General features: G+C 42.6%; 1 pseudogene; it reads left to right on the forward strand.

Annotated features, from left to right (window-relative positions):
- The first annotated feature begins 29,418 nt into the window (after positions 1–29,418).
- On the forward strand, positions 29,419–30,386 carry LOC104673977 (annotated as a pseudogene).
- The last annotated feature ends 30,284 nt before the right edge of the window (positions 30,387–60,670 follow it).

Raw genomic sequence — 60,670 nt, forward strand, 5'->3', positions numbered from 1 at the left:
CGTAATCTCTAAAATAAGGTGATGTCACATAGCTATCTGGATTATAGATCATTGTAAAACTCAAATTCCTGGACTCTGTGATCTTCACCTCAGCCTCCCAAGTAGCTGATTTGCCTACATTCCAAAAACTGGATCTTCTAGCCGTGATGGATCACCTTCACAAGCCGAAGGAGGTTACATGTGTGGTGTTCATGCCCTTTTAAATGGGCACATATTCAACAGTCCTCCATTCACTCATGTTGCTCCCTTTTTCTATTTGCATACTTGTCCGTCCCCTGCAGATATTTGCACATGAGACTACAATTCTAAAGACTGGGACTCTTTCTCAAGGTAGATGGTTAATGTGTTTGCCCAACTGGAAACATCATTTGCCCACCTCTATTCTGCTCTGTGCCCTGAGTAGCTGATGTGCACAGATGGCATCTCTTGGTCTCCCTTTCCACTGTGGCTTCAGGTTGTTCTCACCAATGGAAGTCACTGGCAAGAAATCAAAAGACAGGTGGAAAAACAAGTTGAATATTTTCTCCACTCCCTCCCAGTTTCAGCATCATAGCTGTGAAAATGGCTGCATCCCTCTGTAATCACAGCTCCCCTGAGCTATCATTGGTCTCTAGCAGCTTAATATTCTCTCCCTTCCCTTTCAGGCTGTTACTGAACTTAGGAAAACCCACATTAATCTTTGGGTTTTCAGAAATTTGCTCACTAATGTATGCTGTCCCTTCATTAAAATATCTTCAGCTAATTCACCTGATCGAGATTCTGTTTATCGCGGGTCCTGAATAATACACATAATAGACCCACTGTTCTCTCAGCAGTCATTTGTCAAACACTCTTTTCACTTTAGGGAAACAAAACATCATTCTATTCTGAGCTGCTTTTACCTTCACTGCTGACCATGATCACCGTCCTGTTCTCCCACTTAGCTGACTATGTACACTTCTGAGGCCTAATGTTGCCTGCTGTGGTTTACACTGTCTGCTTCAACTGACAGCAGATTGACTAGTGTGTCGGACTCCTTGCTGGGCTCTCAGGTTACTCACTGTACTTGTCAAGGCTTCAAGTGATCATAATGAGTTTCCCATGCACCAGTTGTAGCCCAACCTGTCTTGCTTGCAATAAGCAAGGCGAGTCAAATGAATTGGCCAAACAATTGGATTTCATGATGGTTAAAGAAAACACATCTATAAGAGATTAATCTCATTTTTGGAAGTGAAGCACAACGTTCAGGTTATATGAATTCTGATTTTTAAATATTGGCGATTAACTGAAAAAGAAAATCCTGCAACAACCAAACAAAACACATCTGTGAGAGGTATTCATTCCTCTACCACCAGGCTCAGTGGATTGGATAACTCTTGCTTTTCTTATTTATTTATTTATTTATTTATTTTTATTATACTTTAAGTTCTAGGGTACATGTGCATAACTTGCAGGTTTGTTACATATGTATATTTGTGCCATGTTGGTGTGCTGCACCCATCAACTCGTCAGCACCCATCAATTCATCATTTATATCATGTATAACTCCCCAATGCAATCCCTCCCCCCTCCCCCCTCCCCATGATAGGCCCCAGTGTGTGATGTTCCCCTTCCCGAGTCCAAGTGATCTCATTGTTCAGTTCCCACCTATGAGTGAGAACATGCGGTGTTTGGTTTTCTGTTCTTGTGATAGTTTGCTGAGAATGATGGTTTCCAGCGGCATCCATGTCCCTACAAAGGACACGAACTCATCCTTTTTTATGGCTGCATAGTATTCCATGGTGTTTATGTGCCACATTTTCTTAATCCAGTCTGTCACTGATGGACATTTGGGTTGATCCAAGTCTTTGCTATTGTGAATAGTGCCGTAATAAACATACGTGTGCATGTGTCTTTATAGCAGCATGATTTATAATCCTTTGGGTATATACCCAGTAATGGGATGGCTGGGTCATATGGGACTTCTAGTTCTAGATCCTTGAGGAATCGCCATACTGTTTTCATAATGGTTGAACCTAGTTTACATTCCCACCAACAGTGTAAAAGTGTTCCTATTTCTCCACATCCTCTCCAGCACCTGTTGTTTCCTGACTTTTTAATGATTGCCATTCTAACTGGTGTGAGATGGTATCTCATTGTGGTTTTGATTTGCATTTCTCTCATGGCCAGTGATGATGAGCATTTTTTCATGCATCTGTTGGCTGCATAAATGTCTTCTTTTGAGAAATGTCTGTTCATATCCTTTGCCCACTTTTTGATGGGGTTGTTTGTTTTTTTCTTGTATATTTGTTTGAGTTCTTTGTAGGTTCTGGATATTAGCCCTTTGTCAGATGAGTAGATTGCAAAAATTTTCTCCCATTCTGTAGGTTGCCTGTTCACTCTGATGGAAGTTTCTTTTGCTGTGCAGAAGCTCTTTAGTTTAATTCGATCCCATTTGTCAATTTTGCCTTTTGTTGCCATTGCTTTTGGTGTTTTAGACATGAAGTCCTTGCCCATGCCTATGTCCTGAATGGTATTGCCTAGGTTTTCTTCTAGGGTTTTTATGGTATTAGGTCTAACCTTTAAGTCTCTAATCCATCTTGAATTAATTTTCATATAAGGAGTAAGGAAAGGATCCAGTTTCAGCTTTCTACTTATGGCTAGCCAATTTTCCCAGCACCATTTATTAAATAGGGAATCCTTTCCCCATTTCTTATTTTTCTATAATCTTTTATTGAGAAAAGCTAAAGACTCTGCACACAAAAATTAGAACTGATAAATAAATTCAGTAAATTTGTAGGTTACAAAATCAACATTCAAAAATCGGTAGCATTTCTATGCCAACGGCAAACAATATGAAAATGAAACCAAGAAAGCAATCCAATTTACAGTGGCTAAAATAAAATAAAATAAAATACTTAGAATTAAACAACCAATAAAGTGAAAGATTAAACATTGATGAAATAAATTAGAACACAAAATCAGAAAGATATCTATATCTCTTGTTCATGAATTGAGTCATCATTGTTAAAATGTTTGTACTACTCAGTGTGATCTACAGATTGAATGCAATCTCTGTCAAAGTGTCAGTGAGATTCTTCACAGAAATAAAAAAGCAATACTAAAATTTATGGAAAACCATAAAAGACCAAGAAAAGTCAAATAAATCCTGAGGAAAAAAAAACGAAAGCTGGAAGCATCACATTATCTGACTTCAAATTATACTACAAAGGTATAGTAACCAAAGAAACATGTTAATGGCATTAAAATACACACACACACACAACCTAGAAATGAATTCACACATTTACAGAAAACTGATACCTCACAAAGGTGCCAATAACATACACTGAGGAAAAGACAGTCTCTTCAACAAATAGTGCTGGGAAAACTTGTTATCCATATGCCAAAGAATGAAATTAGACCTCTGTCTCTCACTATACAGAAAAATTAAATCAAAATACATATATTTAAGACCTGAATCTATGAAACTACTGGAATACAACATTGAGAAAATACTTCAAGACATTGGTCTGGGCAAAAATTTCTTAAGACCTGAAAAGCACAGACAACTAAAGGAAAAATGGACAAATGGTGTCATATAAAGTTTAAAAGCTTCTGCACAGCAAAGGAAACAATCAACAAAGGGAAGAAACTAACTACAGAATGGGAGAAAATATTTTCAAAAAACCTAACTGACAAAAGATTAATAACCAGGACAAATAAATAACTCAAATAACTTAATAGCAAAATAATAATAATCATCTAATTTTAAAAGGGACCAAAATCTGAATAGACATTTCTCAAAAAAGATATAGAAGTGGCCAATAGTTATATGAAAAATGCTCAATATCACTAATCATTACTGAAATGCAAATAAAAATAAAAGTGAGATATCATACCACCCATTAAAATGGCTTCTACCAAAAAGACAAATAATAATGAATGCTGGCAAGAAAGTGGAGAAAAGGGAACACTTGGACACTGTTGGTGGAATTGTAAATTAGTATAAGTACTATGGAAAACAGTATGGAGACTTCTCAAAAAACTAAAAGTAGAACTGCTGTTCAGTCAGGCAATCTCATTGCCGAGTATATATCCAAAAGAGAGGAAATTGGTATATCAAAGAGATATCTGCACTCCCATATTTATTGCTGCACTATTCACAATAGCTAAGATATGGAATCAGCCAAACTTCCATGAACCCAGATGAATAGACAAGTAAACTGTGGCACATATACACAATGGGACATTATTTGGCCACAACCAAAAGAATAGAACTCTGCCTTCTACAGCAATATGGATGTAACTGGAGGACATTAGGTTAAGTGAAATAAGTCAGGCACATGAAGACAAATATTGCATATTCTTGCTCATATGCAGGAGCTCAAAATATTGATCTGATGAAGGTAGAGAATACGATGATGATTATCGGAAGGTGGGAAGGGTACTGGGGGAGAAGGGGATAAATAGAGGTTGATTAATGAATATGCACAATTAGAAGGAATATGATCTAGTGTTCTATACCCAAATCGGACGAGTATAGTTAGCAACAGTGTATTGTATATTTCAAAATAACTACAGTGGATTTGGAAAAAAGATAAATGTTTGAGGTGAGGAATATCCCAGTTACCCTTATTTGATCATCATGCATTGTATGATTATCAAAATATCACATGTATTCCATTAAAAAAGTACCATTACTATATATGCCTAAAACTTTAATATACATATATAAATAAAAGGTAAATCTAAGCGTGCTTCTTATAAAAAAAGATGAAGAGTTTTTTAAACAATGGTGGACTAGGCAGAGAAAACCACAAGGGCATGGAGGAACTGGAGAGTATGCATGCCAAAATACATAAACAGTTCAGTGTACCTATAAGATAAAGAGAGCAAACATGAGCAGTAGAATATCTGTTTGAGCCAGATTGTAAAGATGTTAAGGTATTTGGACTCCAAACTGTTCAGTGAAAATGCATGTGCAAAATAGTGTCCTTGGCCTCACTCCAAGAGTTCTGATTTATAAGGTTATTCTGCTACAACCTTTCTGAGGATCAGTTTGAGAACAGAGTACAAGGCAAGGGATACTGGTGAAGTACACTGTGTGTCTTTGTGTCCTGAGCAACTGAATGAACACACATAAAACGTTTGTGAGAAAGGTCAATTGCAGCACTTCTGTTTATTCTTAAATGGCTTTGCAAAGTGTTCAAGAAGATAATAATGGCAACTGTCCAGCTATATTGGAGAAGAAAACAGTCAAATCTACAAAAATCTCCCAAGTCTACATTCATTGCACAATGCTTTGGAAATGGCTATATATTTCTTTAATCCCTAAGAAACAGAAGATGTATTTGGGCAGATAAATAAGGTTGATTAATTTACATGCATAGCTTCCTTCCAGGCAACTGTCATCCACTTGACAGGAGCAGCCTGAAACTCCAAACATGAATATTTATAACAAAACCGTGAGTCTTACCAATAAAAGGGATAGGTAGTTGGTGAGGAGGGCAGTGAAACATGTTTATAGTCATGTTGCCACTGGATAAACATCCCTAAGCCTAAAGCTAGCTTTGAATGACAGAACACTTCAGAAGAAATACATAAGATACAAGGCTTTCAACATGTCAAAGATATTTAAGACCTTAATTTTCAAATAATCACTATTTTTTTAACTTTTAAAAAGTAACATGATTCATTTTTGTAAATATGTCATAGACATTTGGAAATAATGTATCATTTTAGACATTGGGTATAAAGTTCTGTCTAATAATAAATCTAACATGGTCATTATAGAATTACGTTTCTCTTTATTTTTATTTCCTGTGTATTTCTGTCAGTTTATAAAAGAGGTATGATAAAATTTCCACATGATTCAATCTTTGTTAAATCTCCTTGGATCAAACTTCTTTTTTTTCCATTATATATTTTGCTTCTGTGTTGTTTGGTGAATAAAGGTTTATGGTTGTTAAAAAAAAAAAAGAAAAAGTAATGTGGAAAATTGTTAGAGATTATGTGAATGATCTTCTATTGCTAATGTGATAAAATAAAGACTGCAGATTTCAGGAGTAAATTCAATTTTATGGATTTGGGAAGCAATGACCTTCAGCAGTAGAGATCACTAACCTGCTTTATTTGTGTGGAGAACATGTACTAATAAAAGACTAGGAATAGATAATTATAGGGACATGCTTGAGGGTAGAAATAAAAAGTATTTTGCTTCTAGGATAAACTTTCAGTTATCTGCCTTAGGAAGTAAATGTGATAAGTAAATGTCTTTTTGGAACCATAGCTAATTGATATAAATAGTATCACAAAAATACAAATCTTTTTGAACCTTCTGCTGGTATGGAAGAATAAAAAGCAAAACTCTTACAAATCAGCAAATTTACAGAGGGAGCAGACTATTTCAGGCATGTCCTTTGTATCTGAGAGTCAGGATTCCTGAACTGAATTGAAGAATAAAGTGCTTTCATTGCAGATTTATTTGTTTTTTGAAGAATTATAAATTCATAGAGTATCTTGAATTCATATGTGTGTGTAGTCATCAAATACCTAGTTTAAGTATTATATGCTAAACCATAATCTATTCTAGCATTTATTTTGAAAAAAATATGAAAACTATAGAAAAGGGAAAATTCTCAGGTAGTATAGAAAAGAAACTATATAAACATATAAAAATACATTTTATTTTAGTGTGATTATTGGCACAGTACATCTAGACCATTCCTATAAAATGCAGGCACATCTATACACTCATTTTCTAACTCTTTTCTGATTTCAAAGCATGGAATACTCACCTATTATTCTAGCTGTGAAGTGTACTTTGTTCAAATTCTCATTTTGATTCAATAAAGGTGTGTGTTGTTTTGAATTTTCTAATTACCTTAATTCATTGATTTTCTAAATTATGTGTAAAATAAATGTATATGTAGTACATATTCCCTCATTAGCAAGAGAAGAGACCAGTTTACTTTCAATAGCATCATATAAAATGAAACTGCTTTCCTTTTTGGATCATTTTTTGATCACTGATCATTTTTGATGATTTGATCATTGTACACAACCTACTTCTTGTGAGCACACCACCATTTAAAATCTTAATGCCTGAATTTGAGAGACACAAGGCACAGCAGAAAATCATTTGCCTATATGAATATAAAGATCTTTGTTCTTTTTCTAGGCTTTAATACCCCTTTGACCTAAATTTATTTATTTCCAAAAACATTAATTGCTTTTTATATAGTTCGAGTCATTAGTAAATTGTTATTATAGTGAAGAGCAGAGGGTATTTACCTTTGTTAAATGTCAATAGTTTTTTAAAGAATATGTAATTTGAAATACATTACTCATTGTTAGAATTATGCTATGAGAGTAATTTCCAAGCAAATAAACTCCGTAAAGACTGTGTCCTGTAGCATTCAACTTAGCTTATTTTCTGCTAAGTGTTTTCTAATGAATAATCAAGAAACAGCTGGCTTGAATTTACTGAATTTAGGATTTATGGACTTGTGACGGCAGGGATCCCTTTGGCATTCAGGTCTATACAGATTCTAAATAGCAGAGTAGACATAGTTCCCTCAGAATGTTCTTTGATATAATTTAATTATTCTGAAAAAAGTTCTCCATTACTCATATCTGGTGCTGTTCATTCCCATAATCTATTTATATGTCCATCACCTCAAAGTGCAAATCTACAATCTAATTATTGACAAATAACAACAGGATTTCCTTATACTAGAAGCTTTACTTTTCTAGTCTGAAATAAAGATGGTATTGTCTACTATTCCTATTACTGAGGATATTCCTTTAAGTAGAATCTTGTTTCACAACTAACTCCATGAGGTTCTTATAAAAGCAGAAAACAATTGGCTTTGGTTTTTGTTGGAGTAAATGGATTATGAAACAAAAATTATCAAAAATAGAGCAATGTAAATTTTAGTTGGCTATAACAAAAGTTCTCAATATGTTGACCATGTTACATGTCCCTGCTCAGTTCCCTTGTTGTCCCCTCTACCCTGTTGAACACCATCAATCTTCCAATCAGAGGGAGAGACAGCCAGTGCTACAAGGCTCCTACCTGACCACAGATAAGCCCAGTTCCTTTTTGTGCTTGAACCACAGCTATTTTTAAGTTGGTTAATGTGCACCTCGAAAATCAAAAGTGGTCTCTACATTCATTTCATTGTAATGGAAAGGGAGTGTTAGTCAGATGTAGTCTTCAATTAACTGGGCAAATTGTGATCTAAAAGTTTTCCCTTCATTTTTATCACTAATCTTCTCAATATGCACAGGAATATATGCTACACAAAATAGGCAGTGTCAAGACTGAGCACATCCCTAAGAGCTTTTGTGCAGAGATATCAATTGAGAAACAGAAATCTGACTTACAATTTCCCAAGAAATAGGTAAATGTTACATATAACAATTTAGCATCCATGGTGCAGGTTTCATGGGATTCTCATTTTTATTAAGGATATAATATTTTATATTTTCTAAGAGTTTTGTAGAAATGTTATTTTTTACAAGCGTGTATTTGGTTACTAAGAGGAATGATAAAGCTCCTTATTTGCCCTGGGAAAAGGAACTGAGCCAAAAGTGTACTTCTGAAAAGGAAAGTTTCATGCCAGCCATTAGAAATGTTCTACAAAGATTCCAAAGTTTCTGTAGTGACAGGATGATGTGCAGCAGGAACATTCTCTTGTTTGGGTTTGGAGAATGTTGTTAGGGATAATTCAGAGGAACTAAAATTATAGAGGGATGAGAACCTTGGAAGGTGAAAACATATCTCATTCATTATATAAACAAAAGTGAAGGGTGTTGAGGTAAATGGGCTAGAATTTTTGCAGCCAAAATTTTCACAACTTTGCTAAATAATCCAGTTCCTTCATGCAAATGTGTCTATTCTACAGCTCCCCCTGCTCCTTTGGACTCTTCAACAATGACAAAATTTACATCCATATAATGGAATCAAAATAGGGTTCTGTCCATTCTTGGAACGCTGCTCAACATAATCCCATTTGATTTTCATATAGTCCATAAAGAAGTCAATATGTTCTGTAATTTATTGAGCTGTCAGCTCCACAAACTTTGTTGGAGCCTTGAGAGACAAGCTGCATCTTTTTACTCTTTCAAAAGATCGCTGGCTTCATGCAGGGAACACTTCAAGGAGTTTTTTGTGTGTGATCAATACATCTCTATTTTTATAAGCCTGATTAGAGCCCATCTGCTTTTCTGCTAAACTGCTCAAAGAGAGTCACATAATCAAAATTATAAACTTTCTTGCGTTGTTTTTTTGTTCTACTTGTTACTCAGACTACAAAAAATTAAGTATTTTCTTTTTAATAACTACAACCTGACACAAAATCATTTCTTTTGGGACTGTTTCCCTAATGTCAAGACTGTGGCATCTTGGCTGGGTGCGGTGGCTCACGCCTGTAATCCCAGCACTTTGGGAGGCCGAGGAGGGCGGATCACGAGGTCAGGAGATGGAGACCATCCTAACACGGTGAAACCCTGTCTCTACTAAAAATACAAAAAGTTAGCCGGTCATGGTGGCGGACACCTCTAGTCCCAGCTACTTAGGAGGCTGAGGCAGGAGAATGGCGTGAACCCAGGAGGCGGAACTTGCAGTGAGCCGAGATCGCACCACTGCACTCCAGCCTGGGCGACAGAGTGAGAAACTGTCAAAAAAAAAAAAAAAAAAAGACTATGGCATCTTTTACTCCCAGTACTGCTTTTTCTTGTTCTAATTATTAGACTTAACAGGTCCAAGAGTTGTTTTAGATGCTTTCATCAAAATTTAACAGCTATTCCCCAGGCCATACATAGAAAGCCAGTCAGCTGCCTTGAACTGACCATCGTAGAGACTCCAGCCTCACATTATAAATACTGCCGTGTCATCTATAAATATGTGCATTTCACCACATTTCAGCTGCTGCTGTTTTGGGGAGGCAAGTGCCTGCTACCTTTATTCATGTAGCAGCAAGCACCTTTGAGATTTAAACCATATTCATTTCACTTAAAGGTGGGGATAACAGAGCTAGTGAATGTTTAACTGACTCCATCAAAGTGGGAAGAGGGTTCAAGAAATTAAAGAGAAACAGCTTGGAGGAAATGTATGTAAAATAAAGAGAAATTGCATCTCACAATGAAGGCAGGCTGTATTTTAATTCTGCATTATATAGCTAATCATTTCACTTCCCCTCACCCATGCACATTTCTTACATGATTTGTAGAGGAGTACCTGTGTGTATAAGCAGCTGATTTCTGCCTGCCACATACAAGCCACTGCATCTGCTGCCAGGTATTTTCTTCATCATAGCAGCTTTTCCATTTAGGGGAATGAACAGGAGCCGAAGGCACTTACATGCTTAGCATTTTCACTTTGTATTTCAATATACTCAGATGAATTTAGGCCATATGATGTCTCAACAGTAAACTTACCCTTTTTGAGTTTTAGTCTTTGTCAGTTATGGGATTCCTGGATGACAACCTGCAGTTTTAGCTAGCTCTCTTCAGCTCCCCAAAGGCTAAAATCAATCACCATTCCTTTATTCACGATCAAATCACCAATCTGCAGAAAATCAACAGTAGGTTTTGAAAATCATTATCTCAGTTGTTATTTTTAATAGAAAAAATGAATCATAAATGCATTATAATTTTACTTAAGCATCTTTGTCATTTTAGCGGAGACATATAAAATAGCAGTTTTTCCAAATATAGCAATATCGCTCAACACTTACCATGCTGGCAAGTAAAGACAGTTTTTTTGCCCCCAATTTGAAAAAAAAAAAAAAAAAAAAAAAAAAAAAAAAAAAAACAAAGATTGAAAAAAATTGAAAAATTGAAATTTGAATATTGTACCAAAATAAGACAATGATAAGTTGAAAAATGAATAAAACAATTTTATAAAATTGAATTTAAGAGTTGAAAGGAGTCTTGGAGAAAATGTAATCCAAACTTCCCCTTTTATATTTTAAAAATCAAATACATAAGCAAAATAAATAAATAAATAAAAAATAACCAAAGTCCACAAGGCTTTAGGTCAAGTGGACATTAAAAAAACTAGGGATCATGATTTCTATAAATTAGTGATTCTCATGGTGTGACTCAGGATCCCATAGGATTCTGAGATGTATTTATGGAATCCACAAAGTCAAATCTATTTTTTCAATAGGAATGGAACTTACTGTCTTTTTTACTTTATACTCTCATGGAGAACCATCAAGCTCTCCAAAGGCTATGTGATGTGTCATACTACACCAGATGGAGTACAGATGCAGATATGAGCACTAGATGTCTTCTAGTAAACAGATATTTGCAAAGATATAACAGGTAATGAATTTATTATTATTTTAATAAATTCACAAATATATATGTTGACAATTTCTTTAACTTCTACTTTTAATAGATATAACCCATATAAAAATAGCTCTTCGAGTCATTCATAACTTTTAGGGATACAAAGAAAATCTGAGACCTGAACCTACGTAGCAGTTAACTCATCTTGTTAACATCTCAGTGCTGAATTTGTATAGTGTATAGATTTTTAGCAGTTATTAAAAATCATCAAAAACAATCATATTTACAAGGTATTGGGCAACCAATGTATGCCAGTCTACATATAGAATTTAGCGACAATTATACAAGCCAAGTATTTTACCTCCATTTTATAGAGGAGAAAACTGAGAATAAGCAAGTTTACCTTGTCAGTGGTCAAACCCCTAGTGAGTGATGCATCCCATATTCAGACCTACTTCTCTGAAACTACCACTTGTCTTCTCAATAGTTCCAGGCTAGTTAGAACTCAGTTAAGCGGAGACTAAGCCCTGCATATGCTCCTATCATCTATCTTCTCTGCCTCAGATTCATAAATTACACACACACACACACACACACACACGCACGCACAGAAAAAAAAAAATACAAGAGGCCAGGCACAGTGGCTCACGCCTGTAATCCCAGCACTTTGGGACGCCGAGGTGGGCAGATCAGGAAGTCAAGAGTTTGAGCTTGACTCAAACAGCTTGGCCAACATGGTGAAACCCCGTCTCTACTAAAAATACAAAAATCAGCCAGGCATAGTGGCGGGCGTCTGTAACCCCAGCTACTCGGGAGCCTGAAGCAAGAGAATTGCTTGAACCCAGGAGGCAAAGGTTGCAGTGAACCAAGATCATGCCCCTGCACTCCAGGCTGGGTGACAGAGCAAGACTCTATCTTGGAAAAACAAAAATAAATAAAAAATAAAAGAGCTAATCTGTAGAGATATATAAGGTTTTGGAACTCAAATTAGGAAGTTATAAGCCATATATATATATGGAGAGAGAGAGAGAAAGTACATAGAAAATTGCATGACAATAAAATATATAAATATAAGCGGATAAGCACAATGCGATCAAACAAAAATGACACAGAAAAAATGATGACGTCAAAAGGGAAATAAATTCTTAAACAAATAACCTCTTAAAAAGTCAGCAAAGGACAGGAACAGATACTTCTTAAAAAGCAGACATGCATATGGCCAACAGGCATATGAGAAAAGGTCAATATCACTTATCACTAGAGAATGGAAATCAAAACCAAAGGAGATACTATTTCTCACCAGTCAGAATGGCTATTATAAAAAAGTCAAAACACAACAGATGCTGGCAAGGTTGCAGAGAAAAAGAAACACTTATGCACTGTGGGTGGGGGTGTAAATTAGTTCAATGACTGTGGAAGACAGTACAGCAATTCCTTCGAGACCTAAAGAAAGAAATACAATTTGACCTATAATATTGTTGACCCAACAATCTCATTACTGGGTATATGTCCAAAGGAATATAAATTGTTCCCTTATAAAGACACATGTGTGTGTGTGTTCATTACAGCACTATTCAGATAGCAAAAACATGGAATCAACCTAAATGCCCATCAATGGTAGACTGAATAAAGGAAATGTAGTACATAAACACCATGGAATATTATGTAGAAAAAAAAAATGTGATTGTGTCCTATGAAGGAACATGGATGGAGCTGGAGGCCATCATCCTCAGCAAACTAAGACAGGAACCAAAAAAAGAGATACCGCATGTTGTCACTTACAAGTGGGAGTTAAATGATGCGAACACATGCACACATAGAAGGGAACAACACACACTGGGCCTAATCAGGGTGGAGAGTGGGAGGAGGGAGAGGATCAGGAATAGTAACTAGTGGGTACTAAGCTTAGTACCTGGTTGACGAAATAATCTGTACAACAAATTCCCATGACACAATTTTACCTATATGACGAACCTGCACATGTACCCCTGAACTTAAAAGTTGACTGGGTTCTGTGGTTCGTGCCTGTAATCCCAGCACTCTGGGAGGCCAAGGTGGGCGGATCACTTAAGGTCAGGAGTTCGAGAGCAGCCTGGCCAACATGGCGAAACCCTGTCTCTACTAAAAATAGAAAAATTAGCCAGGCATGATGGTGCGTGCCTGTAATCCCTGCTACTTGGAAGGCTGAGGCAGAAGAATCGCTTGAACTGGGAGACAGAGGTTGCAGTGAGCCAAGATTGCACCACTACGCTCCAGCCTGGGCAACGGAGCAAGACTCCATCTCAAAAAAATAAAATAATTAAAAAATTAAATTGAAGTTAAACAAAAACAAAAACTCTCAAAAATGTGTTTCTTGAAAGAAAAGAAAGCATAATAAAAGCTCAAGTTCATTTAAATGAAAAAGGTAATATGTTAAAGGTCAAGGTTAATAGAATGGCAAGCCAAAAAATGTTATGTTCTGAGATACATGTAAAATTTAAAAAGAAGGAAGAGGAGTGGGGCAACAGAAAAGTTTGTAAGTGGATGTTAGCAAGATTCATAATGAATAAGAAATGAAATGATTATACTTGGCATTACCTTAGACATAATTAAAAAGAGAAAAATATAGAACGTGTATAGAATGTTTTAAATTAAGTTAAATATTAGAACTGGACCAATAACTAGGCAAAAAGTATAATAATAAGGGTTTTACTGATGTGTATGAGGTTAGGATGATTTTTGTGAGCAACGTATCTGCTGAAGGAATTACTTTCTGGCAATACTAAATTGTTAATACAATTAAACAGATGTACTTGTTGGAATATTTTTCTCAAATTGGCTTATAATGAATTGTTCAAATTTGCTTTCCCTACATATTATAAAAATGATAGAAATCTTGAAATTTGTCTGTTTTATATCCTTTTATATCCTCTAAAATAGATGTTTCTTCTTTTGCTGCCATAATTGATTAGGGAGTAGATAAAAGAAAATGGTTTAAACACAAAATATATACTTTCCCAGTGAGAATAGTTAACAATGACATGTGGATAATAACTGTGAAGTCCATGAACTCCAAAAGGCTGCATAGATAAATGATAAGCATTTCTACCCTAAAAGTAGGGTGCCTAGGAGGCCACTCTTTCCAGCTGAGGATCAGCCGTTACTGTCAGATCTGAAGTACAGGGATGGCGACCCAGTCACAGCAAGAAATGGGAGCATTTCCTCTCTGGAGAATGTGCTAGGATCAGTTTCAGATCTATGATTTTTCTTTCTTTCTTTGATCTACTATTGAATAGTTATGGAGGGATTAAAGATGGAAAACTATCTTCAAATGCCACTGAGTACAGTCAAAATTATTTTTGTGTCTCAGTTAAAATTCAGGAAATGAAACAAATGAGCTGGAGCACAAAAGGTACTCATTCTAAAGTTGACTTTGAATTTCTGGATCTCACAAAGCAATACCTTTGCTCAGTCAACTTTCACAGTTTGAATGTATTTTTAGGGATAATCTATATTTGCTATTAAAACATCCTCTCTCCAAGTACCATGGTAAGTGGCTTTCCAAAACTATTACACATATTTTATTACCATCATTTCATTTTAAAAATCAAATAATTCTCCCCGAAATTGAGTAACTTGTCCAAGCCTATTCAGCTAGTACATTTCATAGCAAAGAATAAATCTGGATATTAATGACTATGCCTGTGTTTTTTAGCCTCGTGAATAAAACTGTCTGGGAGTGGGACTCATATTTCTAAAAATATCCTTGTGCATAACCAGGACAAGTAATCATTACCTTATACCCACAATGTGTGCAAACAGATCTGCAACAACCTTGGAGATATGAATCATCATCTCAATGAATATGTTTAAAAACCAAAATAGAAATAAAACAAAAATCCACCTCATTATCTGGACCCTGAACTCAAATCAACCTGTCTCGAAACACTGTAAGTGAACCTGGTTACATAGTTGAGTTGGCTCATACACAGTCTGCAAGTATGAATGTAGATAGGACTCTAGGGAACAGATAGTAGTCCCTTTTCTCCCTTTCCACCCATTCATTTAAATGCCTTGTGTGTCCAACTCAGGGCCAAAAAACAATAAAAGAGAAAAAATGTGTTTGAAATCAGAACATGCTATAAAATAAAAAGTAAATAAAAACAAGGAGGAAATACGAGTTATGAGTGGAGAAATGAATCATGGTAGGTGCAGAATTATCATACAGGGATTTGAGCCATCACTCACGTCGCCTTCTCTTCATTTTGTCCACATGTATGGCATAGGTGTTATCTGCAAGCATTGTAAAGTATATCTCCAATTTTTGGCAGTAATTCAGAACTGACCAACTTTATGGCACGTGAGGAATTTTGTCTTATTGGAAAATAAGTCAGAATAATGATACAAATAAAATTATAGTAACCAGTAAAATAGGGAAAATAAAGTTGGGCCAGAAAAGCAGTGACAAATGAAAGTATATCGTGAGCAAGAATTTAAATTATCAGTGAAAAATATGGAATTACTGAGCTAGAAGAAAATGTCATTTTCACATTACTGAAAAGAGGTGATTGAGCACTTTTACTCAGCAGATTTAATAATTTATACCAAGGTTAATCAAGTAATAACCAAAGTAACAACCACTCATAGAGTGAGGCACTGTGTTAAGCATTTACATTTATTTAATATTTATAATTTTATAAATAGATATGATCCACATTTTATTGAGGAAGATTGAGACTCAGAGAAATTAAGTAATTTGTTTGAAATTACCTATTAAAAGTAGCAGCAGAGCCAAGTTGGTACAAAGTTCTCTAGAATTTTATAAAGTGAATGAAGACCTTATAAATAACATTCATATAATTAATTAGAAGGAAGGGAGTGTGTAGACTAATGTAGACAGGAATGTTCCATTTGGTATTTAATGATATATGCTGAGTAACTGCTGTATCACAGTCTCTCAGTAAACATGGTCCCTTTTAGGTCATTACCATTGATGTAGAATAGGCTGTTAGAAACATCAATAAATCAGAAAGCACTGTAATCTAATATTTGTAAATGAACTGAAATAACATTTTTTAAAATTATTTGAATGACAACATAAGGCAGAGTGGAAATAGTTTAGAACTGAGATTATAGAACTAGAAATATTTAGAAGAATTATTTAGAATTGAAGACTAAACTAGGAGAAGCACAGGAACACATAAGCGTAAAAGATTATGACTGAGAAGGACAAAAGTAAAGAGAAGGAAGTATTTTAAAATAAACAAAAATGCTATATAAAAATATGAGAAATAGTAACAGATGGAGGAGACAGATAAAAATGGTTCAAGATACATGTTATGGTTCCCTGAAATAAAAATCTAAATCAGAGAACAAAAAATAATAGAAGTTATAATGCAAGAAAATTCCTAAAATTAAAACCATAATAAAAAGACTCAAAAGTACAAATAACAGAGTACAACACAAATATAGACAAATAGACCCAGAATAACCAATAATGAGGCTTATTCTAATAAAATTACTAGAATTAAAACAAAAAGTCCATTGGACATCTAAGTAAAAATATAGAAATACTTACTAGAGAAAGAAAATTAGACTATCATGAGACTTTTCAATAACAGTATTCTGTAGCAGAAGGTAAGGGATACCTAAGGAAGGGGTAACAGAATATCTAAAGAAGGGGTAACAGAATACCTAAAAAAATGTACTATGGTCCTAGGATTTGATCCAAGCAAACTGCATTTTAACTATAAAGTATTTAGATAAACTTTATGACAGTGAAATACTTGGAAAATTCTGTTTCTGTTAGCACTTTATAAAGAATTTACTAGAGAATGTACTCTAGACAACCAAAATGAATGGAGAAACCACAAGAGGATTGGTGGTGAGCATTTAATATATAGGATTAGGAATAAACATGGTTATAAGACATGGATTAGGCTGTGAGCCATGGCTCATGCCTGTAATCCCAAAACTTTGAGAGGCCAAGGTGGGCGGATCACAAGGTTAGGAGATCGAGACCATCCTGGCTAACATGGTGAAACCCCGTCTCTACTAAAAACACAAAAAATTAGCTGGGCTGGGTGGTGGGTGCCTGTAGTCCCAGCTACTCAGGAGGCTGAGGCAGGAAAATGGCGTGAACCCAGAAGGCGGAGCTTGCAGTGACCCAAGACAGCGCCACTGCACTCCAGCCTGGGCGAGGGTGTGAGACTCCATTTCAAAAAAAATAAAAAGACATGGATTATAGCGGGAAGCAGTTGTATGCCCTGACAATGTAGATATGGTAACCTATCAGAAATAGGGAAGAAGGAAAATATGTAATTGTATAATTACAAAGTTTAATATGATTGTGAAGCAACATTAAGGAAAGAGAAATCACTAAAAATTAAAAATAAAGTGAATCAAATCAAATGTGTATCCTTTTGGCAGCATATTCATTTCAAGAGAAATTATTTCAAATGACTGTAAAAAATAGTAATTAGAATACACTTCGCTAATGAGATATGACTTAAGAACACAAGGAAATTAAAGAACACCAACCATGTAAACTGTTTTCAGTAATTATATCATGGTTCTTGTGTCAGCGTTGTAGTTTTGATACAATTAATTGGTATAATGTGGGATAAAACAAATGAAGAATCAAGTGATAGTCCAACTCTATCATTGCTGAGATTCTCAGTGTGGAAAAAAATATAGAGAGATGTAAGAAGTTAAATGAATTCACTCATTTTTAAATTTTAATTTATTGGATAAGTAGAAAGTAATTCATGAAGTGTTCTCTCTTCAAATATAAAAACAAAGCAAAAATGTAAGCAAACAACTATATATATACACACATGCTACGTATATTATACATATGTCTATGTATATATGTGTGTATACACATATGTATGTATATGTGTGCATACACATTTATGTATACACATATGTATGTATATGTGTGCATACACATTTATGTATACACATATACATACATGTACACATATACATAAATGTACACATATACATACCTATATATACACATATAATAGAAAGTCCCCAGCTTACAATGGTTCCACATAACACATTTTCAAACTTTCTGATGATGTGGAAGCAACATGCATTCAGTAGAAATCATACTTTCAGTACCCATACAACTGTTGATTTTTCATTTTCAATATAGTATTCAATAAATTACATGAGATATTGAACACTTTACTATAACATGCTTTGTCTTACATGATTTTGCTCAACCATAGGCTAATATAGCTGTTGTGAGCACATTTAAAGTAGGCTAGGCAAAGCTATGATGTTTGGTAGATTTGATGCATTAAAAGCATTTTTGACTTATGATATTTTCAACTTACGATGGGTTTATTAGGATGTAACCCCATCGTGAGTTGAGGAGAATCTGTATTGCTGTTGTTTGCTTGGTTTTATCTTTATTCTGTTGTTTTGTTTTTATCAATTTTTACTTCCATCTGCTGAAAAGTCTAGAAGCAATGACCAGCTCAGAAGCAATGAGCACTGCAAGTGTGCAGATGGCAGTTTTGGAATACCAGTTTCCACTAAAAAAAAAAAAAAAAAAAAAAAAAAAAAAGGGACAGTAGAGTGAAATGAATTATTTTAGATCTGAAGCAGGAAATACACAACATGAGATCTGAAGCAGGAAATACACAAAAGAGACTACAACACAGCCGTGAAGCTGTCAAGAAGAGGTATGTGAATAAGCCTAAGTATTAGGTTTCCATATTTAAGGTTGCACCTAAGATGAAACTATTTGAATATTAATGAGGTTAAACCTGTCAGGGATGGAACTTCAGATATGTTCAAATGTATACAATCATATATATCCATTTGGGAGGATTCTAGAAAACTAAATTTTTATTTTGAAAACTGACATGTCAAAGAAAAGAATCTGGCATGTGTCCAGCCTTTCCTTTAAAGAATGTACAACTAGGTAACCAAATGATAAATGAGGAATGCTTCTCTTTCAGAAGTATTGCAGCCAGTAAATCAAAAAGTTTAATGAAAGAAGATAATCATCACTTTGCAACCCATAATTAATGGCTCTAGGTATAAATCATCAATGGCTGTTAACTTCACAAATCAGATATGATGGGCTTTCTGAGCAGCACAACTTCACCTCTGAAATAATCTTACCAAAATATTCTAGATCCACCTAACAATTCACAGACAAAAATACAGTACAGAAGATCATGCTAAATGGTAACACAGGGATGTAATCAGCAAAATCCATGGTGTGGAAAATTCTTCAGGAAAAAAATGTGTGAGTTTCTTCAACACATAAATATCAAAGATAAAGAAATAAACATAAAAGACAGTGGAACCTAGAGATTGGAAGCTAATTAAGAGGAGACTTCTGATTACCATCTGAGAAGAGAGTTTTAAAGTCATCACTCACATTCTTGCAATAAGAAAAAGTTGAAAATAATAAAAATCAATTACTTTGTATGAAACTACCAGAGAAACAACAGGGTAGAACAAACTACCTCTCCAAAATTTGAAGACAGATATATCCCAAGCAACACAGCCCAAATATACTTACCTGAAATGAAACTCTAGTTAAATTGTAACTTTAATGAATTGCTGGAGGCTGAGTATAGACTAGTATAAATGAAAAACTCTGGGAGGTTGTTGTCTCAGGGGAGCCCAACATTTTCTTAGGATTTGTCTCCAGGTTTTCACAGTGAAGATCTGACAAAGATTCTATCATGGGTTTTGCAGTGGAAAAAGGCAAATCATTTGAAATACAATCAAAGCCTTCTCCGTATTTGGGTTTACCCTCCAGGGGAAAAACTTCCCTGGAGCCGCCTTCTACCCTGGGTAAGAGCATCTCTCTGAAACCTCTAGCCTTTGTCTCTTAAACATAGTCAACAGGGGTCAGGCATTCAAGGAAGTAGACCGGCAATGCTGCAGCAGGAAAGGAAGTAAAAGGTAGGGTTAAAAAAATAAAATTAATAAAAAAGCTATATCATTGGAGAATCACTCTTGAAAGCCACTGAGACAAGTCTGCTAAATGACAGGTTTTATAGAAAGCAAATCATACAAGACCCCCCTACTCCAAACCTTACCTTAAGCCAATAGTCTCCAATACAGTTAGAGTGCATTACAACAGCAAGAGCTGCAAAATACAGACTGCATCTGAGAAAGAATACTCCAGGAAGAAGACCACATCTGATCTTTGACAAACCTGACAAAAACAAGAAATGGGGAAAGGATTCCCTATTTAAAAAATGGTACTGGGAAAACTGTCTAGCCATATATAGTAAGCTGAAACTGGATCCTTTCCTTACACCTTGTACAAAAATTAATTCAAGATGGATTAAAGACTTAAACATTAGAACTAATACCATAAAACCCCTAGAAGAAAACCTAGGCAATACTACCAAGGACATAGGTATGGGCAAGGACTTCGTGTCTAAAACACCAAAAGCAATGACATCAAAAGCCAAACTTGACAAATGGGATCTAATTAAACTAAAGAGCTTCTGCACAGCAAAAGAAACTACCATCAGAGTGAACAGGCAACCTACAGAATGGGAGAAAATTTTTGCAATCTACTCTTATCTCACAAAGGGCTAATGTCCAGAATCTACAAAGAACTCAAACAAATTTACAAGAGAAAAAAACCCTATCAAAAAGTGGGCGAAGGATATGAACAGACACTTCTCAAAAGAAGACATTTATGCAGCCAACAGACGCATGAAAAAATGCTCATCATCACTGGCCATCAGAGAAATGCAAATCAAAACCACAATAAGATACCATTTCACACCAGTTAGAATGGCGATCATTAAAAAGTCAGGAAACAACAGGATGCTGGAGAGGATGTGGAGAAATAGGAACACTTTACACTGTTGGTGGGAATGTAAACTAGGTTCAACCATTATGAAAACAGTATGGCGATTCCTCAAGGATCTAGAACTAGAAGTACCATATGACCCAGCCATCCCATTACTGGGTATATACCCAAAGGATTATAAATCATGCTGCTATAAAGACACATGCACACGTATGCTTATTACGGCACTATTCACAATAGCAAAGACTTGGATCAACCCAAATGTCCATCAGTGACAGACTGGATTAAGAAAATGTGGCACATAATACACCATGGAATACTATGCAGCCATAAAAAAGGATGAGTTCGTGTCCTTTGTAGGGACATGGATGCCGCTGGAAACCATCATTCTCAGCAAACTATCACAAGAACAGAAAACCAAACACCGCTTGTTCTCACTCATAGGTGGGAACTGAACAATGAGATCACTTGGACTCGGGAAGGGGAACATCACACACCGGGGCCTATCATGGGGAGGGGGAAGGGCGGAGAGATTGCATTGGGAGTTATACCTGATGTAAATGACGAGTTGATGGGTGCTGGCGAGTTGATGGGTGCTGACGAGTTGATGGGTGCAGCACACCAACATGGCACAAGTATACGTATGTAACAAACCTGCACGTTATGCACATGTACCCTATAACTTAAAGTATAATAATAATAAAATAAAATAAAAATAAATAAAATAGAATAAATAAAAATTTGAGTATTTCCAAATTTAAGAAACCAGAGACTTTACCTACATGATCTTTAGGTGATCCTGTGTGGTGTGTGAAGAAACTGCCAATGCATTACTCATTGGTTCAGACATGGTTATTAGAAAAGTATGTAATTAATCCTCTTCCTGAACTGTCATTACTATGCCACCTAGAAAGACAGGGAAAGATCTGTCTTGGAGTGTGAGGAAGAGGGAAGTTTTTTCTAATTTCATTTTTGGGAAATACCACAGTGGAAACAGTTGTGTACAAAACTTTTCTACTGGTTATCCACATTTTCTTTGTCTACCTCAGGTTGAGGTACATAGTGTTCCACACATGATGAAGAACAAAAAAAAAGATTCAGCCACAAATGACAGTGTAGATGAAACATCATTTCTGCCTCCCTAAATTGTCCCTCTTGTTCAAGACATCCTTGGTTGTCTCATATGAGTTCACAGAGGGCTTTTTTCCCTTTTTCACATTTTATGATGTTCTTGCTCCTCTCCTTACTTGGGACATGTGGTTCTGTTTCTAAAATGGCATGGTCTTCTACTTTCAAGCTGCTGGTTTTCATCAGAATGTCCCAAAACCCAGTGTGTCAGTTGACACCGGCATTTTTAGAACATCACCACCCTAGAAACTTGTCACCTGTTCTGGAGTGGATCAAAGGACAATCTGAAGGATACATCAGCTTTGTTTCGATGATCCCTTTGTTCTTGATAGCATACATGTGCTTTCTGAGCATTGCTCTTTGGTGGGAGCCATTTTCTGGAGTAAGAGGTGACATGGCTCCCACACAACGAAGAGTTTTAGTTGATGTTGCCAAGTAATGCCTTGACTGTGTCCATTCATTGCAACTGGAGAGACTGTTTAGCTAAGATCCCTTGGTTCATTCCATTACCCTTGTGATCTGAGTCGTATATGAGACACAGGAATGTCAGGTTCTTTTCTTTCATTGATTCATCCATTCAAGAGATCTTTTCAGGTTGTGCTATGTGTCAGGCATTGTTCTAGCCTCCAGGAATAATAATTCTGTGGTATCATAGAAGCACTTCTGCCCTCATGGAGTCTGTCTACATCTTTCATGGTGAATATGGTCCAGATACAAAGAAGACTGTATAGCATTTACAGTTTTTATAAATAGTAATGGATAAAGTGTATCAGTAGGCAGGAGTGGTTGTAGATAGTGTGGACAGGCAATGCTCCACTGGGAGGAGAACATTTCAGTAAAAATATAAAAGATATACAGGAGCAAGTTGTGTGGCTATGTATATTTAGACAAAAAAATCTTCCTAACTATATTATAATTTATTCATTCTACTTTTGACAAACATTTGGATACATTCCCTGTTTTAGCCATTATAAATAAAGCTGCTATGATTATAAGGATACACTTATATGGTATATATATTTACAGGAACATTGCTTAGTCACAGGGAGAGCATCTATGGCTTAAATAAATACTTAAATACAGTTTTTTTCTAAATGAATGCAGACATTCACTATGTTTTGAGCATGCTCCAATTGCCCCACACATTCTTCCATAGCATAATTTGAAATAATTTTGTTGAGGTTCAATTTACATTATTTAAAATTCATCAAGTGTAAATGAATAATTTGTAAAATTATACACATTATTATTTCAAAATATGTTACATGTGACTGTATAAACACTGCCACAAAAATGAAGTAGAGCATTTCCATTACCACGAAAAGTTCAGTCTGGTCCTTTTCATTAAATTATCTCCTTGTACGTGATGCCTGTGACAAAATTATTCTATTTCAGTTACTATATTTCCCTTTTGAAAAATTTTATATAATTGTGATGTTAACATTTGCGTGGTCTTTTGTGTCTTATTCTATTAACGCATAGTAATTCCTTTGGAATCATTAAAGTTGTACATGTCAGTAATTTCTTACTTGTTATTTGCTGAGAAATTGTCCATCGTATGGGCACGCCAGAATGTGTTTATGCATCAGCAGCTAACGGACCTTGCACATTAATGTTTGTAAGGTCATTTGTCTTGTTTTAACTGAGTTGTAGGAATTATGTATATACAAATCTGAATACCAAGATTTATCAAATATATGTATTTCAATATTTCTCTCAGGCTATGGCTGTCAATTTATTTGTTAACAGTGTCTTATGAAGACTAGATTTATACATTTTATTTTATGTTTTCTGCATGTGTATCCTATCTAAGAAACCATTTCCTATCTCAGGATCACAATAAATTTCTCCTACGCCTTTTTCATACAAAATATGTAATTGTGTCTATTCCGTTTAGATCTCAAATTCATTTGAAGTTAACTTTTTAGATGTACTTTGGTGAATTAGTATTCATATATTTACATATAGGTATTCAATCTATCCAAGAGTATATATTTAAGTATCCATTTTTCCCTTTGAATTGTCTTCATACATTCCTTGATAAAAAATTATATACGTATGTAAATATATTTATCTACATACACACATAAATATGCGTTTATATATGTATGTGTTTGTGTGTATATATATGCCTGAGCTTTCTATATTATTACCATTATTTATAATTATTTCCTTAGCTAATAACACACTGTTGTAAATACTGTAGCTTTATAGTATTTATTTCAGATAATGTCTGTAAATGTGACTGTTTTTCGTTATTGTTTTCACTAATTTAGATTCTTTTTATTTTCAAAGTACTTTAAAAATTGGCTTATCAAGTCTTACAAAGCTCTTCGCTGAAATTTTACTGAATTGTGTTGATGCTGTATATTATTTGGGGAAAATTTACATATTAATTATATTGAATACTCTGATATGTGAACATGATGACTCTATATTTGGGTATTCTGTAATTTTCCTCAGTACCTTCTTGAGGTTTTTCAGGGTAACATTCGATTTTCATTGCTGGTCTATAAAAATACACATTGACTTTTCATACGTTTGGCTTATATACTGTGGCTTCACTAAACTCATCTATTTAGTTTTAGTGATGATTTCTAGACATGTTTGGATTTTCCTATTTTACAAATTATTGAGAGATTGAGAGATGGAAGGGGTTGGGGGTAGAGGGAGTCTGGTAAGATGGTGGAATAGTAGGTTCCTAGCCCTGATTCCCTCAAAGAAACATCTATTTAGCAACTGCCTACAGGGAAGAATGCTTTTGTGAGAACTCCAAATACCAGTGTGAGATTGCAACACCCAAAAAGAGCTCAAAAGCAAACACAGACTCATTAAAGAGGATAAGAGGAATGATTTTACTTTGTTTGCTTTACTATTTCCATATTCAGAACAATACTGTACTGAGAAGGATACCCTCAGTCCATTATTTTTCCACTGGGAGAAAAGTAGATCAAAGTGGATATTCAGCATCTACTTGGGGAGTACTTCCTATGGGCACACTTCTGCTTTGCCTCAAAGTGAACACTGGAAGAATTTTAATACTTAGAGCACTTGAAGATAACTGGGACCAAAGAAAGGGGGTGAAACACTCAGTGACTGGTGCATGCAAATTTCAATGAGCCCCACAATGCTTCAAGTGACCTCACCCAACAAAGCTACCAAATCAAGGGGAGTAAAACCAGCAGACATTTCTGACCATGAAGCACAGCCAGTCGGCCAAATCCATCAACAGGCTCTACCATCTGACCGAACAAGAACACCAGGCCACACTTAATGGTGAAGGACTTTTCCTGCTGAAGCCAACTGTAAAGACTAGAAAAAGTGACCACCTTCTCAAAAATATGTATACCAGCCCAAGAACACAAGAATCATAAAGAATCAGGAAAACATGACACAATTTAAATAAACCAATAAACCTTCAGTAGTGGATCCTAAAGAAATAGGAATTATTGACAAAGTGCCTTTAAAAATTGAAAGTAATTCTTTTAGACAATAAGCTCAGTAAACTATATGAGAAGACACATAGACAACTGAACAAAATTAGGAAAGCAATACATAAAGAAAATCAGAAGTTATGCAAATAAATAGAAACCATAAAAATAAACACAGAAATGTTAATGATGAAGAATATAATGACTAAACTGAAAAATTTAATAGAGTGTTTTAACAGCAGATTCAGTCATGAAGAGGAAATAGCAAAGTTGCAAACAGGTATCTTGAAAGTATCCAGTCAGAGGTGCAAAAAACAACAACAACAACAACAACAAAATAGCAAAAGATAAAGAGTAAAAAAATCTGTGAGGCTTGTGAAACATTATCCAATAAAACAATATATGCATTATGTGGAAACGAGATGAAACAGAGGCAGGAATAGAAAGCCTACTTTGAGGAATACTGACTGTGAACTTGCTGAATTTGAGGTGAGAGGTGGACATCCAGTTTCAGGAAGTTCAAGAGTCCTTAAGTAGGTTGAACATGAAGAACCTTACACCAATATATATTCTAATAACATAGTCAAAAGTCAAAGAAAAAAATGAATTTTAAAAGCAGCAACAGAAAGTCAACTCATCACATAACTATTAGTGCAACTCTCAGAAGAAACCTTTCAGGCCAGGGCAGAGTGGGATAATATATTCAAAGTATTGAAAGAAAAACTGCTATTTAAGAACACTTATATTTGCTAAAACTCTCCTTCAAAATAAAGGAAAGACAAAAATTTTCCATTATCTTTCCTTTGACTTCAATTTATACTGCAAGGATACAGTAACCAAAACAGCATTTTGCTGGTATAAAAACAAACACATAGTCCAATGGTACAGAGTAGAGAATCTAGAAATACAGCCAAACAATAACAACCTTTGACAAATCAGACAAAAACATACACATATATAATAAATGGTGCTGGGAAAATTGGGTGGCCACATGTAGAAGAATGAAACTGTGTATCTCTCACCATATCCAAAGAGTAACTCCCGCTGGATTAGAGACTAAATCTAAGACCTGAAATCGTAAAATTCTAGAAGAAAAAACCTAGTAAAAACAATAAACCACAAAGGAAATAGACATTATACAGAATGGGGAAAAGAATGCAAGCTATACTTACGATTAAGCAGTAATATGCAGACTCTGCAGGGAACCCAAAAAAATCAGCAAGAAAAAGAAATCTTATTAAAAAATGGGGGAAACTGCCCTTAAACTTTGGCTTTTATTAAGAGGAAAGACGGAAAAGACATATTTTATCAGTATTTAGATAAGGAAGAAATATAATTTTAAGAAAAATAAATGCAAAATAATATATTTGAAGAATGGTGTGTCTACATATGCTTGTATACCTGCAGGTATGTAGATACATACATACATAAACACATACAATGGAAAAATATTTAGTCATACAATATATAGCTAAATATATTTAGGTGGTAAGTACAATTGAAATAATTTCAAAAGTAATAACAGAGATTTGATTACCAATAGTAGCTACGTAAGAGTACACTTCAAGAAGAGAAAGTGTTTTCCTATGTGAAGGTAAAATGAGAACAAAGGAGTGAGAGACATACCTTGGGAATATCAAATCCTGGTGGACACTGAACTGAAGGAACCGCATAGTTCTTGCACCCGCTCAGAAGTGTGACATGATCTGACCTAGTATTGAGTTGCAATGAGATGTCAGGAGTCGAGGACGGAAGTGGAGACCAGGTAGGGGGAGAGAGAGGATGGGGATTCAGATCAGGTGATGAGCAGCCATGGGGGGTGAGAAGCAGCTGAATTCTTGTTTCTTAAATGTGGGGTCCACAGGATGTGAGTGTGAGAGGGTGAGGGTGGTGGCCTGGATAGCTAACTGGAAGGATGGAGATGCTGTGGGCAGAGCAAGTCCAGGGAGAAGAATGCAGTGTGAACAGTCTGTGTGCAACACTTGGAGCTTCCCCTCCAGCCCTGTGTCAGGAGGAGCTTGTCTCTATGCCTTTGCACATGCCAGCCTCAGGGCCCAGAAGGCTTCTCCTGCCCTGGCAGAAAAACTCCAACTGCCTTCTCAAGGGTCCCAGCTGTGACTCTGTTCCTGTACTCCCACCCCTATCTGTCCCTCTTTGCTTCATGCACATGCTGGACCTCACACATGTTGCACAGCCTTTACCGTATTATGTTCTGGGAGGCGCCCAAGAAGTCAGGATGGAGTGTCGTGAGTTCTTCAACCCGGTGTTTGTCAGAATGCCTGCACCTCAGTGATTCCCAATGACAGGGGCTCACCCAGTGACTGGCTTGGGACCTGCTGGACCCCTGGGTCTGCTATTCACAGGTCTTGCCGACTTGGGCCGCCCCCACGGACCTCAGTCTCTGCACCTGTCAAATGGGTGTGCTCTTTCTCCTCCCCACCTCTGATGGTCCTGTGGGGACGGCTCCACGCCTAGGATCCCGAAAACCGCGAGCAGCACGCCCTCTGCTGGGAGGTGACAGGGTCTTTGCCCACACCCTTTCCGGGCACCAGTTGGCATGGGGGAAGGCAAAGCCAGAGGGAGGCGGAGAGGCTGCCAGCGATTGTCCACTTCCTGGGTAGTGGACTCATTTTCCTGTTAATGGTTACCTTAACTATGGAAGAGGCCAGCGTAGACCATTTTACTGAGCACCTGCTAGTTTCTTGTTACTGATGTGTTACCCGCTATCACCCGTGTTTGTTTAAGAGGAATAAGCGACTCAGAGCGCGGGGTGTGGGTCCTGGAGAGGAAGGGAAATGTGGGCCAGTCATGTACCGGTGAGGTAAGTAAGGGGGGGTCTCAGGAATGGTTGAAGTCCTGACTGCCTACACTGCATACACTGTGGCTGGGGTTGAGTTTGACTCCGTCCCAGCTTAGCTGGGAAGGATCTTGAGCAGATACTGCCACCCGAGAGCTTTGATTCCTGGTCTATGAATGGGGGTGGCACCCCCAGCCCGCCCCTTGCTGGGCTGAAGGGCCCCTGCCTGTGGGGTGTGACAGCTTCTGCCCGCGGCCACCAGGAGGCGCGGGAGGCTGCCACTGGCCGCAACACGGAGCGGCATTCCGGCAGCCCAGGCTCCAGCACCAGACAGGTTGAGATTTCTGTGGGTCTCCGTCGCCTTTTCGCTGGGCAGGGTTGAGCGGAACCTTGCCTGCCAGGCTCAGAAGCCACAGGAACTGGAGCCTGAGGAGGTGCTGGGGCCCTGTCCAGCGCTGACCGGCTTGGCAGCGGGTCCCAGTGCGCCCCGTGAGGGGAGGATGCTTGGGCTCCTGGTGGCCAGGGGCACCTGCGAGTGCTGGGGGCGCCGCGGGGAGGCGTCGCGGAGCTGCGAGGACCCGGGGCGGTGAGGGCCCTGCTGGTCGCTGAGGGATCTCAGGCGCCCAAGTGGATCTCCTGCAAGCTTCGGCTCTGCCACCCGCCACTTGCACCCCCGGTTTTTCTTTCCAGAGCTGGAGGAATTGATCCCAGCTCTGTTAAACTCCGGGACGGTTCTTCTTCGTGATACGGAAAAACCAGGAAAAGGGGAATTGGGTGTGCAACAGACTCCAAGTGAATTCGAATCCTTTCACTGCGGATTCTGTCGGGGGCATGGGGATGATTCTTGTGGTGAAGACATGGAAGCCAATGCTCAGGAGCTGGGAGACGAAACGTGACCTGCTGAAAGTACTGCAGTGACTGAGAGCAACGCGAGGTTAGGGCGCACAGCAGTTTCAGGAGCTGCAGAAAATTGCTCTGGAGGCTTTGGTTCTGTGTTTACTGTGTGAAGAGGCAGGATGGATACATTAGGTGATCAGAAAAGCCTTAGGGTCACTCTGCAGTTCGCAAAGCGCTCTGGGAGGAGCACAGGCTCTACTGCGGTACCTGGACGGCTTCCTCATGCAGTTCTGTATTTCTCTGTCTGGGCAGAAGATGGTGCTATGCTTACACAGGATGAATATTGTCATGCTGGGGGTTTAGCTGATGCTGAAGTGAAAACTGCGGAATCATGAGTTAACTTTAAAGAAGCAAAGTTGAAGGGTCTTCTTTTGCAAGGTAGCTTGGGCTTGAGCTACATTAATTCAATGTCTTTGGTTCCCAGGGATACAAAATCTAGTAGTGTTTTTATATCTGGAGTCTCAATCCCAGATGCTGCCTCTGAAGAAGATGAAGACGACTGGGGATCCAACAAAATTATGGTAAACACAGGTGATCTTGGACGTGTAACAAGAATCTCTAGTCCACAGGTTGAAGACGGCGACAGTCGTTTTCTTGCAAATGAAGTTTTACAGGAGGATTACACCCAGCTTCGGAAAGTGATATTTTTTTCACTTGCCCTCACAGTGGTATGTGCTGCTGGTGGTGAACCTCTTCCCAGAAATGGAGACCAGTGCATGAATTCACACAGGCTAGGTTACCTTGATACCACAAGTGCTTTCCTGAGAGTTTACAGAGTTGATAAAAGTTATGATTCCTCCAGATCCAGAAAGAAGACCTTCAGCCATGGCCCTAGTAAGCCTAGTAAGTAAGACCTTCAGCCATGGCCCTAGTAAGTAATTTAGTATTGTTGTCTGCTTCTAGAAGGAGGGCAGAATGGTAACAAATAGAATTGAAGCCTGGAAACTTCAAAAATTTACTTTTAGAATAACTCAAGGTAGCACAGATGGCAGAGGCTGCAGCTGAAGTAGAGCACTCTGCTGGCGGGAGAGCCACCATGTCCCACACCCAGAGTAATGAGTCATTCGGCCTATTGGAAGGCACATGAGCTGCTCCATCAACCTTCCTGCATACTGACCTACTCATGTCCCACCTCCTCCAGAAACTGTGACAGGAGGAAGCTAGGTTGAAATCATTGCTGGAATCCCAGTTCTAAGTACTTTCACTATTGGTGTCAGTAGTGTTCACTTGGGACTTTTATTTGTGAATTACAGTTGAAAGCTGCATTTTACCTATGTCAGGGTTTTGTCTGATCTTACCAGTCTTTCTTCTGTAGGATACCAGTCACTGTTGGATATTACACCATCCTGTCCAGGAATAGCTACTGTGGTGGTGTGCTGGTTATAGCTTGCTGTTGCTTGGTAATACAAGATATCTTTCCCTGTAGTGACTTGTAAGAAGAACTCAAGGGCGTTGTTACAAAAATATTCTCCCTTTAAAAATGGAAAAGCTAAAAGACTCATTACTACTCAGCCTTCAATACACCTGTGTGTCAATCTTATATTTATTTTTTAATAAAAAACTGTAAAATATACTTTTATATCCAACTGTTAGTGCTTTGTATACACTGCATGAAGCCTGAGATGGTAATTCTGTGGAAGCATTACCTTGGGAATTTGCTGTCTTTGCTGTAAACTTGTAGAGTTAAACAAGCATTGTAGTTCATAGGCATTCTCTTTGAAACAATTATGTGAAATGTACAGCTGTTCTTGAGGAACTTTGAAGCTAGTGCATTGAAAAATGCTCTTTTTCCTCCTTTGTAATGCTGTATTAATGAAGTCTAATAATTCACTGGTTTTGTAATTTTTTTTCTGGTAATGTTCTTCTCTGACTCCTTAAAAATATCTCCTCCCTCCTCCCAAGTTTTGTACTTGATTTTGTGGTTAGTCTGTTTCTAAATGTTTTGTGCAGTTTCTCTTCAGTATTCATGTATATAAACTGATCCTGGTGATCCTGTACATAGCTGTTTGAAATGCTAGAATGACTGCTTTCATTCCAGGTTTTTCACAAAATATATTTTATTTGTGATTAGTCATTTGACTAATAATACCAGCTAAAAGACGTTGCCCCCCAAAAAATAAAAAAGAATTTGTGTCTTGTTTATTTTCTCATTAATATTGGTTGAAAGCATGTTTGCTCTTATCTTTGACTTGTGTTTTATTAACATCGACTGGCATATTAAAAGTCCCTCTGAACTTACCTTAATTGTCTAAAAAAATGTAAGAAAAAGGGCCTGTGGGAGGGACAGCCAGGCAGAGGGGCTGGCGTAAGCACGTGCTGGGCAGGAGGGAAGAGGTAATGACCAGGACCAGGGAAATCCCCAAACCCAGCAAGTCAGAGAGCCAAATGAAAGCCTTTCATCCTGTATCAGCCATCTAACCCCATTGACACTCCAAGTGAACATTGTCTTTTAGAGACACTTAGTGTCCGGTTTTTTTCTGTAATCCTGTAAAGGAATCTGATTTCTCCCATTAGCCTTTCACAGGACTAAAATTTCACATTAGAATGCTATTCTTTAGAAAGCATCTTCCTAGATTAGGCTGCAAGGAGATTAGGAAGTTACTCTCAGTCACTTATACCCTACAGGGACATTAATTCACCAGAGCTTTGGTGGGGGAGTAGAGGAGCTCATTACAAGCAGGTCTGGATGCTGCACTGAGTGTAAAGGGGGCAGAAGGACCCAGGACACAGAGGCCTGGAGATAGCTCCAATCCTGGGGAGGTACTGTTATTATCCCCATTTTACAGAGGAGGAAACTGAGACACAGGCAGGTAATGTGATCAAGACCATGCTCCCCGTAGTAGAGGAGCCAGGACCAAAACCCAGGCAGCCTGCCTTGCCATCAGAGCTCGCACCCATAACCTTGTTCTGCTGTTAAGCAGGATTGCCCTGTGGCCGGGAGCACAGACTCTGGATTCACATTCCAGCTGCTCTACCATTTCCAGCTGTGTGGTCTTGAGCAAGTTACTTGTCTGTGTTCAGTGTCCTCTTTAAAGTAGGTATAGCAGTACCTGCCTCATGGAGTCCCTTAAATGAGTTAATAGCTTAGAATGGTGCCATGCGCATCGTCACCAGCCAATACCTATGGGCCATTTCATGCCTCAATCCCAGATGGACATATATCCTTGAAGGGTCTAAAATCCAGGATCTTGAAATGCCTGGTGGTGGGATCCTGAAATCCTCTGGCAGCATTCTAACACCTTTAGGGTGCAGAACTGTACCCTGCTTCCCAGGGCTAGAAGGTGTGGGATCACCTGCTCACCCAGTTCAGTCCCACAGTAGGCAAAGGTTTTGTCACAGGCTTGCCTGGGTCGCAGCCCCTGTAACTTCCCCCTCTCCCTCCCTTGCATGCTCCCTCACCCAGATTCACACATGCACTCCAGGCCTTCTGGGCCCAAAGGGAAGGAGAGAGGGTGGGGAGTGGGCACACAGGTCCACTGAAGCACGCTGCCTCCAGCCCTGCTGAACTGGCGGGTCCAGGGAATGGGCCTGGAGCTGAAGGGGTCTTGCCCTCCCTTTAACTTGAAGCCTCAATTTACAGTGATCCAAGAGCTTCCTCTCTCCTTGTGAGCCTGTCTGGATGTTTATGCTCGATGGCACGGGCCCCTTCTGGCAGGGGTGCACAGGCCAGGGCCTGGCTGGCAGCCATGGCAGGTGAGGAGACCTTGGCAGATCAGAAGACCCTCTGCTTCACCTTCAATGTATGTGTCTTCTTCTGAGCCACAGCTGGCCCCAGTTCAATGACACCTTCTGCGGCAGCATCGTGGTGTCCAGGGATATAATCTTGAGCACGTGCCAATGCTATCCCAAGGTATAGTAAATGGTGGTGGGGCTGAGTGGAGCCACAAGGGCTGGATCTTGTACCTCTCTTCCTTACATCAGTCCCTATACTTCAATCATCTTATTCTTCTCATTTTGACTCTCTGTTTTATTCTCTCCTCTCTTCTGAGCATCCATCCATTCGCTTATCCATTCATCCATCTATTTATCCGTCCATTCATCCCAGCATCAGTATATCAGTCCATGCATCCATCCATTCATCTATCCAACCACCCATCCATCCATCTGTCCATTTAGCATGAGGATTGATCAGAAGCCTCCTGGATCTGGAGCCATGGACCAGACACCATGGGGGAGACATGATTAAATACAACATATAATTTGTGTGCTTAAAACAAAAGCTAATGAGTGCTTGCCACCTGCCCAGCAGTCCCGCATTCAGGGTGCAATTCTCCCCTCATCATGAGCTTTTTGGTACCTTCTGTAGTTTCATTTTGTAGTAGAGAAGGCTGAGCCTCGTAAAGTGGGGTCACACAGCTGCATAGTGGAATTTGAATTGGAGCTCAGATGTGTGTGACATAAGCATCACCCTCTGCCTTCAGTCCTCCATCCCAGGGTCCCAGAGCTGCTGAGCATTCTGGGGTTGGCCAGGTCTAACCTTTGTGGCATGCATTGAGCAATTCTCTATATTTTGGAGTCTTAATGTATTCCTAGCCTTAGTGATGGCAAGGACACTGCTTTGGGAGACCTGGGCTCTAGTTCAAGTTCTGTCCCAAACTTTCTGTGTGATCTTTGTCTTTCTGAGTCCAGTATTTGCATCTGCATAATAGGACACAAGCACTAATTTTCACAACCTCACAGGGGTATTACAGAGGTCAGAGAAGAGAAGAGATAGAGGAATATTTTGTAGATTGTGGAGTGTTTTGTTTAGGTGAAGGGCTGTCAGGTCCTGACAACTCTGAGGAATGAACACGTCAGGAGTTGTAAACCTTCAATGCCCAGAGAGGCAGAGTGACTCTTCCAAGGTCACATGGCTGGTCAGAGACAGACCTAGGGGAAAAACGGAGAGAAACATGGATTCTAACATGGGCTCTGTCTCTAACTGCCTGGGAGACTTCTCAGACCCCTCCTCTCTCTGGGCCTTGGTTTCCTTGTTGCTACAGTATGTGAGACAGGATGAGGAGATGGCGGGGGAGGATATCTGGGGGCCCTGCTAGACCTTGCCTCTAGGGCCCAGGCTTGGGCATTCCCCAGAACACCCATATTGTCCTTTACACCTGGGTGGTGGTGCTCAAGGATTCAGAGAGGGGGGACTCCTGTGGCCCTGGACTCCCTAGCCCTTCCCCTTCTGTGGGCCCACCCTGGGCTGTCAGCGTGTTTTGTGCTGGAGTGGTCTAAGTTGGTTTATAGTCATTTCCCAGACAGTTTATGCTCGCCTCACCTCCGTCCGTGCCATGTCCTGAGCAGAGGTCCCGGGTGGAAGACCAGAGCCACCCATGTCACCACTAGCTATCGTAATCCTCTTCCCTGTGAGGAGGCTGCACTCTGGGAAATGGCAATAGGTGGGACGGGGCATCTGTCCTGACCTCCCCCTTAACCAGAGGTGGCTCTGAGGCTGTGGGCATGGTTACTGGAGTGACAGTAGGAAGAGAAGTGGAGGAGCAAATATTGTGGGTACTAATGAGTCATAGTTGATAGACTCATGTCTTCATGTGCTGTGGAGGCAGTGTGGTGGGATGCAGATGGCGTATATTTTGACCTATAGGCCTACATTCAAATAGCTGTTACCTCATGTTCCATGTCTGTGACCTTGGCAGGGGGAGCTCCTCACCCCTGAACCTTGCACAGCTGAGTGGGAGAAACCAGAGGGGACTTGTGTTGTCGGGGACCTGACATCATGCCTGGCACATAGCACTTGCAAGATCTTCATTCTCAAGATTAGCATTTGTAGCACTGGGGGCTACACACAGAGGTCTCTGTATGTATGGGCAGGTACATGTGGATGGGCGTGGGTCTGTTTGTGTGTGGGAGTGCGTGTTTCAAGGACACAGGCTGTGAGAACCAGCACAAGGTGACTCCAATAAGGGAAGGGAGGAAAGTGCATGGTGAACCAGGAAGACACTCTGAGATGAGGTTTCCTGCATCCCACATGGTCTCTTGGTGTCTGTGCCATTGCAGCCTTCAGTGCTCATGCTTGTCCTCCTCTCAGTGTTCTCCCCTGGATCTCAGTGCCTGGCCTGTGGGAAGCTTCAGTAAATAGGGAAACATAAATACAAGGGAATAGAATTAGCTAATTAGAGTACTTAAGTGAGGGGTAGCCAGTACCAACATGCATTAAGCTGTCCCTGATTTTTAGGGGCTGGAAGTCTAGTGGGAGAGACAGTTTGCTGCATGATGGGAAGGAAGTAGGATTCACAGAGGTGTGAGCTGGGCTTTGTAGGTTAAGCAGAAATTCACGAAGCGGAGATGTGGGAAGACTCTCCAGGCAGAAGAGCGACATGATCAAAGCCATGTGGTGAAAGAACAAAGCCAGTGGGTCAGCAGTGCTACTGGAGGGGGAGGGGAACAAGTCAAGGTGGAAATGGAGGGACCTCAGCTCCTCAGGCCCTGGGGTGTCATGCTAAGGAATTTGGATCTTACTCTTTAGTCGATGGGACAAGGGAGGGACATGACCAGATTTGCAGTTTGAGAAAATGATCAGGCTGATATCTGGAAGGAGGAAGGTCTGGGACAGTCAGACCAATGGGAGGCTTCTCTGCTTAGGTGAGAGACAGTGGTCATCTGGATTGGGGAGAATTTGAACCCAAGACTGTAGGAACTCAGAAGACAGTTCCAGTTTACCGTATGTGGAGTACCTGCTGTGGCTGGCGGGGCACCAGTACTTCTACCCAGGTTATCTCATTAAAATCATAAAGTAGACCTGGTCAGATATGGAAGTCACCTGGGCCTCAGGCATGAGACAGGAGGAGGAATTGGGGCAAATCTAGTGGGTGGGTGCAGTTGAAGATGTTGAGCCTATATTAGCAGAGGTGGGACAGGAAAGTTGGGAGCAGGGAAGGGAGTGACAGGGAGACTGAGGCCTTTCCCTCCCTGGTTGCAGCCCCTACCCATGAGCCTCCAATGCCTCATTCCTGCTAGATCTGCTGGACCCAGGACCAGGACCCTGGTTGGTGTTGAAGGTTCTATCTCCTCTGTGGGCCTCCCTCCCTCTGCTTCTTCCTTCTGAGGATTGCTCAGTGTTCTGCCTAAACACAAATCTGACTGCATACTCTGCTGCTGATAACTCTTCAAGGGTGCCTCTGATTCTGGGCAAAAGGCTGAGCTTCTTAGTTTTATGTTCTGGGGGTCTCCATGGTTTGATATCCCCTCCCCAGCTTCAACTCTGCCTGTTACTCCTCATCAAAGTACCTGTATTTTAATATGCTACCTCCTCTCCTTTTCCTCCAAGATTTTCATAATTGTGGTTGTGATGATGATGATGATGATGATGATCATGGTGAGGATGGTAATGGTGCAGGTGGTGATAATGATAGTGATAGTTATGTTGATAATGATGGTGAGGATGGTGATGGTGAAGGTAGTGATCATGATAGTGATGGTTACACTGAGGATGCTGGTGAGGATAGTAATGTTGATGACAGTGAGGATGTTGAGGATGGTGATGGTGAAGGTGGTGATAGTGACAGTTACTCTGAGGATGATGGTGATGATGATGATGGTGAGAATGGTGAAGGTGAGCATGGTGATGATGGTAAGGATGGTGATGGTTGGGATGCTGATGGCGATAATGATGATAATCATGACGTTGAGGATGGTGATGGTGAAGGTGGTGATGATAGTGATAGTTATGATGAGGATGCTGCTGCTGATCCTGCTGAGAATGGTGAGGGTGAGACTGATGATGATAATGAGGATGGCGATGGTGAGTATGGGGATGGTGATGGTGATAATAATGGTGATGGTGAGGTGGGTGATGGTGATGAGGATAGTGATGATGATGGTGAGGACAGTGAGGGTTATAATGATGATAATGATATTTACGATGATGAGGATGGTGATGGTGAAGGTAGTGATAATGATAGTGATAGTTATGGTGAGGACGATCGTGATGATGATGATGGTGAGAATGATGAGGGTGAGAATGGTGATGGTGATGATGATAGGTGATGTAAGGATGTTGATGGTGATCATGGCAAAGAAGGTAATTGTGCTGACTGGGCCATGAGGTAATAGAGGCAGAAAAAGTGGCAACTTCCAGAAAGTACAGACCCAGCTGGGAAGTACAAGGCAACCTTAGTGGGGGTGGAAGATGTTGGGCCCCTGCCTTATTTCTCAGCATCTAGGGGAAGCTCACCCCTCACAGGAGTTCCAGAAACCCCTCCATCCAGCATTCCCTTCTCACCATCAGCATGGAGCTTTTTGGGTGCAGACAAGTGTCTTCTACTCACTGCACTCTGTGGGAAGGGAAAAGGGGGAGTGCTATTTATGAACACAGCATAATACAGTAGGGTCTCATCTAATATTTGTTGGAAAAATTTTCAGCTGAGGAGAGCAAGCCTCACATAAGTCAGGTAACTTAATCTTCCGTAGTATCCAGTTGTGATTTACTGAGCAGGTACTATGTGCCAGGCAACATGCTAGGTGGTTCCTTATACATTATTTCATGAAATCCTTACAGCAATGCAAGGAGATAGGCATAACTACTCCATTATAAAAATTGTGGTAAAATAAACATAACATAAAATTTATTGTCTATGCTTAAGTATACATTTCAGTGGCATTAAGTACATTCACATTGTTGTGCAACCAATTTCCAGAATGCATTTCACCTTGTAAAACTAAAACTCTGTACCTCATTAAAGAACAGCTCCCCATTCCCCACCCTCCCCAGGCCCTGGCAGCCACCATTCCTGTCTGTCTCTCTGGATTTGACTACTCTAGGTGCCTTGGAAAAGTGGAATAATACAGCATTTGTCTTTTTGTCTGGTTTATTTTGCTCAGCCTAATCAAGGTTCATTCTTGATGCAGCAGGTGTCAGAATCTCCTTCCTTTTCAAGGCTGAACACTATTCCACTGTCTGCATAGACAGCATTGTGTCGATGCGTCCATCCACCCATGGACACTTGGGTTGCTTCCACATTTGGTTATTGTGAATGATGCTACTCTGAATATTGTTTGCAAGTATCTCTTCCAGGCTAGCCCCATTATACAGAGGAGCATAGAGAGATTCTCTGAGGAGGGATGACGTGCCCAGAGCTCAAAGCAAGGTCCTAGTAAAAATCGTCACCCAGTCTTCTAGACCCCAAAGGCAGAGCTACTCTCCTCACCCCACTGCCTTTCTTAGGACCTGCCTCCTGCTCCACCACACTGTGCCCACTCCCTGATATTGAACTTGCCTAGGCCTCTTGATCCCTGAAATTTCAGGCATGGGGACTGGTGGACACAATCACAGCCACCCACTTCTCTGTCCCCTACACAGTTTCTGTACCAAACAATACATGAAATGACCTGCTTTCCCTTTCCACTCTTTCACCAGATGTGGATGAGGCGCCTACTGCGTGCCAGGCATATGTGGGCACTGGACGAAGACCCCTGGGAAATGAGAAGATGTGAGCTCCTCAAGGCCAGAGGCATCCCTTTCACTGGTGGCTTCCCCTAGTGCCTAGGAGAGCACTGCGCACAGCAGGGGCCCTGATGATTCAAGCATCAATGTTTGATGAGTGAAGGAAGAAGACCCAGGGAGGGAACAGGAGCCCAGAGGTCCATCCCCTTACTGGTGCTGTCCCCTGAGCAGACCCCTCTCATGTCAGGCAGGGAGGCCACCATGGTGTGGCCCTTCCCCAGAGTATGTGCAGAGGTTTGCCAATGCCCTGGGAGGCAGCTGCACAGAGGCTGTCTCCCCCTTGCCCTGCAAATTGCTTTTATATCTGCTGACTCCAACTTCCAAGGCTTCCTGTCCCAACAGCTCTGGGCCTGGTTAAGAACTAGCTGGCTGCTGAGATGAAGAGGTAATTGTCAGGCTCTCTGGGTGGGGTAGTAGGGCCCTGAGGACAATCTTCCCTGATGGTGGAGAGGGAAAGAGGGTGGAGGTGGGGATGCTGGCTCCTCACCACCATCCAGGTTGCAACTTTGCCTTCTCACTCACTGAGAGCAAACTGGAAACCATAAACTGTTCCCAACTCTCAGTTCTGATCTAGGCATTATTATTCCCATTTTACAGATGAGGAATCTGAGGTTTAGGGGCTTTGTCTTGTCAGGGACAAGACAGAAGCTTACAGTGAATACAGGGTCTCCATGAAACAGAAATCACACAGCAAAGTCTGCTGTGAGAAATACAGCAAAACAGTCACAGGCATGACTCCTGCTACTCACAAACAAAGAGAGGCCTGAAGATGGCCAAGTGCAGGCCTGGGGCTCTGTTTCCACCCACTGTGTGACTCTGAGCAGGCTTCTGGCCTCTCTTTGCCCTGTCTGTGGAATGGAAATGCTAACAGCTCCCATCTCCTCAGTCTTCTGGGAGGGTTAAGTGAGATAATACATGCGAAGTGATGAGAACAGAGTGTGGCCCAAGCAGGTTTTCCATGTGTGTTTATCATCATTAGTAAGTGTGTTCTGTGTGCCAGAGCCTGGGTCAGGCGATATGCATCCAGCACCTCCTTCAGTCCTCATAAGAACCCTGTGAGGTTGGGGTGTACTGCCCTTATACAGATGAGAAGACTGAGGCTCAGAGGAGTGTAACTGTAGACCCCAGACCCCCTAGGGAGTCAGTGACGGTGGTGGGGCCAGAGCTTGGGCCTGATATAAGCACAGGCAGCCTCCCTCCGTGGAGGTGTTCAGCCCTGGCTCACCAGGCACAGCCAAGAGTTCTGCAGCCCTGGGAAGGTGGTGGGACCAGCTGAACCCCTGGGCTGTGACTCTGAGCTCAGAAGGCCAGGCTTCAGGTTCAGGAGCTGTCAGCTGCATCAGGGACACTCTTCTTTGTTTGGATAAGGGGTTGATAATGGCATTTCTGCTTCTGGCACACAGAGTGAACAAATGCTTCAGTGGGAATGAAGCAGATAGTCCCAGTGGGTGCAGGGGCCAGCCGCAGCTCTGACTCAGGGCTCGTTACTTGGGCTGCACTGTCAGGAGAGTGGGAGGCTTAGGCCACTCTGGGTTCTGGACTCTTCTCTGTCACTTCCCAGATGTGTGATCTTGGGCAGGGGACCTGATGTCATAACCGTCCTTTCCAGAGGGACTGTAGTGCAGTGATAGAAAACATAATACCTGGAGCTCCAGTTCCACTACCTAGAGCCCATGTCACCCTGGGTACAAGCCAGTAGGGCCCTGTGCCTCAGTTTCCTCACTGGATCTCCTAAAATTATGGTGATAATGAAGTGAGCCAACTAGCAGAGCCTGGCCAGTTGTGGCTGCACCCAAGAGCTGTGGATGTTCCTGCTGACATGCCCTCACCTGTAAAATGGGAGTGATAGTTTCCACTTGAAGGTATTGTTTAGAACAATGGGTCGATAAGCATAAAACCTTTAGCCACGGTCTGGGACCCAGCAAACTGTCAAAGTGAACTGGTCTTCATATTGCAATTGCACCTGTGTGGTTATTTTTGGAGACATCAAGTGGAAGAAACACTGAATCAAGAGTGAGATTTGGAGTCAGGCTGGAGATTTGCAACTTAATTTATTCATCATGCTGGGCTCAGTGTCCTCATTTATGAAATGGGAAGAGTCACATCACCCAAAGTCTTCTTGTGAGATGAGAGGAGACCACGTGCCAAAAGCATCAGGGCCAGGGGAGAGCTCAGATGTTTGCTGAGTGGCTCTTTGCCTACCTGTGTGTCTGTCCTCTCCCACTGTGTTTGCTGTGTCTATCCTGCGGCCCCATCTCCCTTATGTCAGGTTGTGGGATCCAGACCCTGCCAGACTTGATCCACATCCAGATGAAGCCCATGAGCTACAGGGAAGACCCTCACTTCCTGCTAGCCCCTATGCTGGGACAGCTGGAACTTGGAACCAACAATGGACAAGAAAGTGGTTCTCATGACTGCCAGGCCTAAGTGGAAGCTGCTGGATTAATCCTTATGGACTCAGAGGAGAATGTGGGAGGAGAAACCCAACACAGAGCAGGCCCAGGTGGGCACACGGAGCACAGAGTGGGGTTGGTGCCCAGCTCTGGGTAAAGGAGGACAAGGTGAGGCACTGAGGGCTTTGAAGACATTTGGGAGTAAAGAGAGGGCAGTGGAGTGTGTGTGACACCCTGGGCGGGAACAAGTATGACAGAAATGAGTATGGCCTCGGGAGTCAAATGGGCCTAGGTTTAAATTTCAGCTCCTCTGCTGTGTGACCTTGGCAAATTCCTTCCTCTCCTGAGCCTCAGTTTCCCCACACAGGCATAATTACTCCTCTTCCACAGGGGTGTTGTGCAGATTGGGACAATGCAGCTGAGTGCCTGGCACACAGTAGGCTCTTGTTCTCTCTGAGTGCTCGTCATGAGCAGCACGGGGCTGGGAGCCAAAGACCCTGAGTTCAAATTTGGCTCTGCGGCTGACACGCTCTGTGACCCTGGCCGGTCCCTCACATCCCATCCTCATCTGGTCTGCCTGTGAACAGAGCTCCTCATTCATCTGTGTATCCATTCATTCCATCCACATGACTGAACTGAGCACCTTTTCCTTGCTCCACCTGTACTGGCGTCTACTACTCAGGAGCTCCCAGTCCAATGGAGGAGACAGACAAAACCACAGAAGACAAAAAGGCCCAATGTGACTGGGCCTGTGAGGGACAGAGGGGACCCCGAAAGGATTGGAGAAGTGCATGAGTGACCTAGTTCAGATGATGATATCATACTAGCCCTGTTTCTTATCGTCTACCATATGCCAGGCATTGTGTGAAATACTTTGCACACATTTCCTGCTGTAAAGCTCAGAAACAACTGTAGAAGCAAATCTGTTATACCTCCCACTTTACAGGGGAGAAAACTGACACCCAGAGGGGTGAACCAGGCTTCCACAGGCCTTGTAGCTAGTCACTGGGATGTGGATCCGGGTGAACTGACTCAGTGATCCCCTTACCCTCTTGGTCTTTGCCCCTGCAGCCTCCTGGCTTGTCCCCAGGGCCCTGCACCTTTGGCCATGCTCTAAGATGACCTGGACATGGACTACAGGAAAGGCAGCAGCCCCAGTGAATCTCCGTTTGAGAGGGAGGAACTTCAGGCCCACAACAGGAGCCCTGGGCTGCAGGTGGTGCAGGTGTCTGCTGGATCACTTCTGAGGCTGCCGTGATCAATGCCCCGATGTGGAAGGATGGACCCCAGAATAGGCAGCAGCAGGAGTTCTCCCTGCCCAACAACTGGTGGTGGTACCTGAGAATGAAAGAGGAAGAGAAGGAGGCTTTGGACACAGAAGCAGAGAAGTCCAAGGAGGAAGAGGAAGACTTGGAACCTGAGCTGCTGGATGGTCCCGAGGACCATTTCTGGCCCTACCCAAAATGGAACTTTTGGCCTTATACCCAGGGCCTGAGCTGAAAGTGCTCCCTATTTTCTAGCCTGGAACTGCTGCAAACCTTGGTGTGACATCACAGGGCCTCAGTTTCCCTATCTGCATTATGGGATTATATGGGGATTCTAATGAGACACTGGACCCGAGATCATTTTGAGAGTAGTAAAGAAATGTGCAGTTAGGGGATAATTATTATCAATGGACCATTGCTCTTCCAATAGTTGTATGCCTTAGTGAATCTTTGAAGTCAAACTATGATTTGTTGAGGAGGTTTGCAGCAGATGAGGCCCTCAAGAATCTTTTCTGTCTGCCTTGAAAGCTGACTTCTGACAGGGACCACCTTGGTGCTACCCCTGGGCCCCTCATCCTTTGTGCAGGCTTCTCAGGGTTCTTATTTCTATTGCATCTTGTGGTTCCCCTGGTGGATGGCATGCTCCATCTTCACTCAGAGCTAACTGCATCTCCTCCAGGACCATGTCCCTTATGCAGCACACACCGCTCCCTCACTAGCATTCAAAATCTTCTGTGACTGACCTCTGCTGACCTCCCTACTTTATCCCCTCTTGTTCTTTCTCCTCCTCCAATTCCATGCCTGTGCCCCTCAATCCTGTGGCTCACACTCTCACCCAAGCTCTTCTCCTCCGTCAGGATGTCCTTGGCTCCCTTGTCTGCTGGGCAAATTTGTGTTTATCCTGCCAAGTCCTGCACAGATGTCCTCCTCTGAGAGCTGTTCCTGAGGTCACAGCCTCCTGGAACAAGGTAGTCCTTGCTTCTCTGCTGCCTCTGGGTTTTGTGCCTTTATCACTTTGCTGTGGCTGCCTGCCTCCTGCTGAAGGGAGGCACTTTGGATTTAATCATCTCAGTATCTCCTGGGTCCAGCTGGGTCTCTGGCCTGGCCCAGAGGCAGTGGTCATCAAGGGTATATAGAACTCACAAGGACCCAGGAATGTTTTGCAAATAATACCACCCTCCCACACTTCTCCAATGTTTACTTTCTAAGCTCTTTTACTCTTTGACATTCAAATATCTAAATGGCCTGTATGTATTTACAAAACACCTTCAGAGGACACGCACACCCCACTGGCAGAATATATTTGCACTGACTGGGATGATGGATGAATTTCAGCTTCCTGGCAAGTGAATCACTTGCCACTGGCTGAGCATCTGCTAAGTGCCAGATACTAAGCTGTGATCTCTAGAAAGAAAGAGACATGAACTACTGACACAGTCCTTGACCCCATAGAGCTCAGAGTCTAGTGAGCTTGATTTCTTGTAAGTTAGAGGCGGAGTGCAGAGCAGAAGCTCAGGCAGGAGAAGAGAAGTAAAATGGACACACCACAGGTATTGACAGCCACACAGCCATCTGGGGACCCTGAGTGCAGCAACAAATAGCTTAGGCTGCCTTGGCAGCCCATGAAGGTATCACGGTTTCCTGTTGCAGCATCTCAGTGATACTTTTGTTATGCTGATCTCTGCCAAGCCCCTCTGTGCCCCAGCCCAGGATGGTGGCAGCCACGCTGTGGAGAAAATGGCAGTGATCAGGGCCACAGGCTCAGAGCTTGCACCCTGGACCGCCTGGGAATGGGAGCCCTTCACATGTTCTCTGCCTCTGTTTTCAGGTTGGGGGTCCTGGCCAAGGAAGGGAGATGACCCCATGCTGGGTGAAAAGGATGCACCCCAGGAGCGCACTGTCTCTTCTTTCTGCGTCATTTCTGCCTCTGCAGTGAATGGTGCCACCAGGCACATCCTCTCTGCTGGTGTGACACAAGGAGAGGCCTTCTTGCTCATGGCTTCAGTCTTCAGATGAGGGGAGGTGTAGCACACTCCTGTGCTCTGCTGACCAAGGCAGGGACGCCCGTCACCCCATCAGAATGAGTGCCAGACCAATGGCTAAAATAAAATAGTTCACAACATTCAAAGGGGTCATCTTCATTAACCTGCAATTTTTTTTTCTGTAAAACCACCTGTTCCCCTCAAGGTAGGGTAAATGTGGACCCTATCTGGAAAGCGACTGTCCGCCATCATGGCACAGCCCTGTGCAGTGCCTGTGTGGTGCAGAATCTCAGGAGCAGTCCCCATGTCCCAAACCATGACTGCAGGGACCTTGGACATAAGCAAGAGCCTCTGGCCAGACCTTTCAGCAGGGAGATGCTAACCCTGTCTCAGGGGTCTGCAGGGGTTCGGACCAGTGGAGAGGTGGCGAGACCCATGTGTGGTCTTCCCCACTCCTGCCCATGCTGTGCAATGGGGGCGACCATGCACCCAATCTGCCTGGGAGGGTCCCACTGCTTCGCTGAGGCTGAATAATTTTCTTATCTTTCCAGAGAACTAAAGGGAAGAGAGGTGCTATAGCTGTGGTGCCTCCTATTCTTGGCAGGAAGTGTACAGTACCCCAGGCCATTCTGACCCTAGTGCAGACAGGAGAAAAAGCACATCAACAAATCTAGCAGCAAACTTCCACTGAGGGCCTCCCTGGCCTTGTGCTAGTGGTGAAGGAGAACCAGCCTTGCTCCTGTACTTCCCATGGCTCCCTGCAGCCCCCAGGATAAAGGTCAGAGTCCTCAGGTCTGTGTTTGAGACCCTTCATGGTCTGGTCCCACCTGCATTTCCAGCCAAATCCTCCACCACAGTCCCCAGTGCAGCAGCCATGGCCACCTGACCCATCCCACCATCCTGCCTTGGCTCAGGCTGTTCCCTCTTCCTGATGCCCTCTGTCCCTTCTCTGTCATGCCTCAAGGCCTGGTGCAAATGCTTCCTGTACTCTGGAGCCTGAACTGATCCTGCTTCCACTGCCAGGGCAGAATCCATTCCACTCTACCCTCTTCTCTGAGTCCCTCTCAAGCTGTGTGCCCAGGTGTGTCCCCCACAGCTCTTGAGGGACTAGCTATTTGAGAACTGTCTCCACACCTGGCCTAAGAAGTTTTTCAAGGACAGTGGCATCTTCTTACCCATGTTTGCATCCCCAGGACTTAGCAAATGAAAACAACAGTAGTGCTGCTGGAACAGAACAGAATAAAACTGAATGAACTGAAGCAGATGCCCAGGCCGAAGGCTCGCTGGCCCAGGGGCACAGATGACTACCCCAGGGGTAAGGAGCACTGGCTTTGGAATCAGCCCCAGGTTCAAGATTGGACTTCTCCACTGGCCAGCTCTGCAAGTTTGGCCAAAAGACTTAGCCTCTCTGGTTCTCAATAAACCAGGTTGGTAATATCGACCTAGTAAGTGAGTGGTGAAGATTGGATGAGTTCATACATATAGGGGGTGCAGTGCATGCCTGGCACCTGGTGAGCCCTCAGTAAATGGTAGGGATCACTATTACTTTTATTTGCAGAGATGGCATGTACAGTGTATAGACATCAGGAGCTGGTGTAGGCTTTTGGAATGTACCATCCAATCACTTGGATAACCCAGGTGCAATATCATCAGTACTTTCCAATTGTACAGCAATGGACCTGGCTGGGCTAGTGGCATCAGAGCCTCCTGGAAGCTTTAGAAATCCAGCATCCTAGAATCCCTCACACAGAGACTGGTCTGGACTTTGCATAAACCAGACTTATGACTCTAAAGTGCAGAAGGGCTTAGCTGTTTGTTTTTCCAAATGTGTTTTCAAGGTTTGGAGTTACCGAAAGTCAACTTAGAGGAGATGGGCCTTGCAGACCAGGATTTAATATGGCAGAGAGCATGGTGTGGCCAAAGGCTTAGAGGAGGGAGGAGGAAGGGGTTGTCCTCAATCCCTGGAGGAGACCGGCCTGGCTGGAGAAGTGGAGCACAGGGTCAGAGAGGGACACTGCAGCTTTAACATGGGGCTCCTTGAATTCCCATCATGAAGCTCAGATTTATTCTGATGGGCAAGTAGGATCTATTGATGGTTTTTAAGCAGAAGAGTGACATGAAAAAAAGAAATGCTCAGGGCATATACTGGTGAATAGATGCCAAAGGGTATGGGGAACATATTGAAGGCAAGAAGGCTGGAAGGCTGGTGTGAGCCTTGTGGCAGGAATTCACATCCCCACCTTCCCTATAAAAGGTCTTTCTGCCCCTAGGTCTGGGTGAATCAAGGTCAGGTTGGAAATTTGTGGAGCCGGTGTTCTGGAGTCCTCACTGCTGACCACAAACCCTGCAGAGCAGGGCAGGGAACCCTGTGGCAGAGGCTTCCCTATGAGATTCCAGGGCCCTGGACAAAGCAGTGCTGAGTTGAGAGACAGCCCAGGGGAAGGGCAAGTTAGGGCCCGAGTGACCCAGGAAGTGCCCAGGTCACATAATGAGTTCACTGGTGATTCTGCAGGTGGTTCAAGTTTTCAGTGTCCTGCACATCCCAGAGAAGAGCAGACCTAGGGTGGTGGCAGGTTCACAAGAACAGGCTGTGGAGACCTGATCAGCAAGCCTTGGTGCAGGGAGGGGAAGATTTTACTCATTCATGTGCATGCTTGTGTGTTCATTTATTCCAGCTACACACACTCTCCATGTCCCTGCTTACTTCCACCTGCTGTGCTGGTCACTGGGTAATGAGGTACATTTGGCCCTTGCCTGTTAAGACACCTGGTGCCAGGGGCAGAAAGACCTTTCATAGGGCAGGTGGGGAAGTGAATTCCTACCACAAGGCTCAAGCCAGCCTTCCAGCCTTCTTGCCATCAATACGTTCCCCATTCCCTGTTGCATCTATTCATCAGGATATGCCCTGAGCGTTTCTTTTTCCATATCACTCTTCTTCTCAAGAACCATCAATAGATCCTACTTGCCCATCAGAACAATCTGAGCTCCAACATAGGAATTCAGGGAGCCCCATGTTAAAGCTGCAGTGTCCCTCTCGGACCCTGAACTCTACAGAGTAACTGGGTAACTGCAGAATGAACACTAACAGGTCAGCATAGTCAGTGCTGCATTCAGGAAAGCACAGCAGAGATCTGACCCTAGCTGGGGAGTAAGCAGGAGCTTCTCAAAAAGGTGCCTGACACCATGCTATGTCCTGAAGCATTCACTAGTGAAGAACAGGGAGACGGAACAGCTTGGGGAAAGGCTATGAGCTTCAAGTCAAACCACCATGTCCCAGGATTGGTCCAGGGTAGATGTGAACAGGGCTTAGGACAGGTGAGGAAGGTGCCCAGATGGCTGGGTAGGTGGGGTTTGGACTGCCCTGGAGCTCAGGGGAAGGCCCAGTGGTTTGAATGGAAAAGAACACAGCTCCAGTTTCCACAGAAAGATTTTATAACACTCAGAATTTCCCAAAGAATGGGCACTGCATGTCTGTCAGACAGAGGTTACAGTTCTTAATGGGGTGGGGAAAGAAAGCTAAAAATCCGACAGGAAAAGAAAAGAGGTTCACTAATTGGAAAGATCTGTGACTGCATAAAAGAAACAAATGAATACATGATCAGCCTGAGGAATAATGAGAGGAATGTTAGTTAAAGCAACAAGAAACAGTGTTTCACCCATAACACTGGCCACATTTTGTAAAGATGATATAATAAAGATAACGATAGGTGATGTTGGCGGAATGTGGAAGAATAGGGCTGTTCTTTACGCTGCTGGTGGGGATAGGAATGGCAGCAGCTTTTGAGAGGGCCACACGGCACAGTGTGTGAGTGCCTTCACAGGGAGACACCCCTTGATTTGGTAATTCCACATTTAAGAATCGTTCATTTATTTTAGGATTTTTTTTTTTTAGTCAATACGTCCCTATGTTGCCCGGGCTGGCCACGAACTACTGGCCACTAGTGATCCTCCCACCTTGGCCTCCTGAGTAGCTGTGATTATAGGCATGAACCATGGTGCCTGGCTTTATCCTAGGAATTTATCCTGAGGAAAAATCAGACAAGTGTGCCAAGCTGTACTTAGAGAAGGGCATTTATTGTTGCGTTGATGATGGTATGTAAGATGCGGGAAGAATCTAAATGTCCAGCAATAAGAAATTGGCTAAATAATTGTGCTACAGCTAGGCAAGGGGCTGGCTTATGGCCATTCAGAACACTGGCTCTCCTGATTGAGTCAAATATCCTGTCACTGCTCTCACACACCACGCACCTCCCTCTTTTGCAGCACAAATTACTATCATAATTTTATATTTCTTTGTGAACTTCTTTGATGAATTTATGTATCCCTAATTAGACGCTAAGCTCCGTGGAGGCCAGGAGTATACCGTGTTCATTATTGTGTCCTCCATGCCAAGTTAAGTTCCTGGAACACCGTACACTCTCAATAATTTGTTGTTAGATGAATGACTGAGTCTGTATTTCTTAGTATGAAAGATGTTTGAAACACACAATTAAGAGAAAGAGCAGATTATAAAACAGCATGCATGCTGTACTATACACTGCTAATTCCCTCCTCTCTGGATCTTCGTTGTGCAACCGCATGTGCACTCTCAGTCAGTAAATTATGATTGATCCAAAGTCAGTCATGACAATGCTATTCTCTGCTGCTGGGGATGGTCATGAGATCAGGTTCTGGCCAATCTAAACACAGATTTCCAGACATAAAGAAAAATCCTCTGGGGGTCACCTCTGAAGTTCTTGCTTTCCTAATACAAATGCAGAAGTGACTGCTTTTTCTGGCCTTGAAAACATGAAAACACATGTAGTGGTTGGAGCTGCAGCAGCTGTCTTACAGCCATGAGCAAAATTCCAACAGACTCAAAGATGCTGGGCCTAACATTGTTGAACCAGTGAACCACAGCCGGCAACCACAGATACTCTTAACTATGTAAGAAAAATGAACCTATATTTGTTTAGGCGAATGAACTTTCAGATTAATACACTCCCAACACATACAAAGGATGATCCCAAATATACCTGTGTGTGCAATTATGAATAAAACAATTAAAGTGATGATCTCTGGGTGGTAGGATTCGCCTTCTTTTTTTTATTTTAAAAAGTTTTCCCAATGGCTTGTAAATAATAATCAAATATTTCTGTACACTCAGAAAATAAACAATGGTACTAATTTTATTTTTAAAAAATAAAATATTGGGACCCCAGGAGGTAGTTCGTTACCATATGATAAGTTAATTAGCCACAACCGAGATGAACACTTGTGGGTATCCTGGAGGATGGGTTCGGCAGCAGTGACAGGTCCCCTCCACAACAGTATGTGGTTCCAAACTCCTGAGGGAGGTGAGGCAGACCCCAGAGAAGTAGATGAGAACCTGGGTGAGGCTCTGCGGGGAGAGAGGATGGGACAGCCCTCACAAGAACATGTCAGTTTCACCTGAGATTAGGCCCCTGCCTTGGCTGGGCAGCCTGCCAGGCAGGTTCTCAGTAGCATGGAATGATAACAGGAGGAGGGGAAGCCTGGCAAGCTGGGGCAGCTATGGGGTCTTCAGATGGGGCTGTCTCAGTCAGCACCTGTGTTGGCTGTAAACACAGATTTCCAGAAAGCAGAGCATTGCAATATCTCCCACCACAAACCTGGACCATCAGCGATGTTTCCATAGCAGCACCCACGCCAGTGAGGAATCTGGATGTGATCTGTGATCCTCTCTCCCACTTTTCCTTTACTCTTAGAATGGGACAGACCAGCCTGGAGCAGCTATTGTTCTGTAGTGACTCCAGTTTGCTGCTCTCTTCCTTTCCTTCTTCCTCCTGCCCTCAGTCTCCTCTGCTTCCTTCACATTCTACATCTGGAATTTCAAGTCACCTGCCTAAGCCTTGGCTTCTCATCTAAATCACAGAGTGCCAGTCAATGCCTGCCTTCCTCTTCCCAGGCAGCAACTTCAATCTTCCCTGCCTGCTGTGGGGAGCCAGACCCTACCCCTTATCCCTTGTGGGACCATCCGCAGCCCATTTCCTCACCCCTGCAATGGGACAGCAATCCCGCCTGCCCACCTGGCAGTGCTAATTCCAGGCCTGGGGCCCTCCTGGGAAAATCACCAGTGTGGGTGATATGGTGTGTGTTTGTGTGTGTGGAGGGGTGGGGCTGCCATCTAGGCATTTACAGACCCCGTCCTTCCTCTCTCTCCATGCTTGTCGCATGTCAGGAATCCCTCTCCTTTGTGCCATGAAACATAAGGCATTTTCAGATCCGTCATCTCATTGAGCCTTGCATCTCCTTGGTGAAGTTGGAATTATTGTCACCATTTTACTGATGAATAAACTGAGGCTCAGAAAAAGGAAATTTGTTCCCCAGGGTTCCACTGTTGATTTATAGCCAACCTGGGATTAGGATGCATGTTCTGGATTCCTGCCGGGGTTCTGGCCCATCTGCAGCCAAGGCCTATCTTTCTGCTCCCACGAGGCCCCCTTTCCATTCCTTTCCTCCCCATGACAGCCACTGTCACCACCACCCAGAGCCTCTGCTGTGACACCCTCGCTGTCCCCTGTGGCTGGGCTGGAACCCACCATATCCATCAGATGGATTTTCCTAAATGGAGGTTGGGCTCCAAATCCATTCCCCCAAGACTGACACAAATTGCACTACCAGAGGCCTCAACTATCAGCATTTCTGGTCTAGAGAGAGAGATGATCCCATAGAAATGGCAACATCATTTGGCAAAGAGGAGAGTGGAAACACAGGAGAAAGTTCAGGGACTGACGTCAGGAGGAGGTGGCCCTTGAGTTGGGTCTTGAGGGATGTGTCAGTGTTGCCAGGCAAGGAACGCTGGGAAGGGCATTCCAGGAGGAAAGGGCAGCATTCTCCAAGGCTCAGACTGGTCTGGTGGCTGCAGGGTAGAGCTGGGTGACCTGGACACCTTGAGACAGCGTTTCCTTTACAGGAGAAAATCTGCAGTTCCCATATTTTGGACTGTCTCAGAATCCCCTGGAGATCTTGTGAAATTCCTGGGTCTAGTTAATCTGCACTTCTCACAGGCAGGGGCTGCGATCTCACCCCACAGTTCTCATACAGGTGGTCCCTGGATCACTCTTGAAGAAATACAAATAGGACTGTATTTGGCCCAAGCACTGTGCAGGGGTGGGATAGGGATAGATGTGGAATGGGCCAGAGGAACAGTGGTCAGAGCTGTACCCTCCTGGGCTGCCCTGTCTAAAATGTGGCCCTACAGTTTCCCTTCCCCACTGACACATTCTTTCCTCCTTTACTTTTCCTTTTTCTCTGGTACTCTTTTTTATTTTGTTTTGTTTTTTTGTAAATACAGGGTCTCACTAAGTCGCCCAGACTGGTCTCAAAAGTCCTGACCTCAGCTATCCTCCCATCTCAGCCTCCCAAAATGCTAGGATTACAGACATGAAGCACCATGCTCACATCACCAACTCACATGGTGAACGTTTGACGAGTTCATTTATTACCTGTTTCACTCTACTAGCATGAGGGCTACATGAGGAAAGGGACTTTGTGTATCTCATTCACTGCTGTAGCCAAGTGTCTACAATGTGTAAGATCATGGAGGGAGCTTTTTCCATTTTGGTTTGTAATTTAAATTTTGGGAAGCAGAAGATATCTGAGTAGATTCAGTGACTTATAGGAAAAGGTAGAGCAGCCTTGGTGTGCACAAGAGTGACAGGGAGACCAAGACAGAGAGATGCCAGAGGACAGTTCCTGGAAGAGCCTGGGAGAAAGGCGGGGCAACTGGGGAGGGTCTCTCTGGATGTCAGTTCCTGTGAAGCTGGCAGGGAGGGAGGAGGTGCACAGGTGGAGAGGACTACCTGAAGAAGACCTCCTTGACTTCCATATTCTTTATGAAGTGACAGGTGAGGGGCTTCCTGGGAGAGAGGGCAGGGGAGGAGTGAGTGATGGTGGGCCTGGAGCAGTGCCCCAGGGAGAAGGGGTGAATGCATTACTGAGGCTGGACCCTGGTCATGATGCTTGCCTTGGCCTCGAGATTCATTAAGAACCAGCCTCCTCCAGTGAGCCGAGATGGCACCACTGCACTCCAGCCTGGGGACAGAGTGAGACTCCATCTAAAAAAAACAAAAAACAAAAACCTAAAACCAATAAACAGCAACAAAAAATAGCCTCCAGGTCCCAATGTGCCCAGCTGGACCATATGCTGCTTCCTGGATGTGCCACCATTACAACTGGAACACAAGTCCCAAATCACCTCTTCCAGAAAGCCTGCCTGGATTCAGTGCCCATCTGACTGGGCTCCTGCAGCACCTGGTCTGCCCCTACTATGTGACTTGCCTCTGCCTGCCTTTTATCACAGGTGCCCGTGTTTTTACCTGCTTCAGTGAGGGCTGTCCAGGGCCAGGCCAGGCCAATCCATTCTAGGGGCTAGAGCAGGTGCCAGCAATGGCTGGGCTCTGGCAGGCCTGGGCAATAGGCAGGCCAGGTTCTCACTCTGGGCACTGGATGCCCTTTTTGGGCCCAACTGGGCATGACCACTGCTTCTGAATGGCCAGAAACTTCCTGGGAGAGACCTGGTTCTCTTGGGCTGACCCTTGCTTCCCAGGTACTTCCTCCCTCCCTCCCTTGCTGAAACCCTTTTGCATGTACTCAAAATCCTGCTTCAGCATCTGCAGCCCCCTGGTTTTCAGCAGCCTCAGGGAACTCTTCTTTTTCTTCTTTGCTGTGAGTTAAGAGGCCCAATCTCCTGAGAACACTGCTGCCTTGCTGTCCTCTGCTGCAGCCCGTCCCTGGGTCTGAGCAGGGTAGGTCCTCTTTGCTTCTCATTGCCTCCCTCTTTCAGTTCATCATCCTTCTCTCCCTCATAAGGACAGTCATGTGCCACAAAATGATGTTTCAGTCAACCCAGACTGCATGTGCAATGGTGGACCCATGAAACTATAATGGAGCTGAAAAACGCCTGCTGCCTAGCCTAGTGACACAACAGTTATAACATTATGGCACAGTTAGTTAAAAAATACATTTATTATAAAAGATTTATAATTCTATAGGAAAAGAAGGCTAAGAAAAAATGCACTCAAGCCATGAGCTGTAGCCCCACCTCCCCGACTTCAGGGCAGAAAGCCCTGGGCTCCATCCCTTACATTCCTGGGCCTCCAGGGCTCCCTGGACTTTAGGAAACAGCTAGTGAGGGAGTCCAAGTCCACTTTGACTCAGAGCTGTGTGATGTCAACAAGGTGCTTCCCCTCTGTGGTCCTCAGTGTCTTTGTCTATTAACAAGAGATGATGGTCCCAGCTCAGCAGTCTCCATGGGGCTGGAGCAAATGGGACAGGGAGGGTGACAGTGCTTTGTGGAGAGAGAGGAGGAATTCTGAGTGACTACCGGAAGGTGCTATGTTTATTTCACAATTTCAAACATGACAGAACTGCAGAAAACAGACATCAAGACTCCCTTGTAATTCCATCTGGGGTCTAGAGCTTAGATGTGTTTTGTCTAAGCAGAGGCAAACATTATATATACATATGTAACCAGTTAATTGATGTGGGATTATAACATGTGTTTAAAAGTTGCTGATGTGGTACATCTTTGCATATCAATAAATAAGCATTTATTTTATTTGTTTTAATAGCTGTGAAATATTCCATTGTATGAAGAGACTGAAATCTGTCCTTCCACTGTGGATATGATGAACCATTGGAACAATACAGAGAGGGCAAATCAAAGCATTTGACAGCCTGGAAGATCAAAGTGAGAGGTTTATTACAGAAGACAGGAATGCTAAAAGGGGAGGAGAGCTAAATGAATCCACCTGTTGCAATCAGATCCCAGAATCTCACCACCCTAAGAGGCAGGAGACAATGCGGTCAAAAGGGCAGAGGCCCCCAGGACTCCCAGCAGTGAGGCCAGATACAAACTTGTCATCCCACGCTGTGTGTGAACTTGTTATGTCCTGGACAGTCTTTCCTGAGACATAGGCTGTTTTAAGAGCTTAGAGCACCCATTCTACAGCAGAATTTCTTATGAATGATGTCCCTGTTCTGTGCTCCTCATCTATCCTGAACCCTTGTCCCAACTTGACTTTGGGTAGTGGGTGAACGTCACAGGACACCCTGCTAGGTTATATTAGGGCCTGGACACATTTCTGTTGCTCTCAATTTTACACATTTTTATGACATTGGGACCTCTTTATCTTCCTGCCTAATTATTTCCTTGTGATAAATTTCTAAGAAATGCAATTTCTAGGCCAATATGTTTGCACATATTCACAATTTGGTACCGACTAGAGATATTAAAGGAACAAAACCAAGATCCAGAAATAGATGCAAAGCCTTAAGAGAATTTAGTGACTGAGATGTGGTTTCTAATTGGGGAGAAAAAGTGGGTTATTGAAGGAACGCTGTTGGAGACACAGGGCAGCCATCTGGAAAAAATAGCCTCACTCCTTGTATAAAAATACATTCCAACTGAAGCCAAGCTGTCAAAAAAAGTCAAAAAGGGAGAATGTTTGTATGGTTTATTAGGGGGAGGACACGACTGTCCTCACCCCAGAACCAGACTGATGAAGCAACCATCACTCGGAACATTGCTGGACACCGCGGCTGAAGGAAATCCCAAGCAGGGCCTCACGTGCAGCTTTCTAAGCACAGCCCCAAACCCAGAAGTCATCAATGACTGATGAATTTGACTCCATGAAAATTAATACTTTCTATTAAAAAATCACAAAATCAAAGATGTGTCAACTGAGAAAAATGTTCTGCAGCATACATAAGAGATGACAGGCTAATGTTGGTACTTTGTGTTAAAACCTACTACAAATCACCAAACAGAAAATCCACAGCCAGACTCGAAAAATGAAGAGACAGTTCAAAGACAAACAAATGCAGATAATTTCTTCACGTAAGAAAACATTAAAATGTTTGTCAACTTTGTGTGTGGCCCTGGGTGTGGCCATGAATGGGTAGTCGCTAGTGGTATTCACAGATAACGCCCTTTTTCCTCCTCTGTGCACTTGGTGCTACTGCAGGTTCCCACCTGTGAAATTAGGTGCAGTCCTGCATCTTGCTTTGGAGGAGAAAATGTGAACGGAAGTGATGGAAGCCGCCTGTGAGTTCTGGTTGCTTCATCAGTCTGGTTCTGGGGTGAGGACAATCACGTAATGAAGCAAAGCCCTCAAGGGACATGTCGTGTTTGAGAGAAATAAACCTCTGTCATGTCAGGTTTCGGGTTGTGTATGTGGTAGAAGCAGAGCCCAGCCTATTCTGACAGATTCCTCAGGCATTGCTGGTGGGTTGACAGAATTAACCTAAAGCATTTGTGTGCCTTTTGTCTGAAAATTCCACTTTTAGGAATTTATGAAACAGACACATTCACATTTGCAAAGAGGCATGGATAAGGACAGCCATTGCAACTTTGATTGCAATAGCAAAAGACAGAGAACAGCCTACACACCAATCAACAGGATATTGGTTAAGAACATTGTGGAACATCTATAGAACGAAATCATCTGAACCAAGAAAAATAAGAGAGTGGTGTTTGTGCACTGATGTAGTGTTTATCCCAAGATTAGGGCTGGGTTAGGATGTTAGAGAGTACAGGAGCTGAAAAGATTAAGGTACCCTGTCCCAGTCCATATATATAAATGCATATATATTTTTATATATATAATATATATACTTATATATAATAAATCATAACATATAAGTACTTTATGAATTTTTAAAATGGGTTGAAAAGTCCATTTAAAATATTTTTATTAAAGTAGGATATCTCTGAAAAGTTACCCAATAAATGGATATATTAGATTTCTAGGGCTGCTGCAACAAATTACTACTGCTGTAACAAATTACTTATTTGGTGGTTTCAAATAAGAATAATTTATTCTCTTGCCTTTCTGGAAGCAGGACTTCTGGAATCAAGGGTCAGCAGGTTGCACTCTTGCCATGGTTCTAGAAAAGAAGCCTTCCTAGCCTTTTCCAGTTTCTGGTGGCTTCTGGCACTCCTTAGCTTGTGTCAGCACAATTGCAATCTGTGCTTCCATCTTTACGTGGCCTTCTTCCCTGGGTCTCTCTGTGTATTAAATCTCTCTCTTTCTTAAACCTTTCTCTTAAAATACCAGTCACTGGATGCAGGGCCCACCCTAAACCCAGGATAATCTCATCATGAGATCCTTAGCTTAATTACTGCCTATGAAGATCTTATTTCCAAATAAGGAAACATTCACAGGTACCAGGGCTTAGGATTGAACACATCTTTTGGGGGGACACTCTTCAACCCACTGTAATGGATAACAGCAGTTTCCACTGGGAAGGTGGGGGTTCAGGAGTGGGAGGAAAATGAATTTTTCACTGTGTGTTATTTTGAACTATTCATGTTTTAAAAAACATTTACCTTATTTGTAAACTATGCACCCAACAAAGGTCTAATATTCAGAATATATAAGAAACTTAAATATTTAATTCTATAAGTAAAAAAAAAAAATCCCATTAAAAAGTGGGCAAAACACATGAACGGATCCTCTTCAAAAGCAAGAAATACAAGTGGCCAAGAAGCATATGAAAAAATGCTCAACATCACTAATCAGAGAAATGCAAATAAAAAGCACAATGAGATACTATCTGAATACCAGACAGAAAGCTATTACTAAAAAGTCAAAAAACAACAGATATTGGCAGGACTGCAGAGAAAAGGAAACACTTATACACTGTTGATGGGAATGTAAATTAGTTCAGCCACTCTGCAAAGCAATTTAGAGATTTCCCAAAGGACTTAGAACAGATCTACCACTTCACCCAGCTATCCCATTACTGGGATTTGTCCCTCAAAAAGACACATGCACTCATATATTAATTGCAGCACTATTCACAATAGCAAAGATGTGGAATCAACCTAGGTGCCCATCATTGGTGGATTGGATAAAGAAAATGTGGTACATATACACCATGGAATACTATACAGCCATAAAAATGGAAATCATGCCCTTTGCATAGATACAACTGGAGGCCATTAACCTAAGTGAATTAAAGCAGGATCAGAAAATCAAATACCACAAGTTTTCATTGATAAATGGGAGCTAAACCCTGATTACACATGTATGTAAAGAAGGGAACAATAGACACTGGGAACTACTTGCTGAGGGAGGAAGAAAAGGAAGCAAGGGTGGAAAAACTGCCTATTGGGCACTAGGCTCACTAACCGGGTGACAGGATCAATCATACCCCAAACGTCAGCATCACACAGTATACCAAGGTAACAAACCAGCACATGTATCCCCTGATCGAAAATAAAAGTTCAAATTATTAAAGCAATTTAAATAATACATAAATTTTCATGTAAATATGTTTTTAATAAAACATACACACAAGAGATGTCCCCTCCCCACAAAACAGAGTAGGCATAATCGAAATGTTGGTACTGCTAAATTGCTGGAATTTACACTCACACTGAGGGTGGTTGCAGGCTCCAAGTTTCTGAGGTTGGAGAAGGTGACCAGGGAGCATAAATAATGAGTTCTGTCTACTCATTCGGGCTGTGAGGGGAAGCCAGGGGCTGGAAGATCATTTTGAGGGAGAGTGAAAGTGCAGGGAGGCATTGTTAGAGTGGGGAAGGCTGAAGAATGCTTGTGAGGTGAAGGAAAAAGAATAACACAATGAGAGGAATTTGGAGGTAGGGGGGTGCAAGGAGATAGTGGGGGTGGGAGATCCCTGGGGAGGCCAGATTGGCATGGGGAGGGACAATGGAGGAGAGGGTGATTGTCTCCTCTGCCATGAAGGACAAAAGAAGCAGTGGGGATGGGTTTTGAGCCAGAAAACACTTGTGGCAGAGAGGAGGTCCTGAGGGGCTTCCACCTTGCCCTGACCACCAGTGCCTGTGGCTCGAGCAGGCTGGCTATTAGCTGGCTAGGCCATGGGGGATAGATGTGACAGGAGAGAGGAGGGGACACAGCTGCTTTGGGCAACTCATGGGAGGCCGGGGTATTTAGTGAGGGAGAAAAGCCCTGCCAAGTGGCAGGATGCCCAGCTGGGGCTTCTCCCCACACAGGGTACAGTAGAGGATGTGGGATGGGAAGGAACTGCCCATGTAGTTCCATCTGTCATAGAGCCCAGGGTGCTTGTGGGACCTCCTTCCCCTACCTCCAAACTCACCCACTGTACACTGGACAAGGGCCCCCTTCTTTAGCCTGGGGACATCCGGGTCCCTTGGTGAACCTGCTTCTTCACCCTCTGCAGGTAGGAACCCCTGGTAGGCAGAAGCCAAGGTCCCAAAAAGGAGCAGCAGGGAGTTTGCTTCCTCTGTTATCCATGCAAGAGGCCTGTGAGGAGGAAGCTGCCAAAAGCTTGTTGCAACACCAGTTCCAGTTCCAGGTAATGGGAAGGAGAGCCACAGGTCACTGTTGTCAGCAAACAGTTCATGAACTCCTGTGCCAGGATGGTGGCCCATCAATGGGGGCTCTACCCTCTAGCTTTGTGTCACTGCATTCTATGATGTTCACACAATGACAAAACCACTTAGGAGCTTTACAAAGAGCAAAGGGTGAGGCTCTGACCTCACTGCAGGGAGGTTACTGTCGACCCCCTTGTTGCATAGTCTTTGCTCCCTGGTTCTCAGGAGTGAGGTCTTGGGAAACAAGGTAGAAAGGGACTGTGGACTGCAAGACCCAGTGCAGAGCAAGTCATTTCCCTCAAATCAGCTGTGCGTCTGCAAGGCAGGATCCTTAAGCTTCCTCTGTTTCTTCCCAGGACAACCCTTCCTGGGAGGGAAGAGTGAGTCTCAGGTCATGCCAATCTGGGGCTGGGAGCTGCACTTTCCCCTTTCCATCCTCCTGTCCTGCACACAGTAGGTGCTTGCTAGACATTTGTTCAGTTTAGTTCTTGGACATAGTGTGTAAAAGAAATCTTTGCAAATGGAATCTTTTGGAACACTGAGTCTGTGCTACCATGGAATTCTGAATGTACCTATATGACGTCTTTCCAGGCTTAAAACCTGAATCTTTTTAGGGTAAATCCCTTCAAATGCATGCAGGCTGCAAATCAAAAGCAAGCAGTAGCTTCAAGCATGGGCAAGTTGGTAAGACTTTCGCTGGATGCATAAAGCGCAGAGGCCAAGAGGGGTTGGGACTGCGTTGGAAAGCATGTCAAGTTAAGGGCTGGAAAGAATTCTCTGGGCAGTGAGGAGTCTGCGGTCACATTGATCAGGCAGGATAGGGTCACCAGGGGTGGCAAGGAGAAGGGCTCAGAAGAGGCGGTTCCAGCGGGAGGCACACGAGGTGGCTGGTAGGCGGCGGGGTAGACACAGAAACATTGACGAGGTGGGCCCAGCAGAACTCAGGGTCTGGCATCACACTCTGGGCTCAGGGCAAGAGGAGGGGAGGAAGTGCCTCTAGCCCAGGCCCGCATTCCAAGCCAGTTAGGATCTGGAGTCTTGTTTCCTGCCTCTGAGCATAATCTGACACTGTTTGGGGAGGGCGAGGCCAAACCCTGTTTCTCCAGAACGAGGGTTCCCTTGATGCTTAACCAGAGAAGGTCTGATCGGGCTCGGGTGATCTCTGGATCCCAGGTATCAAGCGCCCACCCTCTAGAAGGCTTCCTCCGCAACGCTCAGATGCGCAGGGCTGCAGATGGACACCGCACCACTGAGCTCAGAGTCTGAGCCTGGAGGAGTGAACAAATAGTGAGACAGACCAAGTAGGGACACGCTGCCGCAGTGCGCAACCTCCAGCTGGAACCCCGGGCCCCCCTTTGTGCCCTTATCTTCCGTGTACATAGGTTCCTCCACACTTCAAGGCACCAACTCAGTAGACAGCACGGCCCTGAGTCTCTGCCCAGGACTGCAACCTGTCCTCTCACCCGATGCCGGCTCTGCTGCTCCTCCGTCCCTGGGTGGCCCACGCGCTGGAGGACCAGGGCGGCAACACCAGGAAGCTGTTGCTTGCTTTCACTTCCAAGGAGGATGGCCCGGCCGACGTGGCCTAGCATGTGGCTACTGCCATCTTCCAGGTTCAGGGAGAACGGAGATGACCTTCCTTTGGGGGGTCACCCTGGGGCTTGCGGTTGCACTGCGCAGTGGGAAGGTTAGCGGGGATGGGAGACTGGGAGGCACAGGCTGGGTGAGCAGAGCCCGCGGTATTGCCCAGTCCTGTTTCAGACGCTTGGCACCACCTCAGCACGATGGATGAGAAATCAATAGTGGGCGCACTCAGGCACCAGGCAGAGAGGTTGACTCTTACTGTGCCTTTGACTTGTTGGGGGAAATCTGGGCAGTGGATGGTGTGTGGTGGGTCCTGGAGAGATGGCACCACCTGAGACAGGTGGGATGGGAGGGCGCAGAC

Source organism: Rhinopithecus roxellana, unplaced genomic scaffold (assembly GCF_007565055.1).
Source record: "Rhinopithecus roxellana isolate Shanxi Qingling unplaced genomic scaffold, ASM756505v1 contig2533, whole genome shotgun sequence".
In the NCBI taxonomy this organism is placed as follows: domain Eukaryota; kingdom Metazoa; phylum Chordata; class Mammalia; order Primates; family Cercopithecidae; genus Rhinopithecus; species Rhinopithecus roxellana.